This window comes from Vigna umbellata, chromosome 3, assembly GCF_029865625.1.
Source record: "Vigna umbellata cultivar VRB3 chromosome 3, Vumbellata_1.0, whole genome shotgun sequence".
Lineage (NCBI taxonomy): Eukaryota > Viridiplantae > Streptophyta > Magnoliopsida > Fabales > Fabaceae > Vigna > Vigna umbellata.
This window is the reverse complement of record NC_142167.1, coordinates 36369768-36441856: the sequence shown is the minus strand read 5'-3', so window position 1 is coordinate 36441856 and position 72089 is coordinate 36369768.

Genomic DNA, 72089 nt, shown 5'->3' with positions numbered 1-72089 from the left:
TTTAAGGAAAATCCTATGCTACTTAGGTCTTAATACAAGCCTTAAACAAACCTACACCACATGGCATAATACAATGGCTTAAATTCCTGCACTACTCTTCAATCCATGCTTCATGATGGCTCCAAAGGTGGTCCACAAGGTAGAGCTAACACCATTGATAACAGTTGAAAAACCGTTATTTTTATACTTAATTTTGACATTAAAATCAACCCTTTTTGACTTAGAAACTTGCTTTAACTCATGTTTTTGCTTTAGTTTTGTGAATAAGAGAGTTGAAGGTGAATTTAATAGTTTTGTGCTAGATTCCCTTGATTTTGTAGGCTATTGGAATGATTTGAAAGAAGAGTTAAAGTACCGAATGGTTGGAATGCAGAAAAGTAAATCAGAATGCAGAAAAGTCAACCAGTCAATCAGAGTGTAAAAAAGTCAACCAGAGTGCAGAAAAAGTTGCGCTGAGCGAAAATTAGCGTTGAGCGCCAATTTTGAAGTGCCGCAATCACCGTTGAGGGGTAAAAATGCAGCTAAGCTTCATTCTGAAGAACCGTATTTACCGTTGAGCGGTAATTATCGTTAAGTGCCATTTTATTGGGCCTTGGGCCAATTTTTTGTAATTTTTAGAAAGTTATATAAGGTTTTAGCCGAATTAAGGTTGGTATCTTTGGCCAAAACAAAGAAAAATCACACTTTCTTCACCCCTTGGAGGAGGATTTTGGATGCTCAAGCTCTATTCTTCAACTTCTAGGGTTCTATCTTTCATTCTTTCATTATTTTTCATCTAGTTTCACCATGTCTATGGTGAACTAAACCTTTATTGTTGTTGGGGAATCAATGTAATCCTTAGAAACTCTCATGTATTGAATTGGTTCTTTAATCTATATGATTTCTTTCATTAATTGTTAGGGTTTTTCTTCTATACTCTATGCATGCTTTGTTTAACTCATTCAATTGCATGATCATTGATGTTATTTGTGTTGACACATATAAGTAAATCTAGAACTGAAGAAATTCTCCCAAGAGTAATATTGCCTAGACATAGGGATAGGAGGATTGATTGCCTTTAAGCTTCTGTGCAAATGTAATGCATGAATAATTGTTAGGGAGACAAGACATTGTAAACTAGTGATTAGGAGTAGGCTTTCTTCACCGAGACATCGGGTTTAAGGTAAATTAGAAAGTGGCATCAACATTAATGAAGAATGATGAATTCTTGAATACATGAAAGTGGATAGGATGAATTGAAAACCCCAACAACATCATCATTCCATAATTTACATCAATCACTTTTGCTTTTTTTGATCCAATTGATCAATACATGCATTCATATAGGCCGTGAATCCTTTAAGAAACGATACTTGGTCTTACCATTTTATTATTACTTGATACGATTTGGTTACACTTGTCAAGGGTTAATAACCATCTTCAAGGATGACTTTAACTCTCTTTAAAGTGCTTGACCATGGCTAAGGGATTTTCCATCACTCCACCACACCATATGGCTTCTTAGTGGATCTATCCGCCATTTGCAGAGTCATCTTTGTAGGCTTGACTTCAAGACCACCAATCTTTTCAAGTATAGATAAGGGCATCAAGTTGATACTAGACCCTAAATCAATTAGGGCTTTCCCTATTTCATGACTCCCAATAGTGCAGGGAATGGTGAAACTTCCTGGATCTTTAACTTTTGGAGGAAGTGCCTTCTATAAGATCACACTACACTTGCCCTGTACCTCAATTATTTCCTCCTCTGGACTTTTTCTCTTTTTGTTTAATTTCTTCAGGAAGTTAACATAACCGGGAACCTATTGGAATGTCTTAGTCACAGGAATTTTAATTTCCATTTCCTCGAAGATTTCCATTCATTGCTCAAATTATCTTTCCTTCTCCTCCCTAGAATAATTATTTGGGTAAGGAAGAGGTTTTTCATATAATTATTTCTTTTTTTCCTTATCCTCTTCCTCTCTCCTTTTTTCTTTTCTTCCATCTCTTTTTCCTTTTTAGAACACTCCTTAGGGTACAGAAGATTTTTCTCAATTTTTTTCTTTTCTCTCTCAACCTCTTCTTTTTCTTTTCTCTCTTCATCTTTCTCTTTTTCACTCAGACTTTCTTTTTATTTTCTCTTTATTTTTCTCTCATCCTCTTTCTTTTCTTCCCTCTCCTTTTCTTTTCTCTCACTCTCTTCTTTTTCTTTCTTTTCCTCTACATCTTTCTCTTTTTCACTCAAACTTTCGTCTTATTTTCTCTCTATTTTTCTCTCATTTAAAACTTTGTCACTTCTAGTGATAATAGCTTGACATTCCTCTCTAGGGTTAGCCTTCATGTTACTCCCAAGATCATCCAGCTTATGAATTATGTGACCAAGTTGGCTCCCTATCCTTGTGCATTCTCCTTGATTGCTTTTATGATGAGAATCAAACATCTGCATTAACTATTGAAGTGTTTCATCCATCTTAGCCCATCTTTCTGAGAGAGAGGGTTCTTGTTGCCATTGTTGTTGAGGCAACCTATCAAATTGTTCGGCAACTTGTCCAAATTGACTTTGATCCATGCTTGAGTGAGGTTCCCACCAATGGCTGAAATTACCTTGGTGGCATTGAGTGCCCATATAGTTAATTTCTTGTCCGAATTGCATCCTGCAAGCATTAGACACAAAACCCTAGAAAATATTGTTAGCACAAAAACAAAAATAAACAACACAAAAAACACGAAATAAAATAAAATAAAATAAAATAAAATAAAATAAAGCCGAAGTTAATTAAGAATCACACAAAAGGAATAATTTACAATATTCTTAGTCCCCGACAACGGCGCCAAAAACTTGTTAACAATATATTTGGTCCCCGGCAACGGTGCCAAAAACTTGTTGATGGATCGGCAAGTGTACCGAATCACACAAGTAAGATCAAATGGTAAGACCAAGTATCGTATCCCAGAGGACTCTCGACACCAAACAGTTTTGTGACAACTCAATTAATTAAGACTTAAAAGAAACGAGATCAAATATTTGGGATGCAAAAACAGAAAATTAAATATGAATGCAATTGATCAATAGCAGAGAACACAACGATGAACGGAGGTTGTTTATAAAATGAAATGATTATGTTGTTAGGGTTTGATTTCACCAAGTTTCCTCTCATGGATATAAGAATTCTTCTTTTTACATTAATGTTAATGTCACTCACTAAATTACTTAGAACCCGACCCCTCGGCACAATAAGCCTACCTTAATTCCTAGTTCGTGCAAATCCTAGCTTTCTAAGAAAATTAAGTCTGATGAGCAAGAGCTTAAGACGACCAAGTACTCATACCCTCATCCTTGAGAAATATTACCCTTGGGAGAAGCAAGAACCTAAGTTGTAAGGAACCTCCCAGCACTCATGCAATTCATAAATCATGCTACTAAATGAGTTAAGTAGAGCAAGCATTGAAACAGATGAATTCCCTAACAATTAATGAAAAAGCATATAAATTAAGAATCAATTCAAATACATGAGAGTTCACAAGGTTACATCATTCCCCAACAAAAAATAGAGTTTAGTTCCTCATAGACATGGAGAAACTAGATTAATAATAGAAAAGCATGAGATAGTAAAACCCTAAAGCTAGAAGAGGAAGCTCCTGCCTCCAAATCTGCCTTCAAAGAGTAGAAGAGTGTGCTGTTGTGTTGCTCCAGCCAGAGATACATAACCTAGCGCCTGGATCCTTTAAATAGAGTAGAAACAGAGCTCAGTCCAAAAGGGTCGAAACAGAGCAAAAATTGGGCCTCACATGCGAAACACGACGCTCAGGCGCCCCACTAAGGATGCTCGGGCAGTGAACACACCTTATGTAGGGCTTGAGCCTTCAATTGGACGCCCAGGCTTCGGGGTCCGATGCTCAGGCGGCCTAAGAGAGCGCCCAGGTGGCGGACGTCGATTTTCTACGCTTAAGCCTCCATGCAGGGTGCCCAAGCTTCGTGCAGTTCCCCCTTCTGGTGCTTTTCCAAGCCTTTCTAAGCTCTGTCTCCTTACCACTTCATCTTTGCTTCTTGTATTAACTCATTTTCTTTCAAAGGGAATTAGTCATAAAATCATCAAATTCAACCTCAACTCTCGTATTCACACAACTTAATTGGAAATCATGATTTCAAGTAAGTTTCTAAGTGAAAAGGTTACTTTTAGTATTAAAATTACATCACAGATAACAGTTATTTAAACCATTATCAAGGCCCCAAACCTCGACCAAATTACGAATTTTATTAGTTTTCAATATTTTGACATATTTCGTATGTAACAAGTATTCATAAATCTTCAAGTCACTTTTTCTCTAAACCTACCTTTAATTGGATTTTTCTTTTTTGCATTTCGTTAGTTGAAGTTAGCAATGGGATATTTTATTTTAGTGAAATGTGAAATATATTTATAATTATATTAATTTTAATATTCTATTGATGTCTTGTAGTTATATTTTATAATTTCACATTATTTATTTTCCCTAATTCTTAACTTTTCTTTTATTTGAATTTTTTTTTCTTTTGAAACAATTTTGAGTATCTCTCAACAATTTAACTAACTTAATACCTCATTACTTTTCTTTGATATTCAAGTTAGTTTTTCTCAAATCATACTTTTAATTATATATTCTTTATGTAATTTGATTTAATGATATATCAAATCATTTCTATGGCATATAATTGATTAGTTTTAGAAACATTCAATATAGATTGAAGTTCAAAAATTAAAAATCTACGTTTAAATTCTACTTATTATTACCTTTTAAATTTTAAAAAATAATGTTCACTTTATCAATTTTATTTCATTTGTTTTTTTTCATGTGTTGCCATCATTAATTTTCAGATAAAACGAGTACCCGCTATCAAGATTAACAACTGTGAGCTTCACACCCTTCACAATAACTAATTTCCTGAAGGTATTTGGAACCTATCTTATTTAATATTTGGAACCTACACTAATGCGTTTTATTTTAAAATTTATTTAATATAGTACCACTTTGATATGCAAATTGAATTTTATTTTTAATATTAATTCAATTTGCGATGTCATTCACGACCATGATAATAATTTTCAAAGAAAGTTTTCTTGTAAAACACCTTCTTCTTTAACAAAAATAACACACTTTAAAAAAACCAAATAGTGAAAAAACTTGTAGTGAATGGAGGAGATGCTTGTTGATCGAAGATATGTAAGTAAGGAGTTTTATACAAAAAAAATTGAGAGAAAAAAAATTGTAAATAAAGAGATTTGTTATATTTAAATATAGCAAAAACATTATACGAGTCTAACAAACAAAAGTTGAAACTATACATACACTAATGAAAAGGATATAAAAAATATATTAAACAAGTCATTTCATATGTTAATTAAACAAATATAACAAAAATTATTACACAAATTATTTCATACGTTAATTAGAGAAATATAACAAAAATTACTAGACATCTCTAGGAATACATTGATTAGATGAGAAAGCATAAGAAACATTAGACAAGTATGTTGATGTATTGATCAAACGAGTATAACAATACAGATTAGACGAGTAATACATCAGACAGTTTTTTCGACACACAAATTAAACGAGTCTATTCATACACATTGAGCAAGTTTCTTAATTCACTTATTAGATGAATCTTGCAACGCATTAGATGAGTCTGTTCATACACTGATTAAATGAGTGTAGCGCACAACATTAGACAAGTCCGACAATAAACATTAGAAAAATTATAAGAGTCATTCTATTCATTGATTAGATGATTTTAAATACACATTAGACATTTATGTCCATATTCTAATTAAACAGAGTTATAATATATGTGACCGGATCATATATTTTTTCTTCCTCTTTCAATAATCTCGTCTTATTACGAGATCCGTTGAAACATATAGACTGAATGGTTGTGGATTAATAAAAGAATTTTTTTTTAATATTTTTTCCAAGATAATGTTATTTCGACATTTTATTACACTTAGACATAAAAACAATTTGTGAATTATATGAATATTTGTGGTAGTTCAACCTCTTAATAAAGCATATATTTAAAAAACTTTGGAATGCAACTACTCAATGTATATTGTTATAACTAATAACTTTAACTGTCAATTCCTGTTTATTTTTATTTTAAAAAAAAATATCAGGATTATTCAATAATCATTAAAAACATATTTTGATAGCTATATTTTTGTCAATTATTTTATTTGCTAAATATAAAATTTGTTATTGTCAGGAAGTACAATTTGAACCAAAAAAATTAGCACATTGTTTTTAGTGATGTAGGTTTAAATATTTGTACTATCATCCATTAACTACTTGAAATATAGAGTTGTTTTCGGAAAAAGAAAGTAAAAGATGATAAACAAAATAACTATTTTAATTATTTGAATCCAGCATGCCTTTTGTAGTAATCACTTAACACTGTCTACGACATATGCACTCTTCAGGATTAAAATTACAAATACTAGCTGCTTTTGGCCCATAAATCTTTGGACAATCCCTGAAACAGCTCTGATCACAGAAGTCATACAACTTTACATCACAGATCTTTCCCTCTACCACTATCATTGGCCCCTCATTTTCTGCAACAACCAAAAAGTAAGTTTTGAAGAACACAGTTATCCTTTTCATGATATATTATGTTTATGTTATGAGATTAGGTCAGATATTAAGAGAAACAGATGAGAAAAAAAGCCCAATACGTACCAATTCCAATAGAAAGAAGTATAATCATGAAAAGTGAGAATATGATCTTCATAGTAATTCAATTTTGGAGAAATATTCTTTCCTTAAATGCAATCCTCAGCAGATGTTTTGGTTATGTAGGGACGAAGTCACATATGTTTCTCAAGAAAGTCTTAGTGAATTGAATTATGCCCAAAAGTATCTTTACCTCCATATCAAACCTATATTTATAGAGTTTATGATAATCAAATCTATTAATTGATCATTATTGACTGTTAATGTACCTGCTAATCGTCCATTAATGACCGTTACGCTATTCATTAGTCTTTAACTACCTTTAACGGCTGTTTGGCTCGATCGGCCATATCCCATCGGTTGACAGGTCATTTAATCGTGTACACCATATTGTATACAGGCCCCAAACCACGAACAATTGACGAATTTTATTATTTTTCAATATTTTAACATATTTTGTATGTAACAAGTATTCGTAAATCTTCAAGTCACTTTTTCTCTACATACCTTTAATTGCATTTTTCTTTTTTGCATTCGTTGATTATTGAAGTTAGCAATGAGATATTTTATTTTAGTGAAATGTGAAATATATCTATAATTATATTAATTTCAATATTCTATTGACCTCTTGTAGTTATCTTTTGTAATTTCACATTATTTATTTTCCCTAATTCTTAACTTTTTTTTATTTGAAATTTTTTTTTTCTTTGGAAACAATTTTGAGTATCTCTCAACAATTTAAGTAACTTAATATGTCATTACTTCTCTTTGATCTTCAAGTTAGTTTTTCTCTTATCATACTTTTAGTTATATATTCTTTATGTAATTTGATTTAATGATATATCAAATCATTTCTATGGCATATAATTGATTATTTTTAGAAAAATTCAATATAGATTGAAGTTAAAAAAATTAAATATCTACGTTTAAATTCTAGTTATTATTATCTTTTAAATTTTCAAAAATAATCTTCACTTTATCAATTTTATTTCATTTGTTTTTTTTTTTTCATGTGTTGCCTTCATTAATTTTCAGATAAAACGAGTAGTGGCTATCAAGATTAACAAGTGTGAGCTTCACACTCTTCACAATAACTAATTTCCTGAAGGTATTTGAAACTTATGTTAATTAATATTTGGAACCTACACTAATGCGTTTTATTTTAAAATTTATTTTAATTTAGTACCACTTTGATGATACAAATTGAATTCTATTTTTAATATCAATTCAATTTGCGATGTCATTCACGACCATGATAATAATTTTCAAAGAAAGTTTTCTTGTAAAACACCTTCTTCGTCAACAAAAATAAAACACGTTAAAAAAACAAAATAGTAAAAAAACTTGTAGTGAATGAAGGAGATGCTTGTTGATGGAAAAAATGTATTTAAGAAGTTTTATACAAAAAAATTGAGAGAAAAAGAAATTGTAAATAAAGAGATTTGTTATATTTAAATTTGTACTCCTAAATTAAAAATAATCTATGATTTCTACTTGTTTTTACGAAAACGCATAACATATAAATTAATGTTAGTTTAACCCAAATTAACATAAGATGAATCTTTCTATACACTGATTCGATGAATATAGCAAAAACATTATACGCGTTTATCATAAACATTAGATGAAACTACACATACACTAAGTAAAAGGATATAAAAAAGTATATTATACAAGTCATTTCATATGTTAATTAAACAAATATAACAAAAATTATTACACAAGTTATTTCATACGTTAATTAGAGAAATATAACAAAAATTACTAGACATTTCTAGGAATACATTGTTTAGAAGAGAAAGCATAAGAAACAATAGACAAGTATGTTGATGTATTGATGAAACGAGTATAGTAATACAGATTAGACGAGTCATTCATATATTTATTAGACAACACTAGCAATATACATCAGACAATTTTTTAGACACACAAATTAGACTAGTCTATTAATACACATTGTGCAAGTTTGTTAATTCAGTGATTAGATGAATCTTTCAACATATTGGATGAGTCTGTTGATACACTAATTAGATAAGTGTAGCGAATAACATTAGACGAGTCCAACAATAAACATTATATGAGTATTTTTATATACTAATTAAACGAGTATAACAAAAAAATTATAAGAGCCATTCTATTCATTGATTAGACGATTTTAAGTACACATTAGACATGTATGTCCATATTCTAATTAAACAGAGTTATAATATATGTGACCCGATCATATATTTTTTCTTTCTCTTTCAATAATCTCGTCTTATTACTAGATCCGTTGAAACATGTAGACTAAATGGTTGTGGGTAAATAAAAGAATTGTTTTTTTAATATTTTTCCTAGATAATGTTATTTCGACATTTTATTACAGGTAGACATAAAAATAATCATCTTGATTTGTGAATTATAGGAATGTTTCTGGTGGTTCAACCTGTTAATCACTAGTACAGGCAAGAGAAACGACAGCGGTTTTTTTTCGTTATAGGCACCGGTTCTCGAACCGAGGCATATGCAGGCGAGGCAAAAAGTGTACTACTTTTGGTCTCGACTTGAACCGAGGCATAAACAATGTATATTGTTATAACTAATAACTTTAACTGTCAATTCCTGTTTATTTTTATTTTAAAAAAAAATATCAGGATTATTCAATAATCATTAAAAACATATTTTGATAGCTATATTTTTGTCAATTATTTTATTTGCTAAATATAAAATTTGTTATTGTCAGGAAGTACAATTTGAACCAAAAAAATTAGCACATTGTTTTTAGTGATGTAGGTTTAAATATTTGTACTATCATCCATTAACTACTTGAAATATAGAGTTGTTTTCGGAAAAAGAAAGTAAAAGATGATAAACAAAATAACTATTTTAATTATTTGAATCCAGCATGCCTTTTGTAGTAATCACTTAACACTGTCTACGACATATGCACTCTTCAGGATTAAAATTACAAATACTAGCTGCTTTTGGCCCATAAATCTTTGGACAATCCCTGAAACAGCTCTGATCACAGAAGTCATACAACTTTACATCACAGATCTTTCCGTCTACCACTATCATTGGCCCCTCATTTTCTGCAACAACCAAAAAGTAAGTTTTGAAGAACACAGTTATCCTTTTCATGATATATTATGTTTATGTTATGAGATTAGGTCAGATATTAAGAGAAACAGATGAGAAAAAAGTCCTATGTTAGGAGTATCAAGGGGGAGGTTTTTGACCGGGAAGTCAATGAGTAATGAGATGTGAGTCCAACCTTATAAGTAGTTGACACCACTCTTCACCCAAAACCTTAAGGCAATGAGTTAATGTGTCTTCCCACTTATAAACCACTCTACTTTCTCATTTCTCTCCAATGTGGGACTTAAACTCACACTTGGATTCCCAACAATCTCCCCCTCAGCCCTCTATATCGCCGTTGCTCCCCCTTCAGCGGAAGCATCCCCTTTAACCACGAGTTAGCCCTCTATATCGCCGTTCATCTTAACGGGTCACACAGACTTTCGATATAGGGGTCATTACCCTCGTCCGAGCCTTGGTCACCAACACCAACCATCGGCTCTGATACCACTGTTAGGAGTATCAAGGGGGAGGTTTTTGACCGGGAAGTCAATGAGTAATGAGATGTGAGTCCAACCTTATAAGTAGTTGACACCACTCTTCACCCAAAACCTTAAGGCAATGAGTTAATGTGTCTTCCCACTTATAAACCACTCTACTTTCTCATTTCTCTCCAATGTGGGACTTAAACTCACACTTGGATTCCCAACATCCTATACGTACCAATTCCAATAGAAAGAAGTATAATCATGAAAAGTGAGAATATGATCTTCATAGTAATTCAATTTTGGAGAAATATTCTTTCCTTAAACAATCCTCAGCAGATTGATATATGTTTTGGTTACGTAGGGACGAGCGTCCTGGCTTGCTCCGTATCGGATCGGTGTTTGACCTGCAGAAGACACTCTGACGCCAAAGTCAAGTCACATATGTTTCTCAAGAAAGTCTTAATGAATTGAATTATGTCCAAAAGTATCTTTACCTCCATATCAAACCTATATTTATAGAGTTTATCATAATCAAATCTATTAATTGATCATTATTGACTGTTAATGTACTTGCTAATTGTTCATTAATGACCGTTACGCTATTCATTAGTCTTTAACTACCTTTAACGGCTGTTTGGCTCTATTGGCCATACCCCATCGGTTGACAGGTCATTTAATCTAGTATACCACACAGGCCCCAAACCACGAACAATTGACGAATTTTATTATTTTTCAATATTTTAACATATTTTGTATGTAACAAGTATTAGTAAATCTTCAAGTCACTTTTTCTCTAAACATACTTTTAATTGCATTTTTATTTTTTGTATTCATTATTATTGAAGTTAGCAATGAGATATTTTATTTTAGTGAAATGTGAAATATATCTATAATTATATTAATTTCAATATTCTATTGACCTCTTGTAGTTATCTTTTATAATTTCACATTATTTATTTTCCCTAATTCTTAACTTTTTTTTATTTGAAATTTTTTTGTTTCTTTGGAAACAATTTTGAGTATCTCTCAACAATTTAAGTAACTTAATATCTCATTACTTCTCTTTGATCTTCTAGTTTTTCTCGTATCATACTTTTAGTTATATATTATTTATGTAATTTGATTTAATGATATATCAAATCATTTCTATGGCATATAATTGATTATTTTTAGAAAAATTCAATATAGATTGAAGTTAAAAAAATTAAAAATCTACGTTTAAATTCTAGTGATTATTACCTTTTAAATTTTCAAAAATAATCTTCACTTTATCAATTTTATTTCATTTGTTTTTTTTCGTGTGTTGCCTTTATTAATTTTCAGACGAGTAGTGGCTATCAAGATTAACAAGTGTGAGCTTCACACTCTTCACAATAACTAATTTCCTTAAGGTATTTGGAACTTATGTTAATTAATATTTGGAACATACACTAATACGTTTTATTTTAAAATTTATTTAATTTACTACCACTTTACAAATTGAATTCTATTTTGAATATTAATTCAATTTGTGATCACTACAAGAAAAAACCAAATTACATATTGCCAAAATTCGTATATAATGTTCAAAATCCGTTTATAATAGCAGGTTATATACAGATTATATACGGGCAAAAATCCCGTATATAAAACCATCGTAGCTAAGTTATATACGGATTTATCCGTATATAAGTTATATATGGATATATCCGTATATAACATATATACAGATATATCCGTATATAACTTATATACGGATAAATCCGTATATAACTTATATACGGATAAAGCCATATATAATGGTTTAAGAAGAGTTAAATTAATACCCTGCTTGTAGCAGTACCTCTAAAGATGCAAAATTCATACGAGCAAAGCTAGACATTATACTGAACATTCACAATTCATATAAGCAGACCTGAACAATATTGCACATTGACATGTAAAAGCAATAAGTTTTTCACATACACTTAATCCATAAAAGAAGCATTACATGAATACATAAATATTGTTTTCATCAATATAAGTGCAAGAGTAACATTAGGTAAGTTCATAAATTGGTTATGGTTCTAAATACAATGTCAAGAGTTATGGAAATAAGATTTATAAAATGCCTAATAATTCATATAATCATCATTTCCATCTTGTGGTTGTTGATCTGGTGGTTGCTGGTCTGGAGTTGTTGTTCTGGTTGGACATCATTGGGTGCATGCTTTTGAGCTTGAGGAATTTGGATGTTGAAAAAGTCTTGTGCAGCTGCAGTTGTCGAAGGCGGAAGGAATGGCAAGATGACGCCAATAAAGCCTTCAAACTTTTGAAGCCTGTTACCATATTCTTGTAATTGGGATTTAAGGTTAACAATTTCTTCTGCATTTTGTTGCTGAGTAGAAGAAGATGTCTGTGTCTGTCGGATGTAACTATTGACACAGTCATCTTGGGAATTGACATTTCCAATGCCGTATACACGTCCCTTGTATTTTCCACCAGCAGCCTCTAACCAAGATCGGTTTCTCAATCTTTCTTCCTCCGTAGGGTCTAGAGAACTACATGCTGAGGCACCAACAGATGCAGTCTCATATCTTATTTGAGAAAATTTTGCTTCAAATAGTTCCTGTTAAATGAAGAAATATATTAATTAAACATAAGGTTTAAAAACCTCATACATGATAAATAGTGTATAATGTGATAGAGTTAGTAGAAACTAACATGGGTCCGCCTAGACCTCTCGTCCACAAATTCCCCTGTTGATTGACGAATATGTGTCTGCTAAAATATTTCATCAATATGCACTGACTGACCAAGCTCCTCTGACTGCAAACAAAATGAGTTGTTAATAAGTATTTGTAAATGTATGATTACAAATTACGAAATAAAATGTACAAGTTACATACCAAACGAATATCATGCTCATGCACGCTAATAGATCCTCCAGTGTGCAAACAACCACCCTTTTCAGATGTCCGATTCTTCTTTGTCGTTTCACACTTTTGTCTACAAAATGACATGTTCCACTTTTCCAAAAGAGCATTCCAAGTATCGTCTCCCAGCCAATTAGGTCTTTTTCCTTTAGTTGACATTTTATGGGTTGATTTAAATAACAAAACGTCTAAGCTAGTATAAAATTGACATTTTATGGGTTGATTTAAATGAAAAATAAACAAATAACTGCTAGCTGTAATATACAACGTCCTTCTATTGTTACTGTAGACGTCATACTAATTAAATCAATATTTAGTGTTTATTTATTTTGTATTGGACGTCGACTACTTCCTTAATGAAGTTAGGTGATTACGACAATCACGTCCAACCCCAACTTGTTCGACGTTCTATATTACTGCTGGAAGCAAACTACTATTTCGTTATTTTTTTATTTTAAAATCAATGTCAGATGTTTCTTAAGTTGACGTTATGTGATTCTAAGGTGATTGTTTTACGTCGATGTTGGCCTTATTTGGTGTTAATACATTTTAGATTACGTCGATATGTTTCTTGTCTGACGTTAATACTTTTTAGACGGCACACTATTTTAGTAAATGACATGGAGCAAATCAATTTATTTACGAAATGCCACCGGTCCTTTTTAACGTTGCATATTTAGTGCTTCGATGTTGAACGTGTGACGTTATACGTTGTTTTGCACTAGTGCGTCTAGGAGATATGGTGGTGGTGGTGGTGGTGTAGTGTTTGGTGGCTCCAAGAGAGGTTAGGCCAACTCAAGGAGGAAGGTGACTAGAGGGGCCTCATGGGTTGCTCTAGTCTTGATCTAAGATGAGTAGTATGGCCAAAAATGGGCAATATAACATTACTCAACATCAAAGATGAAATACAACGATGGAGACACCTCTATTTATAGGCCAAGGGTGTCTCCTTCTAACCCTAAAAGCATGATCTCCCACCTTTGTTCTCATTAGCCAAAAATGAGGCCTTCTAAGGGGTGGACAAGTGTCCACAAATCCTCTCTAATGATGGGAGGACATGTGGCCACTCACAAAACACAATCCTCTCAATTCCTAGAGTGTCATGTGGCCACTACTAAAAGCAAAAACTCTCCACTCCTAAGATGCCATGTGGGTACCTTTTAAAAAGTAAATCCTCTCCAATGGAAGCATGACACATGGCACACACTTTCCACTTGGTTTGGATGTGTAACTTTTAAGGAAAATCCTATGCTACTTAGGTCTTAATACAAGCCTTAAACAAACCTACACCACATGGCATAATACAATGGCTTAAATTCCTGCACTACTCTTCAATCCATGCTTCATGATGGCTCCAAAGGTGGTCCACAAGGTAGAGCTAACACCATTGATAACAGTTGAAAAACCGTTATTTTTATACTTAATTTTGACATTAAAATCAACCCTTTTTGACTTAGAAACTTGCTTTAACTCATGTTTTTGCTTTAGTTTTGTGAATAAGAGAGTTGAAGGTGAATTTAATAGTTTTGTGCTAGATTCCCTTGATTTTGTAGGCTATTGGAATGATTTGAAAGAAGAGTTAAAGTACCGAATGGTTGGAATGCAGAAAAGTAAATCAGAATGCAGAAAAGTCAACCAGTCAATCAGAGTGTAAAAAAGTCAACCAGAGTGCAGAAAAAGTTGCGCTGAGCGAAAATTAGCGTTGAGCGCCAATTTTGAAGTGCCGCAATCACCGTTGAGGGGTAAAAATGCAGCTAAGCTTCATTCTGAAGAACTGTATTTACCGTTGAGCGGTAATTATCGTTAAGTGCCATTTTATTGGGCCTTGGGCCAATTTTTTGTAATTTTTAGAAAGTTATATAAGGTTTTAGCCGAATTAAGGTTGGTATCTTTGGCCAAAACAAAGAAAAATCACACTTTCTTCACCCCTTGGAGGAGGATTTTGGATGCTCAAGCTCTATTCTTCAACTTCTAGGGTTCTATCTTTCATTCTTTCATTATTTTTCATCTAGTTTCACCATGTCTATGGTGAACTAAACCTTTATTGTTGTTGGGGAATCAATGTAATCCTTAGAAACTCTCATGTATTGAATTGGTTCTTTAATCTATATGATTTCTTTCATTAATTGTTAGGGTTTTTCTTCTATACTCTATGCATGCTTTGTTTAACTCATTCAATTGCATGATCATTGATGTTATTTGTGTTGACACATATAAGTAAATCTAGAACTGAAGAAATTCTCCCAAGAGTAATATTGCCTAGACATAGGGATAGGAGGATTGATTGCCTTTAAGCTTCTGTGCAAATGTAATGCATGAATAATTGTTAGGGAGACAAGACATTGTAAACTAGTGATTAGGAGTAGGCTTTCTTCACCGAGACATCGGGTTTAAGGTAAATTAGAAAGTGGCATCAACATTAATGAAGAATGATGAATTCTTGAATACATGAAAGTGGATAGGATGAATTGAAAACCCCAACAACATCATCATTCCATAATTTACATCAATCACTTTTGCTTTTTTTGATCCAATTGATCAATACATGCATTCATATAGGCCGTGAATCCTTTAAGAAACGATACTTGGTCTTACCATTTTATTATTACTTGATACGATTTGGTTACACTTGTCAAGGGTTAATAACCATCTTCAAGGATGACTTTAACTCTCTTTAAAGTGCTTGACCATGGCTAAGGGATTTTCCATCACTCCACCACACCATATGGCTTCTTAGTGGATCTATCCGCCATTTGCAGAGTCATCTTTGTAGGCTTGACTTCAAGACCACCAATCTTTTCAAGTATAGATAAGGGCATCAAGTTGATACTAGACCCTAAATCAATTAGGGCTTTCCCTATTTCATGACTCCCAATAGTGCAGGGAATGGTGAAACTTCCTGGATCTTTAACTTTTGGAGGAAGTGCCTTCTATAAGATCACACTACACTTGCCCTGTACCTCAATTATTTCCTCCTCTGGACTTTTTCTCTTTTTGTTTAATTTCTTCAGGAAGTTAACATAACCGGGAACCTATTGGAATGTCTTAGTCACAGGAATTTTAATTTCCATTTCCTCGAAGATTTCCATTCATTGCTCAAATTATCTTTCCTTCTCCTCCCTAGAATAATTATTTGGGTAAGGAAGAGGTTTTTCATATAATTATTTCTTTTTTTCCTTATCCTCTTCCTCTCTCCTTTTTTCTTTTCTTCCATCTCTTTTTCCTTTTTAGAACACTCCTTAGGGTACAGAAGATTTTTCTCAATTTTTTTCTTTTCTCTCTCAACCTCTTCTTTTTCTTTTCTCTCTTCATCTTTCTCTTTTTCACTCAGACTTTCTTTTTATTTTCTCTTTATTTTTCTCTCATCCTCTTTCTTTTCTTCCCTCTCCTTTTCTTTTCTCTCACTCTCTTCTTTTTCTTTCTTTTCCTCTACATCTTTCTCTTTTTCACTCAAACTTTCGTCTTATTTTCTCTCTATTTTTCTCTCATTTAAAACTTTGTCACTTCTAGTGATAATAGCTTGACATTCCTCTCTAGGGTTAGCCTTCATGTTACTCCCAAGATCATCCAGCTTATGAATTATGTGACCAAGTTGGCTCCCTATCCTTGTGCATTCTCCTTGATTGCTTTTATGATGAGAATCAAACATCTGCATTAACTATTGAAGTGTTTCATCCATCTTAGCCCATCTTTCTGAGAGAGAGGGTTCTTGTTGCCATTGTTGTTGAGGCAACCTATCAAATTGTTCGGCAACTTGTCCAAATTGACTTTGATCCATGCTTGAGTGAGGTTCCCACCAATGGCTGAAATTACCTTGGTGGCATTGAGTGCCCATATAGTTAATTTCTTGTCCGAATTGCATCCTGCAAGCATTAGACACAAAACCCTAGAAAATATTGTTAGCACAAAAACAAAAATAAACAACACAAAAAACACGAAATAAAATAAAATAAAATAAAATAAAATAAAATAAAGCCGAAGTTAATTAAGAATCACACAAAAGGAATAATTTACAATATTCTTAGTCCCCGACAACGGCGCCAAAAACTTGTTAACAATATATTTGGTCCCCGGCAACGGTGCCAAAAACTTGTTGATGGATCGGCAAGTGTACCGAATCACACAAGTAAGATCAAATGGTAAGACCAAGTATCGTATCCCAGAGGACTCTCGACACCAAACAGTTTTGTGACAACTCAATTAATTAAGACTTAAAAGAAACGAGATCAAATATTTGGGATGCAAAAACAGAAAATTAAATATGAATGCAATTGATCAATAGCAGAGAACACAACGATGAACGGAGGTTGTTTATAAAATGAAATGATTATGTTGTTAGGGTTTGATTTCACCAAGTTTCCTCTCATGGATATAAGAATTCTTCTTTTTACATTAATGTTAATGTCACTCACTAAATTACTTAGAACCCGACCCCTCGGCACAATAAGCCTACCTTAATTCCTAGTTCGTGCAAATCCTAGCTTTCTAAGAAAATTAAGTCTGATGAGCAAGAGCTTAAGACGACCAAGTACTCATACCCTCATCCTTGAGAAATATTACCCTTGGGAGAAGCAAGAACCTAAGTTGTAAGGAACCTCCCAGCACTCATGCAATTCATAAATCATGCTACTAAATGAGTTAAGTAGAGCAAGCATTGAAACAGATGAATTCCCTAACAATTAATGAAAAAGCATATAAATTAAGAATCAATTCAAATACATGAGAGTTCACAAGGTTACATCATTCCCCAACAAAAAATAGAGTTTAGTTCCTCATAGACATGGAGAAACTAGATTAATAATAGAAAAGCATGAGATAGTAAAACCCTAAAGCTAGAAGAGGAAGCTCCTGCCTCCAAATTTGCCTTCAAAGAGTAGAAGAGTGTGCTGTTGTGTTGCTCCAGCCAGAGATACAAAACCTAGAGCGCCTGGATCCTTTAAATAGAGTAGAAACAGAGCCCAGTCCAAAAGGGTCGAAACAGAGCAAAAATTGGGCCTCACATGCGAAACACGACGCTCAGGCGCCCCACTAAGGATGCTCGGGCAGTGAACACACCTTATGTAGGGCTTGAGCCTTCAATTGGACGCCCAGGCTTCGGGGTCCGATGCTCAGGCGGCCTAAGAGAGCGCCCAGGTGGCGGACGTCGATTTTCTACGCTTAAGCCTCCATGCAGGGTGCCCAAGCTTCGTGCAGTTCCCCCTTCTGGTGCTTTTCCAAGCCTTTCTAAGCTCTGTCTCCTTACCACTTCATCTTTGCTTCTTGTATTAACTCATTTTCTTTCAAAGGGAATTAGTCATAAAATCATCAAATTCAACCTCAACTCTCGTATTCACACAACTTAATTGGAAATCATGATTTCAAGTAAGTTTCTAAGTGAAAAGGTTACTTTTAGTATTAAAATTACATCACAGATAACGGTTATTTAAACCATTATCAAGGCCCCAAACCTCGACCAAATTACGAATTTTATTAGTTTTCAATATTTTGACATATTTCGTATGTAACAAGTATTCATAAATCTTCAAGTCACTTTTTCTCTAAACCTACCTTTAATTGGATTTTTCTTTTTTGCATTTCGTTAGTTGAAGTTAGCAATGGGATATTTTATTTTAGTGAAATGTGAAATATATTTATAATTATATTAATTTTAATATTCTATTGATGTCTTGTAGTTATATTTTATAATTTCACATTATTTATTTTCCCTAATTCTTAACTTTTCTTTTATTTGAATTTTTTTTTCTTTTGAAACAATTTTGAGTATCTCTCAACAATTTAACTAACTTAATACCTCATTACTTTTCTTTGATATTCAAGTTAGTTTTTCTCAAATCATACTTTTAATTATATATTCTTTATGTAATTTGATTTAATGATATATCAAATCATTTCTATGGCATATAATTGATTAGTTTTAGAAACATTCAATATAGATTGAAGTTCAAAAATTAAAAATCTACGTTTAAATTCTACTTATTATTACCTTTTAAATTTTAAAAAATAATGTTCACTTTATCAATTTTATTTCATTTGTTTTTTTTCATGTGTTGCCATCATTAATTTTCAGATAAAACGAGTACCCGCTATCAAGATTAACAACTGTGAGCTTCACACCCTTCACAATAACTAATTTCCTGAAGGTATTTGGAACCTATCTTATTTAATATTTGGAACCTACACTAATGCGTTTTATTTTAAAATTTATTTAATATAGTACCACTTTGATATGCAAATTGAATTTTATTTTTAATATTAATTCAATTTGCGATGTCATTCACGACCATGATAATAATTTTCAAAGAAAGTTTTCTTGTAAAACACCTTCTTCTTTAACAAAAATAAAACACTTTAAAAAAACCAAATAGTGAAAAAACTTGTAGTGAATGGAGGAGATGCTTGTTGATCGAAGATATGTAAGTAAGGAGTTTTATACAAAAAAAATTGAGAGAAAAAAAATTGTAAATAAAGAGATTTGTTATATTTAAATATAGCAAAAACATTATACGAGTCTAACAAACAAAAGTTGAAACTATACATACACTAATGAAAAGGATATAAAAAATATATTAAACAAGTCATTTCATATGTTAATTAAACAAATATAACAAAAATTATTACACAAATTATTTCATACGTTAATTAGAGAAATATAACAAAAATTACTAGACATCTCTAGGAATACATTGATTAGATGAGAAAGCATAAGAAACATTAGACAAGTATGTTGATGTATTGATCAAACGAGTATAACAATACAGATTAGACGAGTAATACATCAGACAGTTTTTTCGACACACAAATTAAACGAGTCTATTCATACACATTGAGCAAGTTTCTTAATTCACTTATTAGATGAATCTTGCAACGCATTAGATGAGTCTGTTCATACACTGATTAAATGAGTGTAGCGCACAACATTAGACAAGTCCGACAATAAACATTAGAAAAATTATAAGAGTCATTCTATTCATTGATTAGATGATTTTAAATACACATTAGACATTTATGTCCATATTCTAATTAAACAGAGTTATAATATATGTGACCGGATCATATATTTTTTCTTCCTCTTTCAATAATCTCGTCTTATTACGAGATCCGTTGAAACATATAGACTGAATGGTTGTGGATTAATAAAAGAATTTTTTTTTAATATTTTTTCCAAGATAATGTTATTTCGACATTTTATTACACTTAGACATAAAAACAATTTGTGAATTATATGAATATTTGTGGTAGTTCAACCTCTTAATAAAGCATATATTTAAAAAACTTTGGAATGCAACTACTCAATGTATATTGTTATAACTAATAACTTTAACTGTCAATTCCTGTTTATTTTTATTTTAAAAAAAAATATCAGGATTATTCAATAATCATTAAAAACATATTTTGATAGCTATATTTTTGTCAATTATTTTATTTGCTAAATATAAAATTTGTTATTGTCAGGAAGTACAATTTGAACCAAAAAAATTAGCACATTGTTTTTAGTGATGTAGGTTTAAATATTTGTACTATCATCCATTAACTACTTGAAATATAGAGTTGTTTTCGGAAAAAGAAAGTAAAAGATGATAAACAAAATAACTATTTTAATTATTTGAATCCAGCATGCCTTTTGTAGTAATCACTTAACACTGTCTACGACATATGCACTCTTCAGGATTAAAATTACAAATACTAGCTGCTTTTGGCCCATAAATCTTTGGACAATCCCTGAAACAGCTCTGATCACAGAAGTCATACAACTTTACATCACAGATCTTTCCCTCTACCACTATCATTGGCCCCTCATTTTCTGCAACAACCAAAAAGTAAGTTTTGAAGAACACAGTTATCCTTTTCATGATATATTATGTTTATGTTATGAGATTAGGTCAGATATTAAGAGAAACAGATGAGAAAAAAAGCCCAATACGTACCAATTCCAATAGAAAGAAGTATAATCATGAAAAGTGAGAATATGATCTTCATAGTAATTCAATTTTGGAGAAATATTCTTTCCTTAAATGCAATCCTCAGCAGATGTTTTGGTTATGTAGGGACGAAGTCACATATGTTTCTCAAGAAAGTCTTAGTGAATTGAATTATGCCCAAAAGTATCTTTACCTCCATATCAAACCTATATTTATAGAGTTTATGATAATCAAATCTATTAATTGATCATTATTGACTGTTAATGTACCTGCTAATCGTCCATTAATGACCGTTACGCTATTCATTAGTCTTTAACTACCTTTAACGGCTGTTTGGCTCGATCGGCCATATCCCATCGGTTGACAGGTCATTTAATCGTGTACACCATATTGTATACAGGCCCCAAACCACGAACAATTGACGAATTTTATTATTTTTCAATATTTTAACATATTTTGTATGTAACAAGTATTCGTAAATCTTCAAGTCACTTTTTCTCTACATACCTTTAATTGCATTTTTCTTTTTTGCATTCGTTGATTATTGAAGTTAGCAATGAGATATTTTATTTTAGTGAAATGTGAAATATATCTATAATTATATTAATTTCAATATTCTATTGACCTCTTGTAGTTATCTTTTGTAATTTCACATTATTTATTTTCCCTAATTCTTAACTTTTTTTTATTTGAAATTTTTTTTTTCTTTGGAAACAATTTTGAGTATCTCTCAACAATTTAAGTAACTTAATATGTCATTACTTCTCTTTGATCTTCAAGTTAGTTTTTCTCTTATCATACTTTTAGTTATATATTCTTTATGTAATTTGATTTAATGATATATCAAATCATTTCTATGGCATATAATTGATTATTTTTAGAAAAATTCAATATAGATTGAAGTTAAAAAAATTAAATATCTACGTTTAAATTCTAGTTATTATTATCTTTTAAATTTTCAAAAATAATCTTCACTTTATCAATTTTATTTCATTTGTTTTTTTTTTTCATGTGTTGCCTTCATTAATTTTCAGATAAAACGAGTAGTGGCTATCAAGATTAACAAGTGTGAGCTTCACACTCTTCACAATAACTAATTTCCTGAAGGTATTTGAAACTTATGTTAATTAATATTTGGAACCTACACTAATGCGTTTTATTTTAAAATTTATTTTAATTTAGTACCACTTTGATGATACAAATTGAATTCTATTTTTAATATCAATTCAATTTGCGATGTCATTCACGACCATGATAATAATTTTCAAAGAAAGTTTTCTTGTAAAACACCTTCTTCGTCAACAAAAATAAAACACGTTAAAAAAACAAAATAGTAAAAAAACTTGTAGTGAATGAAGGAGATGCTTGTTGATGGAAAAAATGTATTTAAGAAGTTTTATACAAAAAAATTGAGAGAAAAAGAAATTGTAAATAAAGAGATTTGTTATATTTAAATTTGTACTCCTAAATTAAAAATAATCTATGATTTCTACTTGTTTTTACGAAAACGCATAACATATAAATTAATGTTAGTTTAACCCAAATTAACATAAGATGAATCTTTCTATACACTGATTCGATGAATATAGCAAAAAAATTATACGCGTTTATCATAAACATTAGATGAAACTACACATACACTAAGTAAAAGGATATAAAAAAGTATATTATACAAGTCATTTCATATGTTAATTAAACAAATATAACAAAAATTATTACATAAGTTATTTCATACGTTAATTAGAGAAATATAACAAAAATTACTAGACATCTCTAGGAATACATTGATTAGAAGAGAAAGCATAAGAAACAATAGACAAGTATGTTGATGTATTGATGAAACGAGTATAGTAATACAGATTAGACGAGTCATTCATATATTTATTAGACAACACTAGCAATATACATCAGACAATTTTTTAGACACACAAATTAGACCAGTCTATTAATACACATTGTGCAAGTTTGTTAATTCAGTGATTAGGTTAATCTTTCAACATATTGGATGAGTATGTTGATAAACTAATTAGATAAGTGTAGCGAATAACATTAGACGAGTCCAGCAATAAACATTATATGAGTATTTTTATATACTAATTAAACGAGTATAACAAAAAAGTTATAAGCGCCATTCTATTCATTGATTAGACAATTTTAAGTACACATTAGACATGTATGTCCATATTCTAATTAAACAGACCGGATCATATATTTTTTCTTTCTCTTTCAATAATCTCGTCTATTATCCGTTGAAACATGTAGACTAAATGGTTGTGGGTAAATAAAAGAATTGTTTTTTTAATATTTTTTCCAAGATAATGTTATTTCGACATTTTATTAGAGGTAGACATAAAAATAATCACCTTGATTTGTGAATTATAGGAATGTTTCTGGTGGTTCAACCTGTTAATGAAGCATACATTTAAAAATCTTTTGAATGCCACTACCCAATGTATATTGTTATAACTAATAACGTTAACTGTCAATTCCTGTTTCTTTATTTTTAAGAAAATATCAACCGATTATTCATAAGTCATTAAAAAGATATTTTGATAGCTATATTTCTGTCAATTATTTTAATTGCTAAATATAAAATTTGTGATTGTCAGAAAGTACAATTTGAACCAAAAAAAATTAGCAAATTGTTCTTAGTGATGTAGGTTTAAATATTTGTACTGTCATCCATTAACTACTTGAAATATAGAGTTGTTTTCCGAAAAGGAAAGTAAAAGATGATAAACAAAATAACTATTTTAATTATTTGAATCCAGCATGCCTTTTGTAGTAATCACTTAACACTGTCTACGACATATGCACTCTTCAGGATTAAAATTACAAATACTAGCTGCTTTTGGCCCATAAATCTTTGGACAATCCCTGAAACAGCTCTGATCACAGAAGTCATACAACTTTACATCACAGATCTTTCCGTCTACCACTATCATTGGCCCCTCATTTTCTGCAACAACCAAAAAGTAAGTTTTGAAGAACACAGTTATCCTTTTCATGATATATTATGTTTATGTTATGAGATTAGGTCAGATATTAAGAGAAACAGATGAGAAAAAAGTCCTATGTTAGGAGTATCAAGGGGGAGGTTTTTGACCGGGAAGTCAATGAGTAATGAGATGTGAGTCCAACCTTATAAGTAGTTGACACCACTCTTCACCCAAAACCTTAAGGCAATGAGTTAATGTGTCTTCCCACTTATAAACCACTCTACTTTCTCATTTCTCTCCAATGTGGGACTTAAACTCACACTTGGATTCCCAACATCCTATACGTACCAATTCCAATAGAAAGAAGTATAATCATGAAAAGTGAGAATATGATCTTCATAGTAATTCAATTTTGGAGAAATATTCTTTCCTTAAACAATCCTCAGCAGATTGATATATGTTTTGGTTACGTAGGGACGAGCGTCCTGGCTTGCTCCGTATCGGATCGGTGTTTGACCTGCAGAAGACACTCTGACGCCAAAGTCAAGTCACATATGTTTCTCAAGAAAGTCTTAATGAATTGAATTATGTCCAAAAGTATCTTTACCTCCATATCAAACCTATATTTATAGAGTTTATCATAATCAAATCTATTAATTGATCATTATTGACTGTTAATGTACTTGCTAATTGTTCATTAATGACCGTTACGCTATTCATTAGTCTTTAACTACCTTTAACGGCTGTTTGGCTCTATTGGCCATACCCCATCGGTTGACAGGTCATTTAATCTAGTATACCACACAGGCCCCAAACCACGAACAATTGACGAATTTTATTATTTTTCAATATTTTAACATATTTTGTATGTAACAAGTATTAGTAAATCTTCAAGTCACTTTTTCTCTAAACATACTTTTAATTGCATTTTTCTTTTTTGTATTCATTATTATTGAAGTTAGCAATGAGATATTTTATTTTAGTGAAATGTGAAATATATCTATAATTATATTAATTTCAATATTCTATTGACCTCTTGTAGTTATCTTTTATAATTTCACATTATTTATTTTCCCTAATTCTTAACTTTTTTTTATTTGAAATTTTTTTGTTTCTTTGGAAACAATTTTGAGTATCTCTCAACAATTTAAGTAACTTAATATCTCATTACTTCTCTTTGATCTTCTAGTTTTTCTCGTATCATACTTTTAGTTATATATTATTTATGTAATTTGATTTAATGATATATCAAATCATTTCTATGGCATATAATTGATTATTTTTAGAAAAATTCAATATAGATTGAAGTTAAAAAAATTAAAAATCTACGTTTAAATTCTAGTGATTATTACCTTTTAAATTTTCAAAAATAATCTTCACTTTATCAATTTTATTTCATTTGTTTTTTTTCGTGTGTTGCCTTTATTAATTTTCAGACGAGTAGTGGCTATCAAGATTAACAAGTGTGAGCTTCACACTCTTCACAATAACTAATTTCCTTAAGGTATTTGGAACTTATGTTAATTAATATTTGGAACATACACTAATACGTTTTATTTTAAAATTTATTTAATTTACTACCACTTTACAAATTGAATTCTATTTTGAATATTAATTCAATTTGTGATCACTACAAGAAAAAACCAAATTACATATTGCCAAAATTCGTATATAATGTTCAAAATCCGTTTATAATAGCAGGTTATATACAGATTATATACGGGCAAAAATCCCGTATATAAAACCATCGTAGCTAAGTTATATACGGATTTATCCGTATATAAGTTATATATGGATATATCCGTATATAACATATATACAGATATATCCGTATATAACTTATATACAGATAAATCCGTATATAACTTATATACGGATAAAGCCATATATAATGGTTTAAGAAGAGTTAAATTAATACCCTGCTTGTAGCAGTACCTCTAAAGATGCAAAATTCATACGAGCAAAGCTAGACATTATACTGAACATTCACAATTCATATAAGCAGACCTGAACAATATTGCACATTGACATGTAAAAGCAATAAGTTTTTCACATACACTTAATCCATAAAAGAAGCATTACATGAATACATAAATATTGTTTTCATCAATATAAGTGCAAGAGTAACATTAGGTAAGTTCATAAATTGGTTATGGTTCTAAATACAATGTCAAGAGTTATGGAAATAAGATTTATAAAATGCCTAATAATTCATATAATCATCATTTCCATCTTGTGGTTGTTGATCTGGTGGTTGCTGGTCTGGAGTTGTTGTTCTGGTTGGACATCATTGGGTGCATGCTTTTGAGCTTGAGGAATTTGGATGTTGAAAAAGTCTTGTGCAGCTGCAGTTGTCGAAGGCGGAAGGAATGGCAAGATGACGCCAATAAAGCCTTCAAACTTTTGAAGCCTGTTACCATATTCTTGTAATTGGGATTTAAGGTTAACAATTTCTTCTGCATTTTGTTGCTGAGTAGAAGAAGATGTCTGTGTCTGTCGGATGTAACTATTGACACAGTCATCTTGGGAATTGACATTTCCAATGTCGTATACGCGTCCCTTGTATTTTCCACCAGCAGCCTCTAACCAAGATCGGTTTCTCAATCTTTCTTCCTCCGTAGGGTCTAGAGAACTACATGCTGAGGCACCAACAGATGCAGTCTCAGATCTTATTTGAGAAAATTTTGCTTCAAATAGTTCCTGTTAAATGAAGAAATATATTAATTAAACATAAGGTTTAAAAACCTCATACATGATAAATAGTGTATAATGTGATAGAGTTAGTAGAAACTAACATGGGTCCGCCTAGACCTCTCGTCCACAAATTCCCCTGTTGATTGACGAATATGTGTCTGCTAAAATATTTCATCAATATGCACTGACTGACCAAGCTCCTCTGACTGCAAACAAAATGAGTTGTTAATAAGTATTTGTAAATGTATGATTACAAATTACGAAATAAAATGTACAAGTTACATACCAAACGAATATCATGCTCATGCACGCTAATAGATCCTCCAGTGTGCAAACAACCACCCTTTTCAGATGTCCGATTCTTCTTTGTCGTTTCACACTTTTGTCTACAAAATGACATGTTCCACTTTTCCAAAAGAGCATTCCAAGTATCGTCTCCCAGCCAATTAGGTCTTTTTCCTTTAGTTGACATTTTATGGGTTGATTTAAATAACAAAACGTCTAAGCTAGTATAAAATTGACATTTTATGGGTTGATTTAAATGAAAAATAAACAAATAACTGCTAGCTGTAATATACAACGTCCTTCTATTGTTACGGTAGACGTCATACTAATTAAATCAATATTTAGTGTTTATTTATTTTGTATTGGACGTCGACTACTTCCTTAATGAAGTTAGGTGATTACGACAATCACGTCCAACCCCAACTTGTTCGACGTTCTATATTACTGCTGGAAGCAAACTACTATTTCGTTATTTTTTTATTTTAAAATCAATGTCAGATGTTTCTTAAGTTGACGTTATGTGATTCTAAGGTGATTGTTTTACGTCGATGTTGGCCTTATTTGGTGTTAATACATTTTAGATTACGTCGATATGTTTCTTGTCTGACGTTAATACTTTTTAGACGGCACACTATTTTAGTAAATGACATGGAGCAAATCAATTTATTTACGAAAATGCCACCGGTCCTTTTTAACGTTGCATATTTAGTGCTTCGATGTTGAACGTGTGACGTTATACGTTGTTTTGCACTAGTGCGTCTAGGAGATATGGTGGTGGTGGTGGTGGTGTAGTGTTTGGTGGCTCCAAGAGAGGTTAGGCCAACTCAAGGAGGAAGGTGACTAGAGGGGCCTCATGGGTTGCTCTAGTCTTGATCTAAGATGAGTAGTATGGCCAAAAATGGGCAATATAACATTACTCAACATCAAAGATGAAATACAACGATGGAGACACCTCTATTTATAGGCCAAGGGTGTCTCCTTCTAACCCTAAAAGCATGATCTCCCACCTTTGTTCTCATTAGCCAAAAATGAGGCCTTCTAAGGGGTGGACAAGTGTCCACAAATCCTCTCTAATGATGGGAGGACATGTGGCCACTCACAAAACACAATCCTCTCAATTCCTAGAGTGTCATGTGGCCACTACTAAAAGCAAAAACTCTCCACTCCTAAGATGCCATGTGGGTACCTTTTAAAAAGTAAATCCTCTCCAATGGAAGCATGACACATGGCACACACTTTCCACTTGGTTTGGATGTGTAACTTTTAAGGAAAATCCTATGCTACTTAGGTCTTAATACAAGCCTTAAACAAACCTACACCACATGGCATAATACAATGGCTTAAATTCCTGCACTACTCTTCAATCCATGCTTCATGATGGCTCCAAAGGTGGTCCACAAGGTAGAGCTAACACCATTGATAACAGTTGAAAAACCGTTATTTTTATACTTAATTTTGACATTAAAATCAACCCTTTTTGACTTAGAAACTTGCTTTAACTCATGTTTTTGCTTTAGTTTTGTGAATAAGAGAGTTGAAGGTGAATTTAATAGTTTTGTGCTAGATTCCCTTGATTTTGTAGGCTATTGGAATGATTTGAAAGAAGAGTTAAAGTACCGAATGGTTGGAATGCAGAAAAGTAAATCAGAATGCAGAAAAGTCAACCAGTCAATCAGAGTGTAAAAAAGTCAACCAGAGTGCAGAAAAAGTTGCGCTGAGCGAAAATTAGCGTTGAGCGCCAATTTTGAAGTGCCGCAATCACCGTTGAGGGGTAAAAATGCAGCTAAGCTTCATTCTGAAGAACCGTATTTACCGTTGAGCGGTAATTATCGTTAAGTGCCATTTTATTGGGCCTTGGGCCAATTTTTTGTAATTTTTAGAAAGTTATATAAGGTTTTAGCCGAATTAAGGTTGGTATCTTTGGCCAAAACAAAGAAAAATCACACTTTCTTCACCCCTTGGAGGAGGATTTTGGATGCTCAAGCTCTATTCTTCAACTTCTAGGGTTCTATCTTTCATTCTTTCATTATTTTTCATCTAGTTTCACCATGTCTATGGTGAACTAAACCTTTATTGTTGTTGGGGAATCAATGTAATCCTTAGAAACTCTCATGTATTGAATTGGTTCTTTAATCTATATGATTTCTTTCATTAATTGTTAGGGTTTTTCTTCTATACTCTATGCATGCTTTGTTTAACTCATTCAATTGCATGATCATTGATGTTATTTGTGTTGACACATATAAGTAAATCTAGAACTGAAGAAATTCTCCCAAGAGTAATATTGCCTAGACATAGGGATAGGAGGATTGATTGCCTTTAAGCTTCTGTGCAAATGTAATGCATGAATAATTGTTAGGGAGACAAGACATTGTAAACTAGTGATTAGGAGTAGGCTTTCTTCACCGAGACATCGGGTTTAAGGTAAATTAGAAAGTGGCATCAACATTAATGAAGAATGATGAATTCTTGAATACATGAAAGTGGATAGGATGAATTGAAAACCCCAACAACATCATCATTCCATAATTTACATCAATCACTTTTGCTTTTTTTGATCCAATTGATCAATACATGCATTCATATAGGCCGTGAATCCTTTAAGAAACGATACTTGGTCTTACCATTTTATTATTACTTGATACGATTTGGTTACACTTGTCAAGGGTTAATAACCATCTTCAAGGATGACTTTAACTCTCTTTAAAGTGCTTGACCATGGCTAAGGGATTTTCCATCACTCCACCACACCATATGGCTTCTTAGTGGATCTATCCGCCATTTGCAGAGTCATCTTTGTAGGCTTGACTTCAAGACCACCAATCTTTTCAAGTATAGATAAGGGCATCAAGTTGATACTAGACCCTAAATCAATTAGGGCTTTCCCTATTTCATGACTCCCAATAGTGCAGGGAATGGTGAAACTTCCTGGATCTTTAACTTTTGGAGGAAGTGCCTTCTATAAGATCACACTACACTTGCCCTGTACCTCAATTATTTCCTCCTCTGGACTTTTTCTCTTTTGTTTAATTTCTTCAGGAAGTTAACATAACCGGGAACCTATTGGAATGTCTTAGTCACAGGAATTTTAATTTCCATTTCCTCGAAGATTTCCATTCATTGCTCAAATTATCTTTCCTTCTCCTCCCTAGAATAATTATTTGGGTAAGGAAGAGGTTTTTCATATAATTATTTCTTTTTTTCCTTATCCTCTTCCTCTCTCCTTTTTTCTTTTCTTCCATCTCTTTTTCCTTTTTAGAACACTCCTTAGGGTACAGAAGATTTTTCTCAATTTTTTTCTTTTCTCTCTCAACCTCTTCTTTTTCTTTTCTCTCTTCATCTTTCTCTTTTTCACTCAGACTTTCTTTTTATTTTCTCTTTATTTTTCTCTCATCCTCTTTCTTTTCTTCCCTCTCCTTTTCTTTTCTCTCACTCTCTTCTTTTTCTTTCTTTTCCTCTACATCTTTCTCTTTTTCACTCAAACTTTCGTCTTATTTTCTCTCTATTTTTCTCTCATTTAAAACTTTGTCACTTCTAGTGATAATAGCTTGACATTCCTCTCTAGGGTTAGCCTTCATGTTACTCCCAAGATCATCCAGCTTATGAATTATGTGACCAAGTTGGCTCCCTATCCTTGTGCATTCTCCTTGATTGCTTTTATGATGAGAATCAAACATCTGCATTAACTATTGAAGTGTTTCATCCATCTTAGCCCATCTTTCTGAGAGAGAGGGTTCTTGTTGCCATTGTTGTTGAGGCAACCTATCAAATTGTTCGGCAACTTGTCCAAATTGACTTTGATCCATGCTTGAGTGAGGTTCCCACCAATGGCTGAAATTACCTTGGTGGCATTGAGTGCCCATATAGTTAATTTCTTGTCCGAATTGCATCCTGCAAGCATTAGACACAAAACCCTAGAAAATATTGTTAGCACAAAAACAAAAATAAACAACACAAAAAACACGAAATAAAAATAAAATAAAATAAAGCCGAAGTTAATTAAGAATCACACAAAAGGAATAATTTACAATATTCTTAGTCCCCGACAACGGCGCCAAAAACTTGTTAACAATATATTTGGTCCCCGGCAACGGTGCCAAAAACTTGTTGATGGATCGGCAAGTGTACCGAATCACACAAGTAAGATCAAATGGTAAGACCAAGTATCGTATCCCAGAGGACTCTCGACACCAAACAGTTTTGTGACAACTCAATTAATTAAGACTTAAAAGAAACGAGATCAAATATTTGGGATGCAAAAACAGAAAATTAAATATGAATGCAATTGATCAATAGCAGAGAACACAACGATGAACGGAGGTTGTTTATAAAATGAAATGATTATGTTGTTAGGGTTTGATTTCACCAAGTTTCCTCTCATGGATATAAGAATTCTTCTTTTTACATTAATGTTAATGTCACTCACTAAATTACTTAGAACCCGACCCCTCGGCACAATAAGCCTACCTTAATTCCTAGTTCGTGCAAATCCTAGCTTTCTAAGAAAATTAAGTCTGATGAGCAAGAGCTTAAGACGACCAAGTACTCATACCCTCATCCTTGAGAAATATTACCCTTGGGAGAAGCAAGAACCTAAGTTGTAAGGAACCTCCCAGCACTCATGCAATTCATAAATCATGCTACTAAATGAGTTAAGTAGAGCAAGCATTGAAACAGATGAATTCCCTAACAATTAATGAAAAAGCATATAAATTAAGAATCAATTCAAATACATGAGAGTTCACAAGGTTACATCATTCCCCAACAAAAAATAGAGTTTAGTTCCTCATAGACATGGAGAAACTAGATTAATAATAGAAAAGCATGAGATAGTAAAACCCTAAAGCTAGAAGAGGAAGCTCCTGCCTCCAAATCTGCCTTCAAAGAGTAGAAGAGTGTGCTGTTGTGTTGCTCCAGCCAGAGATACAAAACCTAGAGCGCCTGGATCCTTTAAATAGAGTAGAAACAGAGCCCAGTCCAAAAGGGTCGAAACAGAGCAAAAATTGGGCCTCACATGCGAAACACGACGCTCAGGCGCCCCACTAAGGATGCTCGGGCAGTGAACACACCTTATGTAGGGCTTGAGCCTTCAATTGGACGCCCAGGCTTCGGGGTCCGATGCTCAGGCAGCCTAAGAGAGCGCCCAGGTGGCGGACGTCGATTTTCTACGCTTAAGCCTCCATGCAGGGTGCCCAAGCTTCGTGCAGTTCCCCCTTCTGGTGCTTTTCCAAGCCTTTCTAAGCTCTGTCTCCTTACCACTTCATCTTTGCTTCTTGTATTAACTCATTTTCTTTCAAAGGGAATTAGTCATAAAATCATCAAATTCAACCTCAACTCTCGTATTCACACAACTTAATTGGAAATCATGATTTCAAGTAAGTTTCTAAGTGAAAAGGTTACTTTTAGTATTAAAATTACATCACAGATAACGGTTATTTAAACCATTATCAAGGCCCCAAACCTCGACCAAATTACGAATTTTATTAGTTTTCAATATTTTGACATATTTCGTATGTAACAAGTATTCATAAATCTTCAAGTCACTTTTTCTCTAAACCTACCTTTAATTGGATTTTTCTTTTTTGCATTTCGTTAGTTGAAGTTAGCAATGGGATATTTTATTTTAGTGAAATGTGAAATATATTTATAATTATATTAATTTTAATATTCTATTGATGTCTTGTAGTTATATTTTATAATTTCACATTATTTATTTTCCCTAATTCTTAACTTTTCTTTTATTTGAATTTTTTTTCTTTTGAAACAATTTTGAGTATCTCTCAACAATTTAACTAACTTAATACCTCATTACTTTTCTTTGATATTCAAGTTAGTTTTTCTCAAATCATACTTTTAATTATATATTCTTTATGTAATTTGATTTAATGATATATCAAATCATTTCTATGGCATATAATTGATTAGTTTTAGAAACATTCAATATAGATTGAAGTTCAAAAATTAAAAATCTACGTTTAAATTCTACTTATTATTACCTTTTAAATTTTAAAAAATAATGTTCACTTTATCAATTTTATTTCATTTGTTTTTTTTCATGTGTTGCCATCATTAATTTTCAGATAAAACGAGTACCCGCTATCAAGATTAACAACTGTGAGCTTCACACCCTTCACAATAACTAATTTCCTGAAGGTATTTGGAACCTATCTTATTTAATATTTGGAACCTACACTAATGCGTTTTATTTTAAAATTTATTTAATATAGTACCACTTTGATATGCAAATTGAATTTTATTTTTAATATTAATTCAATTTGCGATGTCATTCACGACCATGATAATAATTTTCAAAGAAAGTTTTCTTGTAAAACACCTTCTTCTTTAACAAAAATAAAACACTTTAAAAAAACCAAATAGTGAAAAAACTTGTAGTGAATGGAGGAGATGCTTGTTGATCGAAGATATGTAAGTAAGGAGTTTTATACAAAAAAAATTGAGAGAAAAAAAATTGTAAATAAAGAGATTTGTTATATTTAAATATAGCAAAAACATTATACGAGTCTAACAAACAAAAGTTGAAACTATACATACACTAATGAAAAGGATATAAAAAATATATTAAACAAGTCATTTCATATGTTAATTAAACAAATATAACAAAAATTATTACACAAATTATTTCATACGTTAATTAGAGAAATATAACAAAAATTACTAGACATCTCTAGGAATACATTGATTAGATGAGAAAGCATAAGAAACATTAGACAAGTATGTTGATGTATTGATCAAACGAGTATAACAATACAGATTAGACGAGTAATACATCAGACAGTTTTTTTCGACACACAAATTAAACGAGTCTATTCATACACATTGAGCAAGTTTCTTAATTCACTTATTAGATGAATCTTGCAACGCATTAGATGAGTCTGTTCATACACTGATTAAATGAGTGTAGCGCACAACATTAGACAAGTCCGACAATAAACATTAGAAAAATTATAAGAGTCATTCTATTCATTGATTAGATGATTTTAAATACACATTAGACATTTATGTCCATATTCTAATTAAACAGAGTTATAATATATGTGACCGGATCATATATTTTTTCTTCCTCTTTCAATAATCTCGTCTTATTACGAGATCCGTTGAAACATATAGACTGAATGGTTGTGGATTAATAAAAGAATTTTTTTTTAATATTTTTTCAAGATAATGTTATTTCGACATTTTATTACACTTAGACATAAAAACAATTTGTGAATTATATGAATATTTGTGGTAGTTCAACCTCTTAATAAAGCATATATTTAAAAAACTTTGGAATGCAACTACTCAATGTATATTGTTATAACTAATAACTTTAACTGTCAATTCCTGTTTATTTTTATTTTAAAAAAAAATATCAGGATTATTCAATAATCATTAAAAACATATTTTGATAGCTATATTTTTGTCAATTATTTTATTTGCTAAATATAAAATTTGTTATTGTCAGGAAGTACAATTTGAACCAAAAAAATTAGCACATTGTTTTTAGTGATGTAGGTTTAAATATTTGTACTATCATCCATTAACTACTTGAAATATAGAGTTGTTTTCGGAAAAAGAAAGTAAAAGATGATAAACAAAATAACTATTTTAATTATTTGAATCCAGCATGCCTTTTGTAGTAATCACTTAACACTGTCTACGACATATGCACTCTTCAGGATTAAAATTACAAATACTAGCTGCTTTTGGCCCATAAATCTTTGGACAATCCCTGAAACAGCTCTGATCACAGAAGTCATACAACTTTACATCACAGATCTTTCCCTCTACCACTATCATTGGCCCCTCATTTTCTGCAACAACCAAAAAGTAAGTTTTGAAGAACACAGTTATCCTTTTCATGATATATTATGTTTATGTTATGAGATTAGGTCAGATATTAAGAGAAACAGATGAGAAAAAAAGCCCAATACGTACCAATTCCAATAGAAAGAAGTATAATCATGAAAAGTGAGAATATGATCTTCATAGTAATTCAATTTTGGAGAAATATTCTTTCCTTAAATGCAATCCTCAGCAGATGTTTTGGTTATGTAGGGACGAAGTCACATATGTTTCTCAAGAAAGTCTTAGTGAATTGAATTATGCCCAAAAGTATCTTTACCTCCATATCAAACCTATATTTATAGAGTTTATGATAATCAAATCTATTAATTGATCATTATTGACTGTTAATGTACCTGCTAATCGTCCATTAATGACCGTTACGCTATTCATTAGTCTTTAACTACCTTTAACGGCTGTTTGGCTCGATCGGCCATATCCCATCGGTTGACAGGTCATTTAATCGTGTACACCATATTGTATACAGGCCCCAAACCACGAACAATTGACGAATTTTATTATTTTTCAATATTTTAACATATTTTGTATGTAACAAGTATTCGTAAATCTTCAAGTCACTTTTTCTCTACATACCTTTAATTGCATTTTTCTTTTTTGCATTCGTTGATTATTGAAGTTAGCAATGAGATATTTTATTTTAGTGAAATGTGAAATATATCTATAATTATATTAATTTCAATATTCTATTGACCTCTTGTAGTTATCTTTTGTAATTTCACATTATTTATTTTCCCTAATTCTTAACTTTTTTTATTTGAAATTTTTTTTTTCTTTGGAAACAATTTTGAGTATCTCTCAACAATTTAAGTAACTTAATATGTCATTACTTCTCTTTGATCTTCAAGTTAGTTTTTCTCTTATCATACTTTTAGTTATATATTCTTTATGTAATTTGATTTAATGATATATCAAATCATTTCTATGGCATATAATTGATTATTTTTAGAAAAATTCAATATAGATTGAAGTTAAAAAAATTAAATATCTACGTTTAAATTCTAGTTATTATTATCTTTTAAATTTTCAAAAATAATCTTCACTTTATCAATTTTATTTCATTTGTTTTTTTTTTTCATGTGTTGCCTTCATTAATTTTCAGATAAAACGAGTAGTGGCTATCAAGATTAACAAGTGTGAGCTTCACACTCTTCACAATAACTAATTTCCTGAAGGTATTTGAAACTTATGTTAATTAATATTTGGAACCTACACTAATGCGTTTTATTTTAAAATTTATTTTAATTTAGTACCACTTTGATGATACAAATTGAATTCTATTTTTAATATCAATTCAATTTGCGATGTCATTCACGACCATGATAATAATTTTCAAAGAAAGTTTTCTTGTAAAACACCTTCTTCGTCAACAAAAATAAAACACGTTAAAAAAACAAAATAGTGAAAAAACTTGTAGTGAATGAAGGAGATGCTTGTTGATGGAAAAAATGTATTTAAGAAGTTTTATACAAAAAAATTGAGAGAAAAAGAAATTGTAAATAAAGAGATTTGTTATATTTAAATTTGTACTCCTAAATTAAAAATAATCTATGATTTCTACTTGTTTTTACGAAAACGCATAACATATAAATTAATGTTAGTTTAACCCAAATTAACATAAGATGAATCTTTCTATACACTGATTCGATGAATATAGCAAAAACATTATACGCGTTTATCATAAACATTAGATGAAACTACACATACACTAAGTAAAAGGATATAAAAAATATATTATACAAGTCATTTCATATGTTAATTAAACAAATATAACAAAAATTATTACACAAGTTATTTCATACGTTAATTAGAGAAATATAACAAAAATTACTAGACATTTCTAGGAATACATTGTTTAGAAGAGAAAGCATAAGAAACAATAGACAAGTATGTTGATGTATTGATGAAACGAGTATAGTAATACAGATTAGATGAGTCATTCATATATTTATTAGACAACACTAGCAATATACATCAGACAATTTTTTAGACACACAAATTAGACTAGTCTATTAATACACATTGTGCAAGTTTGTTAATTCAGTGATTAGATGAATCTTTCAACATATTGGATGAGTATGTTGATAAACTAATTAGATAAGTGTAGCGAATAACATTAGACGAGTCCAGCAATAAACATTATATGAGTATTTTTATATACTAATTAAACGAGTATAACAAAAAAGTTATAAGCGCCATTCTATTCATTGATTAGACAATTTTAAGTACACATTAGACATGTATGTCCATATTCTAATTAAACAGACCGGATCATATATTTTTTCTTTCTCTTTCAATAATCTCGTCTATTATCCGTTGAAACATGTAGACTAAATGGTTGTGGGTAAATAAAAGAATTGTTTTTTTAATATTTTTTCCAAGATAATGTTATTTCGACATTTTATTAGAGGTAGACATAAAAATAATCACCTTGATTTGTGAATTATAGGAATGTTTCTGGTGGTTCAACCTGTTAATGAAGCATACATTTAAAAATCTTTTGAATGCCACTACCCAATGTATATTGTTATAACTAATAACGTTAACTGTCAATTCCTGTTTCTTTATTTTTAAGAAAATATCAACCGATTATTCATAAGTCATTAAAAAGATATTTTGATAGCTATATTTCTGTCAATTATTTTAATTGCTAAATATAAAATTTGTGATTGTCAGAAAGTACAATTTGAACCAAAAAAAATTAGCAAATTGTTCTTAGTGATGTAGGTTTAAATATTTGTACTGTCATCCATTAACTACTTGAAATATAGAGTTGTTTTCCGAAAAGGAAAGTAAAAGATGATAAACAAAATAACTATTTTAATTATTTGAATCCAGCATGCCTTTTGTAGTAATCACTTAACACTGTCTACGACATATGCACTCTTCAGGATTAAAATTACAAATACTAGCTGCTTTTGGCCCATAAATCTTTGGACAATCCCTGAAACAGCTCTGATCACAGAAGTCATACAACTTTACATCACAGATCTTTCCGTCTACCACTATCATTGGCCCCTCATTTTCTGCAACAACCAAAAAGTAAGTTTTGAAGAACACAGTTATCCTTTTCATGATATATTATGTTTATGTTATGAGATTAGGTCAGATATTAAGAGAAACAGATGAGAAAAAAGTCCTATACGTACCAATTCCAATAGAAAGAAGTATAATCATGAAAAGTGAGAATATGATCTTCATAGTAATTCAATTTTGGAGAAATATTCTTTCCTTAAACAATCCTCAGCAGATTGATATATGTTTTGGTTACGTAGGGACGAGCGTCCTGGCTTGCTCCGTATCGGATCGGTGTTTGACCTGCAGAAGACACTCTGACGCCAAAGTCAAGTCACATATGTTTCTCAAGAAAGTCTTAATGAATTGAATTATGTCCAAAAGTATCTTTACCTCCATATCAAACCTATATTTATAGAGTTTATCATAATCAAATCTATTAATTGATCATTATTGACTGTTAATGTACTTGCTAATTGTTCATTAATGACCGTTACGCTATTCATTAGTCTTTAACTACCTTTAACGGCTGTTTGGCTCTATTGGCCATACCCCATCGGTTGACAGGTCATTTAATCTAGTATACCACACAGGCCCCAAACCACGAACAATTGACGAATTTTATTATTTTTCAATATTTTAACATATTTTGTATGTAACAAGTATTAGTAAATCTTCAAGTCACTTTTTCTCTAAACATACTTTTAATTGCATTTTTCTTTTTTGTTTCATTATTATTGAAGTTAGCAATGAGATATTTTATTTTAGTGAAATGTGAAATATATCTATAATTATATTAATTTCAATATTCTATTGACCTCTTGTAGTTATCTTTTATAATTTCACATTATTTATTTTCCCTAATTCTTAACTTTTTTTTATTTGAAATTTTTTTGTTTCTTTGGAAACAATTTTGAGTATCTCTCAACAATTTAAGTAACTTAATATCTCATTACTTCTCTTTGATCTTCTAGTTTTTCTCGTATCATACTTTTAGTTATATATTATTTATGTAATTTGATTTAATGATATATCAAATCATTTCTATGGCATATAATTGATTATTTTTAGAAAAATTCAATATAGATTGAAGTTAAAAAAATTAAAAATCTACGTTTAAATTCTAGTGATTATTACCTTTTAAATTTTCAAAAATAATCTTCACTTTATCAATTTTATTTCATTTGTTTTTTTTCGTGTGTTGCCTTTATTAATTTTCAGACGAGTAGTGGCTATCAAGATTAACAAGTGTGAGCTTCACACTCTTCACAATAACTAATTTCCTTAAGGTATTTGGAACTTATGTTAATTAATATTTGGAACATACACTAATACGTTTTATTTTAAAATTTATTTAATTTACTACCACTTTACAAATTGAATTCTATTTTGAATATTAATTCAATTTGTGATCACTACAAGAAAAAACCAAATTACATATTGCCAAAATTCGTATATAATGTTCAAAATCCGTTTATAATAGCAGGTTATATACAGATTATATACGGGCAAAAATCCCGTATATAAAACCATCGTAGCTAAGTTATATACGGATTTATCCGTATATAAGTTATATATGGATATATCCGTATATAACATATATACAGATATATCCGTATATAACTTATATACGGATAAATCCGTATATAACTTATATACGGATAAAGCCATATATAATGGTTTAAGAAGAGTTAAATTAATACCCTGCTTGTAGCAGTACCTCTAAAGATGCAAAATTCATACGAGCAAAGCTAGACATTATACTGAACATTCACAATTCATATAAGCAGACCTGAACAATATTGCACATTGACATGTAAAAGCAATAAGTTTTTCACATACACTTAATCCATAAAAGAAGCATTACATGAATACATAAATATTGTTTTCATCAATATAAGTGCAAGAGTAACATTAGGTAAGTTCATAAATTGGTTATGGTTCTAAATACAATGTCAAGAGTTATGGAAATAAGATTTATAAAATGCCTAATAATTCATATAATCATCATTTCCATCTTGTGGTTGTTGATCTGGTGGTTGCTGGTCTGGAGTTGTTGTTCTGGTTGGACATCATTGGGTGCATGCTTTTGAGCTTGAGGAATTTGGATGTTGAAAAAGTCTTGTGCAGCTGCAGTTGTCGAAGGCGGAAGGAATGGCAAGATGACGCCAATAAAGCCTTCAAACTTTTGAAGCCTGTTACCATATTCTTGTAATTGGGATTTAAGGTTAACAATTTCTTCTGCATTTTGTTGCTGAGTAGAAGAAGATGTCTGTGTCTGTCGGATGTAACTATTGACACAGTCATCTTGGGAATTGACATTTCCAATGCCGTATACGCGTCCCTTGTATTTTCCACCAGCAGCCTCTAACCAAGATCGGTTTCTCAATCTTTCTTCCTCCGTAGGGTCTAGAGAACTACATGCTGAGGCACCAACAGATGCAGTCTCATATCTTATTTGAGAAAATTTTGCTTCAAATAGTTCCTGTTAAATGAAGAAATATATTAATTAAACATAAGGTTTAAAAACCTCATACATGATAAATAGTGTATAATGTGATAGAGTTAGTAGAAACTAACATGGGTCCGCCTAGACCTCTCGTCCACAAATTCCCCTGTTGATTGACGAATATGTGTCTGCTAAAATATTTCATCAATATGCACTGACTGACCAAGCTCCTCTGACTGCAAACAAAATGAGTTGTTAATAAGTATTTGTAAATGTATGATTACAAATTACGAAATAAAATGTACAAGTTACATACCAAACGAATATCATGCTCATGCACGCTAATAGATCCTCCAGTGTGCAAACAACCACCCTTTTCAGATGTCCGATTCTTCTTTGTCGTTTCACACTTTTGTCTACAAAATGACATGTTCCACTTTTCCAAAAGAGCATTCCAAGTATCGTCTCCCAGCCAATTAGGTCTTTTTCCTTTAGTTGACATTTTATGGGTTGATTTAAATAACAAAACGTCTAAGCTAGTATAAAATTGACATTTTATGGGTTGATTTAAATGAAAAATAAACAAATAACTGCTAGCTGTAATATACAACGTCCTTCTATTGTTACGGTAGACGTCATACTAATTAAATCAATATTTAGTGTTTATTTATTTTGTATTGGACGTCGACTACTTCCTTAATGAAGTTAGGTGATTACGACAATCACGTCCAACCCCAACTTGTTCGACGTTCTATATTACTGCTGGAAGCAAACTACTATTTCGTTATTTTTTTATTTTAAAATCAATGTCAGATGTTTCTTAAGTTGACGTTATGTGATTCTAAGGTGATTGTTTTACGTCGATGTTGGCCTTATTTGGTGTTAATACATTTTAGATTACGTCGATATGTTTCTTGTCTGACGTTAATACTTTTTAGACGGCACACTATTTTAGTAAATGACATGGAGCAAATCAATTTATTTACGAAAATGCCACCGGTCCTTTTTAACGTTGCATATTTAGTGCTTCGATGTTGAACGTGTGACGTTATACGTTGTTTTGCACTAGTGCGTCTAGGAGATATGGTGGTGGTGGTGGTGGTGTAGTGTTTGGTGGCTCCAAGAGAGGTTAGGCCAACTCAAGGAGGAAGGTGACTAGAGGGGCCTCATGGGTTGCTCTAGTCTTGATCTAAGATGAGTAGTATGGCCAAAAATGGGCAATATAACATTACTCAACATCAAAGATGAAATACAACGATGGAGACACCTCTATTTATAGGCCAAGGGTGTCTCCTTCTAACCCTAAAAGCATGATCTCCCACCTTTGTTCTCATTAGCCAAAAATGAGGCCTTCTAAGGGGTGGACAAGTGTCCACAAATCCTCTCTAATGATGGGAGGACATGTGGCCACTCACAAAACACAATCCTCTCAATTCCTAGAGTGTCATGTGGCCACTACTAAAAGCAAAAACTCTCCACTCCTAAGATGCCATGTGGGTACCTTTTAAAAAGTAAATCCTCTCCAATGGAAGCATGACACATGGCACACACTTTCCACTTGGTTTGGATGTGTAACTTTTAAGGAAAATCCTATGCTACTTAGGTCTTAATACAAGCCTTAAACAAACCTACACCACATGGCATAATACAATGGCTTAAATTCCTGCACTACTCTTCAATCCATGCTTCATGATGGCTCCAAAGGTGGTCCACAAGGTAGAGCTAACACCATTGATAACAGTTGAAAAACCGTTATTTTTATACTTAATTTTGACATTAAAATCAACCCTTTTTGACTTAGAAACTTGCTTTAACTCATGTTTTTGCTTTAGTTTTGTGAATAAGAGAGTTGAAGGTGAATTTAATAGTTTTGTGCTAGATTCCCTTGATTTTGTAGGCTATTGGAATGATTTGAAAGAAGAGTTAAAGTACCGAATGGTTGGAATGCAGAAAAGTAAATCAGAATGCAGAAAAGTCAACCAGTCAATCAGAGTGTAAAAAAGTCAACCAGAGTGCAGAAAAAGTTGCGCTGAGCGAAAATTAGCGTTGAGCGCCAATTTTGAAGTGCCGCAATCACCGTTGAGGGGTAAAAATGCAGCTAAGCTTCATTCTGAAGAACCGTATTTACCGTTGAGCGGTAATTATCGTTAAGTGCCATTTTATTGGGCCTTGGGCCAATTTTTTGTAATTTTTAGAAAGTTATATAAGGTTTTAGCCGAATTAAGGTTGGTATCTTTGGCCAAAACAAAGAAAAATCACACTTTCTTCACCCCTTGGAGGAGGATTTTGGATGCTCAAGCTCTATTCTTCAACTTCTAGGGTTCTATCTTTCATTCTTTCATTATTTTTCATCTAGTTTCACCATGTCTATGGTGAACTAAACCTTTATTGTTGTTGGGGAATCAATGTAATCCTTAGAAACTCTCATGTATTGAATTGGTTCTTTAATCTATATGATTTCTTTCATTAATTGTTAGGGTTTTTCTTCTATACTCTATGCATGCTTTGTTTAACTCATTCAATTGCATGATCATTGATGTTATTTGTGTTGACACATATAAGTAAATCTAGAACTGAAGAAATTCTCCCAAGAGTAATATTGCCTAGACATAGGGATAGGAGGATTGATTGCCTTTAAGCTTCTGTGCAAATGTAATGCATGAATAATTGTTAGGGAGACAAGACATTGTAAACTAGTGATTAGGAGTAGGCTTTCTTCACCGAGACATCGGGTTTAAGGTAAATTAGAAAGTGGCATCAACATTAATGAAGAATGATGAATTCTTGAATACATGAAAGTGGATAGGATGAATTGAAAACCCCAACAACATCATCATTCCATAATTTACATCAATCACTTTTGCTTTTTTTGATCCAATTGATCAATACATGCATTCATATAGGCCGTGAATCCTTTAAGAAACGATACTTGGTCTTACCATTTTATTATTACTTGATACGATTTGGTTACACTTGTCAAGGGTTAATAACCATCTTCAAGGATGACTTTAACTCTCTTTAAAGTGCTTGACCATGGCTAAGGGATTTTCCATCACTCCACCACACCATATGGCTTCTTAGTGGATCTATCCGCCATTTGCAGAGTCATCTTTGTAGGCTTGACTTCAAGACCACCAATCTTTTCAAGTATAGATAAGGGCATCAAGTTGATACTAGACCCTAAATCAATTAGGGCTTTCCCTATTTCATGACTCCCAATAGTGCAGGGAATGGTGAAACTTCCTGGATCTTTAACTTTTGGAGGAAGTGCCTTCTATAAGATCACACTACACTTGCCCTGTACCTCAATTATTTCCTCCTCTGGACTTTTTCTCTTTTTGTTTAATTTCTTCAGGAAGTTAACATAACCGGGAACCTATTGGAATGTCTTAGTCACAGGAATTTTAATTTCCATTTCCTCGAAGATTTCCATTCATTGCTCAAATTATCTTTCCTTCTCCTCCCTAGAATAATTATTTGGGTAAGGAAGAGGTTTTTCATATAATTATTTCTTTTTTTCCTTATCCTCTTCCTCTCTCCTTTTTTCTTTTCTTCCATCTCTTTTTCCTTTTTAGAACACTCCTTAGGGTACAGAAGATTTTTCTCAATTTTTTTCTTTTCTCTCTCAACCTCTTCTTTTTCTTTTCTCTCTTCATCTTTCTCTTTTTCACTCAGACTTTCTTTTTATTTTCTCTTTATTTTTCTCTCATCCTCTTTCTTTTCTTCCCTCTCCTTTTCTTTTCTCTCACTCTCTTCTTTTTCTTTCTTTTCCTCTACATCTTTCTCTTTTTCACTCAAACTTTCGTCTTATTTTCTCTCTATTTTTCTCTCATTTAAAACTTTGTCACTTCTAGTGATAATAGCTTGACATTCCTCTCTAGGGTTAGCCTTCATGTTACTCCCAAGATCATCCAGCTTATGAATTATGTGACCAAGTTGGCTCCCTATCCTTGTGCATTCTCCTTGATTGCTTTTATGATGAGAATCAAACATCTGCATTAACTATTGAAGTGTTTCATCCATCTTAGCCCATCTTTCTGAGAGAGAGGGTTCTTGTTGCCATTGTTGTTGAGGCAACCTATCAAATTGTTCGGCAACTTGTCCAAATTGACTTTGATCCATGCTTGAGTGAGGTTCCCACCAATGGCTGAAATTACCTTGGTGGCATTGAGTGCCCATATAGTTAATTTCTTGTCCGAATTGCATCCTGCAAGCATTAGACACAAAACCCTAGAAAATATTGTTAGCACAAAAACAAAAATAAACAACACAAAAAACACGAAAAAATAAAATAAAATAAAATAAAAAATAAAGCCGAAGTTAATTAAGAATCACACAAAAGGAATAATTTACAATATTCTTAGTCCCCGACAACGGCGCCAAAAACTTGTTAACAATATATTTGGTCCCCGGCAACGGTGCCAAAAACTTGTTGATGGATCGGCAAGTGTACCGAATCACACAAGTAAGATCAAATGGTAAGACCAAGTATCGTATCCCAGAGGACTCTCGACACCAAACAGTTTTGTGACAACTCAATTAATTAAGACTTAAAAGAAACGAGATCAAATATTTGGGATGCAAAAACAGAAAATTAAATATGAATGCAATTGATCAATAGCAGAGAACACAACGATGAACGGAGGTTGTTTATAAAATGAAATGATTATGTTGTTAGGGTTTGATTTCACCAAGTTTCCTCTCATGGATATAAGAATTCTTCTTTTTACATTAATGTTAATGTCACTCACTAAATTACTTAGAACCCGACCCCTCGGCACAATAAGCCTACCTTAATTCCTAGTTCGTGCAAATCCTAGCTTTCTAAGAAAATTAAGTCTGATGAGCAAGAGCTTAAGACGACCAAGTACTCATACCCTCATCCTTGAGAAATATTACCCTTGGGAGAAGCAAGAACCTAAGTTGTAAGGAACCTCCCAGCACTCATGCAATTCATAAATCATGCTACTAAATGAGTTAAGTAGAGCAAGCATTGAAACAGATGAATTCCCTAACAATTAATGAAAAAGCATATAAATTAAGAATCAATTCAAATACATGAGAGTTCACAAGGTTACATCATTCCCCAACAAAAAATAGAGTTTAGTTCCTCATAGACATGGAGAAACTAGATTAATAATAGAAAAGCATGAGATAGTAAAACCCTAAAGCTAGAAGAGGAAGCTCCTGCCTCCAAATCTGCCTTCAAAGAGTAGAAGAGTGTGCTGTTGTGTTGCTCCAGCCAGAGATACAAAACCTAGAGCGCCTGGATCCTTTAAATAGAGTAGAAACAGAGCCCAGTCCAAAAGGGTCGAAACAGAGCAAAAATTGGGCCTCACATGCGAAACACGACGCTCAGGCGCCCCACTAAGGATGCTCGGGCAGTGAACACACCTTATGTAGGGCTTGAGCCTTCAATTGGACGCCCAGGCTTCGGGGTCCGATGCTCAGGCGGCCTAAGAGAGCGCCCAGGTGGCGGACGTCGATTTTCTACGCTTAAGCCTCCATGCAGGGTGCCCAAGCTTCGTGCAGTTCCCCCTTCTGGTGCTTTTCCAAGCCTTTCTAAGCTCTGTCTCCTTACCACTTCATCTTTGCTTCTTGTATTAACTCATTTTCTTTCAAAGGGAATTAGTCATAAAATCATCAAATTCAACCTCAACTCTCGTATTCACACAACTTAATTGGAAATCATGATTTCAAGTAAGTTTCTAAGTGAAAAGGTTACTTTTAGTATTAAAATTACATCACAGATAACGGTTATTTAAACCATTATCAAGGCCCCAAACCTCGACCAAATTACGAATTTTATTAGTTTTCAATATTTTGACATATTTCGTATGTAACAAGTATTCATAAATCTTCAAGTCACTTTTTCTCTAAACCTACCTTTAATTGGATTTTTCTTTTTTGCATTTCGTTAGTTGAAGTTAGCAATGGGATATTTTATTTTAGTGAAATGTGAAATATATTTATAATTATATTAATTTTAATATTCTATTGATGTCTTGTAGTTATATTTTATAATTTCACATTATTTATTTTCCCTAATTCTTAACTTTTCTTTTATTTGAATTTTTTTTTCTTTTGAAACAATTTTGAGTATCTCTCAACAATTTAACTAACTTAATACCTCATTACTTTTCTTTGATATTCAAGTTAGTTTTTCTCAAATCATACTTTTAATTATATATTCTTTATGTAATTTGATTTAATGATATATCAAATCATTTCTATGGCATATAATTGATTAGTTTTAGAAACATTCAATATAGATTGAAGTTCAAAAATTAAAAATCTACGTTTAAATTCTACTTATTATTACCTTTTAAATTTTAAAAAATAATGTTCACTTTATCAATTTTATTTCATTTGTTTTTTTTCATGTGTTGCCATCATTAATTTTCAGATAAAACGAGTACCCGCTATCAAGATTAACAACTGTGAGCTTCACACCCTTCACAATAACTAATTTCCTGAAGGTATTTGGAACCTATCTTATTTAATATTTGGAACCTACACTAATGCGTTTTATTTTAAAATTTATTTAATATAGTACCACTTTGATATGCAAATTGAATTTTATTTTTAATATTAATTCAATTTGCGATGTCATTCACGACCATGATAATAATTTTCAAAGAAAGTTTTCTTGTAAAACACCTTCTTCTTTAACAAAAATAAAACACTTTAAAAAAACCAAATAGTGAAAAAACTTGTAGTGAATGGAGGAGATGCTTGTTGATCGAAGATATGTAAGTAAGGAGTTTTATACAAAAAAAATTGAGAGAAAAAAAATTGTAAATAAAGAGATTTGTTATATTTAAATATAGCAAAAACATTATACGAGTCTAACAAACAAAAGTTGAAACTATACATACACTAATGAAAAGGATATAAAAAATATATTAAACAAGTCATTTCATATGTTAATTAAACAAATATAACAAAAATTATTACACAAATTATTTCATACGTTAATTAGAGAAATATAACAAAAATTACTAGACATCTCTAGGAATACATTGATTAGATGAGAAAGCATAAGAAACATTAGACAAGTATGTTGATGTATTGATCAAACGAGTATAACAATACAGATTAGACGAGTAATACATCAGACAGTTTTTTCGACACACAAATTAAACGAGTCTATTCATACACATTGAGCAAGTTTCTTAATTCACTTATTAGATGAATCTTGCAACGCATTAGATGAGTCTGTTCATACACTGATTAAATGAGTGTAGCGCACAACATTAGACAAGTCCGACAATAAACATTAGAAAAATTATAAGAGTCATTCTATTCATTGATTAGATGATTTTAAATACACATTAGACATTTATGTCCATATTCTAATTAAACAGAGTTATAATATATGTGACCGGATCATATATTTTTTCTTCCTCTTTCAATAATCTCGTCTTATTACGAGATCCGTTGAAACATATAGACTGAATGGTTGTGGATTAATAAAAGAATTTTTTTTTAATATTTTTTCCAAGATAATGTTATTTCGACATTTTATTACACTTAGACATAAAAACAATTTGTGAATTATATGAATATTTGTGGTAGTTCAACCTCTTAATAAAGCATATATTTAAAAAACTTTGGAATGCAACTACTCAATGTATATTGTTATAACTAATAACTTTAACTGTCAATTCCTGTTTATTTTTATTTTAAAAAAAAATATCAGGATTATTCAATAATCATTAAAAACATATTTTGATAGCTATATTTTTGTCAATTATTTTATTTGCTAAATATAAAATTTGTTATTGTCAGGAAGTACAATTTGAACCAAAAAAATTAGCACATTGTTTTTAGTGATGTAGGTTTAAATATTTGTACTATCATCCATTAACTACTTGAAATATAGAGTTGTTTTCGGAAAAAGAAAGTAAAAGATGATAAACAAAATAACTATTTTAATTATTTGAATCCAGCATGCCTTTTGTAGTAATCACTTAACACTGTCTACGACATATGCACTCTTCAGGATTAAAATTACAAATACTAGCTGCTTTTGGCCCATAAATCTTTGGACAATCCCTGAAACAGCTCTGATCACAGAAGTCATACAACTTTACATCACAGATCTTTCCCTCTACCACTATCATTGGCCCCTCATTTTCTGCAACAACCAAAAAGTAAGTTTTGAAGAACACAGTTATCCTTTTCATGATATATTATGTTTATGTTATGAGATTAGGTCAGATATTAAGAGAAACAGATGAGAAAAAAAGCCCAATACGTACCAATTCCAATAGAAAGAAGTATAATCATGAAAAGTGAGAATATGATCTTCATAGTAATTCAATTTTGGAGAAATATTCTTTCCTTAAATGCAATCCTCAGCAGATGTTTTGGTTATGTAGGGACGAAGTCACATATGTTTCTCAAGAAAGTCTTAGTGAATTGAATTATGCCCAAAAGTATCTTTACCTCCATATCAAACCTATATTTATAGAGTTTATGATAATCAAATCTATTAATTGATCATTATTGACTGTTAATGTACCTGCTAATCGTCCATTAATGACCGTTACGCTATTCATTAGTCTTTAACTACCTTTAACGGCTGTTTGGCTCGATCGGCCATATCCCATCGGTTGACAGGTCATTTAATCGTGTACACCATATTGTATACAGGCCCCAAACCACGAACAATTGACGAATTTTATTATTTTTCAATATTTTAACATATTTTGTATGTAACAAGTATTCGTAAATCTTCAAGTCACTTTTTCTCTACATACCTTTAATTGCATTTTTCTTTTTTGCATTCGTTGATTATTGAAGTTAGCAATGAGATATTTTATTTTAGTGAAATGTGAAATATATCTATAATTATATTAATTTCAATATTCTATTGACCTCTTGTAGTTATCTTTTGTAATTTCACATTATTTATTTTCCCTAATTCTTAACTTTTTTTTATTTGAAATTTTTTTTTTCTTTGGAAACAATTTTGAGTATCTCTCAACAATTTAAGTAACTTAATATGTCATTACTTCTCTTTGATCTTCAAGTTAGTTTTTCTCTTATCATACTTTTAGTTATATATTCTTTATGTAATTTGATTTAATGATATATCAAATCATTTCTATGGCATATAATTGATTATTTTTAGAAAAATTCAATATAGATTGAAGTTAAAAAAATTAAATATCTACGTTTAAATTCTAGTTATTATTATCTTTTAAATTTTCAAAAATAATCTTCACTTTATCAATTTTATTTCATTTGTTTTTTTTTTTTCATGTGTTGCCTTCATTAATTTTCAGATAAAACGAGTAGTGGCTATCAAGATTAACAAGTGTGAGCTTCACACTCTTCACAATAACTAATTTCCTGAAGGTATTTGAAACTTATGTTAATTAATATTTGGAACCTACACTAATGCGTTTTATTTTAAAATTTATTTTAATTTAGTACCACTTTGATGATACAAATTGAATTCTATTTTTAATATCAATTCAATTTGCGATGTCATTCACGACCATGATAATAATTTTCAAAGAAAGTTTTCTTGTAAAACACCTTCTTCGTCAACAAAAATAAAACACGTTAAAAAAACAAAATAGTAAAAAAACTTGTAGTGAATGAAGGAGATGCTTGTTGATGGAAAAAATGTATTTAAGAAGTTTTATACAAAAAAATTGAGAGAAAAAGAAATTGTAAATAAAGAGATTTGTTATATTTAAATTTGTACTCCTAAATTAAAAATAATCTATGATTTCTACTTGTTTTTACGAAAACGCATAACATATAAATTAATGTTAGTTTAACCCAAATTAACATAAGATGAATCTTTCTATACACTGATTCGATGAATATAGCAAAAACATTATACGCGTTTATCATAAACATTAGATGAAACTACACATACACTAAGTAAAAGGATATAAAAAAGTATATTATACAAGTCATTTCATATGTTAATTAAACAAATATAACAAAAATTATTACACAAGTTATTTCATACGTTAATTAGAGAAATATAACAAAAATTACTAGACATTCTAGGAATACATTGTTAGAAGAGAAAGCATAAGAAACAATAGACAAGTATGTTGATGTATTGATGAAACGAGTATAGTAATACAGATTAGACGAGTCATTCATATATTTATAGACAACACTAGCAATATACATCAGACAATTTTTTAGACACACAAATTAGACCAGTCTATTAATACACATTGTGCAAGTTTGTTAATTCAGTGATTAGGTTAATCTTTCAACATATTGGATGAGTATGTTGATAAACTAATTAGATAAGTGTAGCGAATAACATTAGACGAGTCCAGCAATAAACATTATATGAGTATTTTTATATACTAATTAAACGAGTATAACAAAAAAGTTATAAGCCCATTCTATTCATTGATTAGACAATTTTAAGTACACATTAGACATGTATGTCCATATTCTAATTAAACAGAGGATCATATATTTTTTCTTTCTCTTTCAATAATCTCGTCTATTATCCGTTGAAACATGTAGACTAAATGGTTGTGGGTAAATAAAAGAATTGTTTTTTTAATATTTTTTCCAAGATAATGTTATTTCGACATTTTATTAGAGGTAGACATAAAAATAATCACCTTGATTTGTGAATTATAGGAATGTTTCTGGTGGTTCAACCTGTTATGAAGCAAGCATTTAAACATTTAAATATCTGTATATGCCACTACCCAATGTATATTGTTATAACTAATAACGTTAACTGTCAATTCCTGTTTCTTTTTTTTTTAAAAAAAAACCGATTATTCATAAGTCATTAAAAAGATATTTTGATAGCTATATTTCTGTCAATTATTTTAATTGCTAAATATAAAATTTGTGATTGTCAGAAAGTACAATTTGAACCAAAAAAATTAGCAAATTGTTCTTAGTGATGTAGGTTTAAATATTTGTACTGTCATCCATTAACTACTTGAAATATAGAGTTGTTTTCCGAAAAGGAAAGTAAAAGATGATAAACAAAATAACTATTTTAATTATTTGAATCCAGCATGCCTTTTGTAGTAATCACTTAACACTGTCTACGACATATGCACTCTTCAGGATTAAAATTACAAATACTAGCTGCTTTTGGCCCATAAATCTTTGGACAATCCCTGAAACAGCTCTGATCACAGAAGTCATACAACTTTACATCACAGATCTTTCCGTCTACCACTATCATTGGCCCCTCATTTTCTGCAACAACCAAAAAGTAAGTTTTGAAGAACACAGTTATCCTTTTCATGATATATTATGTTTATGTTATGAGATTAGGTCAGATATTAAGAGAAAAGATGAGAAAAAAGTCCTATGTTAGGAGTATCAAGGGGGAGGTTTTTGACCGGGAAGTCAATGAGTAATGAGATGTGAGTCCAACCTTATAAGTAGTTGACACCACTCTTCACCCAAAACCTTAAGGCAATGAGTTAATGTGTCTTCCCACTTATAAACCACTCTACTTTCTCATTTCTCTCCAATGTGGGACTTAAACTCACACTTGGATTCCCAACAATCTCCCCCTCAGCCCTCTATATCGCCGTTGCTCCCCTTCAGCGGAAGCATCCCCTTTAACCACGAGTTAGCCCTCTATATCGCCGTTCATCTTAACGGGTCACACAGACTTTCGATATAGGGGTCATTACCCTCGTCCGAGCCTTGGTCACCAACACCAACCATCGGCTCTGATACCACTGTTAGGAGTATCAAGGGGGAGGTTTTTGACCGGGAAGTCAATGAGTAATGAGATGTGAGTCCAACCTTATAAGTAGTTGACACCACTCTTCACCCAAAACCTTAAGGCAATGAGTTAATGTGTCTTCCCACTTATAAACCACTCTACTTTCTCATTTCTCTCCAATGTGGGACTTAAACTCACACTTGGATTCCCAACATCCTATACGTACCAATTCCAATAGAAAGAAGTATAATCATGAAAAGTGAGAATATGATCTTCATAGTAATTCAATTTTGGAGAAATATTCTTTCCTTAAACAATCCTCAGCAGATTGATATATGTTTTGGTTACGTAGGGACGAGCGTCCTGGCTTGCTCCGTATCGGATCGGTGTTTGACCTGCAGAAGACACTCTGACGCCAAAGTCAAGTCACATATGTTTCTCAAGAAAGTCTTAATGAATTGAATTATGTCCAAAAGTATCTTTACCTCCATATCAAACCTATATTTATAGAGTTTATCATAATCAAATCTATTAATTGATCATTATTGACTGTTAATGTACTTGCTAATTGTTCATTAATGACCGTTACGCTATTCATTAGTCTTTAACTACCTTTAACGGCTGTTTGGCTCTATTGGCCATACCCCATCGGTTGACAGGTCATTTAATCTAGTATACCACACAGGCCCCAAACCACGAACAATTGACGAATTTTATTATTTTTCAATATTTTAACATATTTTGTATGTAACAAGTATTAGTAAATCTTCAAGTCACTTTTTCTCTAAACATACTTTTAATTGCATTTTTCTTTTTTGTATTCATTATTATTGAAGTTAGCAATGAGATATTTTATTTTAGTGAAATGTGAAATATATCTATAATTATATTAATTTCAATATTCTATTGACCTCTTGTAGTTATCTTTTATAATTTCACATTATTTATTTTCCCTAATTCTTAACTTTTTTTTTAAATTTTTTTGTTTCTTTGGAAACAATTTTGAGTATCTCTCAACAATTTAAGTAACTTAATATCTCATTACTTCTCTTTGATCTTCTAGTTTTTCTCGTATCATACTTTTAGTTATATATTATTTATGTAATTTGATTTAATGATATATCAAATCATTTCTATGGCATATAATTGATTATTTTTAGAAAAATTCAATATAGATTGAAGTTAAAAAAATTAAAAATCTACGTTTAAATTCTAGTGATTATTACCTTTTAAATTTTCAAAAATAATCTTCACTTTATCAATTTTATTTCATTTGTTTTTTTTCGTGTGTTGCCTTTATTAATTTTCAGACGAGTAGTGGCTATCAAGATTAACAAGTGTGAGCTTCACACTCTTCACAATAACTAATTTCCTTAAGGTATTTGGAACTTATGTTAATTAATATTTGGAACATACACTAATACGTTTTATTTTAAAATTTATTTAATTTACTACCACTTTACAAATTGAATTCTATTTTGAATATTAATTCAATTTGTGATCACTACAAGAAAAAACCAAATTACATATTGCCAAAATTCGTATATAATGTTCAAAATCCGTTTATAATAGCAGGTTATATACAGATTATATACGGGCAAAAATCCCGTATATAAAACCATCGTAGCTAAGTTATATACGGATTTATCCGTATATAAGTTATATATGGATATATCCGTATATAACATATATACAGATATATCCGTATATAACTTATATACGGATAAATCCGTATATAACTTATATACGGATAAAGCCATATATAATGGTTTAAGAAGAGTTAAATTAATACCCTGCTTGTAGCAGTACCTCTAAAGATGCAAAATTCATACGAGCAAAGCTAGACATTATACTGAACATTCACAATTCATATAAGCAGACCTGAACAATATTGCACATTGACATGTAAAAGCAATAAGTTTTTCACATACACTTAATCCATAAAAGAAGCATTACATGAATACATAAATATTGTTTTCATCAATATAAGTGCAAGAGTAACATTAGGTAAGTTCATAAATTGGTTATGGTTCTAAATACAATGTCAAGAGTTATGGAAATAAGATTTATAAAATGCCTAATAATTCATATAATCATCATTTCCATCTTGTGGTTGTTGATCTGGTGGTTGCTGGTCTGGAGTTGTTGTTCTGGTTGGACATCATTGGGTGCATGCTTTTGAGCTTGAGGAATTTGGATGTTGAAAAAGTCTTGTGCAGCTGCAGTTGTCGAAGGCGGAAGGAATGGCAAGATGACGCCAATAAAGCCTTCAAACTTTTGAAGCCTGTTACCATATTCTTGTAATTGGGATTTAAGGTTAACAATTTCTTCTGCATTTTGTTGCTGAGTAGAAGAAGATGTCTGTGTCTGTCGGATGTAACTATTGACACAGTCATCTTGGGAATTGACATTTCCAATGCCGTATACGCGTCCCTTGTATTTTCCACCAGCAGCCTCTAACCAAGATCGGTTTCTCAATCTTTCTTCCTCCGTAGGGTCTAGAGAACTACATGCTGAGGCACCAACAGATGCAGTCTCATATCTTATTTGAGAAAATTTTGCTTCAAATAGTTCCTGTTAAATGAAGAAATATATTAATTAAACATAAGGTTTAAAAACCTCATACATGATAAATAGTGTATAATGTGATAGAGTTAGTAGAAACTAACATGGGTCCGCCTAGACCTCTCGTCCACAAATTCCCCTGTTGATTGACGAATATGTGTCTGCTAAAATATTTCATCAATATGCACTGACTGACCAAGCTCCTCTGACTGCAAACAAAATGAGTTGTTAATAAGTATTTGTAAATGTATGATTACAAATTACGAAATAAAATGTACAAGTTACATACCAAACGAATATCATGCTCATGCACGCTAATAGATCCTCCAGTGTGCAAACAACCACCCTTTTCAGATGTCCGATTCTTCTTTGTCGTTTCACACTTTTGTCTACAAAATGACATGTTCCACTTTTCCAAAAGAGCATTCCAAGTATCGTCTCCCAGCCAATTAGGTCTTTTTCCTTTAGTTGACATTTTATGGGTTGATTTAAATAACAAAACGTCTAAGCTAGTATAAAATTGACATTTTATGGGTTGATTTAAATGAAAAATAAACAAATAACTGCTAGCTGTAATATACAACGTCCTTCTATTGTTACGGTAGACGTCATACTAATTAAATCAATATTTAGTGTTTATTTATTTTGTATTGGACGTCGACTACTTCCTTAATGAAGTTAGGTGATTACGACAATCACGTCCAACCCCAACTTGTTCGACGTTCTATATTACTGCTGGAAGCAAACTACTATTTCGTTATTTTTTTATTTTAAAATCAATGTCAGATGTTTCTTAAGTTGACGTTATGTGATTCTAAGGTGATTGTTTTACGTCGATGTTGGCCTTATTTGGTGTTAATACATTTTAGATTACGTCGATATGTTTCTTGTCTGACGTTAATACTTTTTAGACGGCACACTATTTTAGTAAATGACATGGAGCAAATCAATTTATTTACGAAAATGCCACCGGTCCTTTTTAACGTTGCATATTTAGTGCTTCGATGTTGAACGTGTGACGTTATACGTTGTTTTGCACTAGTGCGTCTAGGAGATATGGTGGTGGTGGTGGTGGTGTAGTGTTTGGTGGCTCCAAGAGAGGTTAGGCCAACTCAAGGAGGAAGGTGACTAGAGGGGCCTCATGGGTTGCTCTAGTCTTGATCTAAGATGAGTAGTATGGCCAAAAATGGGCAATATAACATTACTCAACATCAAAGATGAAATACAACGATGGAGACACCTCTATTTATAGGCCAAGGGTGTCTCCTTCTAACCCTAAAAGCATGATCTCCCACCTTTGTTCTCATTAGCCAAAAATGAGGCCTTCTAAGGGGTGGACAAGTGTCCACAAATCCTCTCTAATGATGGGAGGACATGTGGCCACTCACAAAACACAATCCTCTCAATTCCTAGAGTGTCATGTGGCCACTACTAAAAGCAAAAACTCTCCACTCCTAAGATGCCATGTGGGTACCTTTTAAAAAGTAAATCCTCTCCAATGGAAGCATGACACATGGCACACACTTTCCACTTGGTTTGGATGTGTAACTTTTAAGGAAAATCCTATGCTACTTAGGTCTTAATACAAGCCTTAAACAAACCTACACCACATGGCATAATACAATGGCTTAAATTCCTGCACTACTCTTCAATCCATGCTTCATGATGGCTCCAAAGGTGGTCCACAAGGTAGAGCTAACACCATTGATAACAGTTGAAAAACCGTTATTTTTATACTTAATTTTGACATTAAAATCAACCCTTTTTGACTTAGAAACTTGCTTTAACTCATGTTTTTGCTTTAGTTTTGTGAATAAGAGAGTTGAAGGTGAATTTAATAGTTTTGTGCTAGATTCCCTTGATTTTGTAGGCTATTGGAATGATTTGAAAGAAGAGTTAAAGTACCGAATGGTTGGAATGCAGAAAAGTAAATCAGAATGCAGAAAAGTCAACCAGTCAATCAGAGTGTAAAAAAGTCAACCAGAGTGCAGAAAAAGTTGCGCTGAGCGAAAATTAGCGTTGAGCGCCAATTTTGAAGTGCCGCAATCACCGTTGAGGGGTAAAAATGCAGCTAAGCTTCATTCTGAAGAACCGTATTTACCGTTGAGCGGTAATTATCGTTAAGTGCCATTTTATTGGGCCTTGGGCCAATTTTTTGTAATTTTTAGAAAGTTATATAAGGTTTTAGCCGAATTAAGGTTGGTATCTTTGGCCAAAACAAAGAAAAATCACACTTTCTTCACCCCTTGGAGGAGGATTTTGGATGCTCAAGCTCTATTCTTCAACTTCTAGGGTTCTATCTTTCATTCTTTCATTATTTTTCATCTAGTTTCACCATGTCTATGGTGAACTAAACCTTTATTGTTGTTGGGGAATCAATGTAATCCTTAGAAACTCTCATGTATTGAATTGGTTCTTTAATCTATATGATTTCTTTCATTAATTGTTAGGGTTTTTCTTCTATACTCTATGCATGCTTTGTTTAACTCATTCAATTGCATGATCATTGATGTTATTTGTGTTGACACATATAAGTAAATCTAGAACTGAAGAAATTCTCCCAAGAGTAATATTGCCTAGACATAGGGATAGGAGGATTGATTGCCTTTAAGCTTCTGTGCAAATGTAATGCATGAATAATTGTTAGGGAGACAAGACATTGTAAACTAGTGATTAGGAGTAGGCTTTCTTCACCGAGACATCGGGTTTAAGGTAAATTAGAAAGTGGCATCAACATTAATGAAGAATGATGAATTCTTGAATACATGAAAGTGGATAGGATGAATTGAAAACCCCAACAACATCATCATTCCATAATTTACATCAATCACTTTTGCTTTTTTTGATCCAATTGATCAATACATGCATTCATATAGGCCGTGAATCCTTTAAGAAACGATACTTGGTCTTACCATTTTATTATTACTTGATACGATTTGGTTACACTTGTCAAGGGTTAATAACCATCTTCAAGGATGACTTTAACTCTCTTTAAAGTGCTTGACCATGGCTAAGGGATTTTCCATCACTCCACCACACCATATGGCTTCTTAGTGGATCTATCCGCCATTTGCAGAGTCATCTTTGTAGGCTTGACTTCAAGACCACCAATCTTTTCAAGTATAGATAAGGGCATCAAGTTGATACTAGACCCTAAATCAATTAGGGCTTTCCCTATTTCATGACTCCCAATAGTGCAGGGAATGGTGAAACTTCCTGGATCTTTAACTTTTGGAGGAAGTGCCTTCTATAAGATCACACTACACTTGCCCTGTACCTCAATTATTTCCTCCTCTGGACTTTTTCTCTTTTTGTTTAATTTCTTCAGGAAGTTAACATAACCGGGAACCTATTGGAATGTCTTAGTCACAGGAATTTTAATTTCCATTTCCTCGAAGATTTCCATTCATTGCTCAAATTATCTTTCCTTCTCCTCCCTAGAATAATTATTTGGGTAAGGAAGAGGTTTTTCATATAATTATTTCTTTTTTTCCTTATCCTCTTCCTCTCTCCTTTTTTCTTTTCTTCCATCTCTTTTTCCTTTTTAGAACACTCCTTAGGGTACAGAAGATTTTTCTCAATTTTTTTCTTTTCTCTCTCAACCTCTTCTTTTTCTTTTCTCTCTTCATCTTTCTCTTTTTCACTCAGACTTTTTTTATTTTCTCTTTATTTTTCTCTCATCCTCTTTCTTTTCTTCCCTCTCCTTTTCTTTTCTCTCACTCTCTTCTTTTTCTTTCTTTTCCTCTACATCTTTCTCTTTTTCACTCAAACTTTCGTCTTATTTTCTCTCTATTTTTCTCTCATTTAAAACTTTGTCACTTCTAGTGATAATAGCTTGACATTCCTCTCTAGGGTTAGCCTTCATGTTACTCCCAAGATCATCCAGCTTATGAATTATGTGACCAAGTTGGCTCCCTATCCTTGTGCATTCTCCTTGATTGCTTTTATGATGAGAATCAAACATCTGCATTAACTATTGAAGTGTTTCATCCATCTTAGCCCATCTTTCTGAGAGAGAGGGTTCTTGTTGCCATTGTTGTTGAGGCAACCTATCAAATTGTTCGGCAACTTGTCCAAATTGACTTTGATCCATGCTTGAGTGAGGTTCCCACCAATGGCTGAAATTACCTTGGTGGCATTGAGTGCCCATATAGTTAATTTCTTGTCCGAATTGCATCCTGCAAGCATTAGACACAAAACCCTAGAAAATATTGTTAGCACAAAAACAAAAATAAACAACACAAAAAACACGAAATAAAATAAAATAAAATAAAATAAAATAAAGCCGAAGTTAATTAAGAATCACACAAAAGGAATAATTTACAATATTCTTAGTCCCCGACAACGGCGCCAAAAACTTGTTAACAATATATTTGGTCCCCGGCAACGGTGCCAAAAACTTGTTGATGGATCGGCAAGTGTACCGAATCACACAAGTAAGATCAAATGGTAAGACCAAGTATCGTATCCCAGAGGACTCTCGACACCAAACAGTTTTGTGACAACTCAATTAATTAAGACTTAAAAGAAACGAGATCAAATATTTGGGATGCAAAAACAGAAAATTAAATATGAATGCAATTGATCAATAGCAGAGAACACAACGATGAACGGAGGTTGTTTATAAAATGAAATGATTATGTTGTTAGGGTTTGATTTCACCAAGTTTCCTCTCATGGATATAAGAATTCTTCTTTTTACATTAATGTTAATGTCACTCACTAAATTACTTAGAACCCGACCCCTCGGCACAATAAGCCTACCTTAATTCCTAGTTCGTGCAAATCCTAGCTTTCTAAGAAAATTAAGTCTGATGAGCAAGAGCTTAAGACGACCAAGTACTCATACCCTCATCCTTGAGAAATATTACCCTTGGGAGAAGCAAGAACCTAAGTTGTAAGGAACCTCCCAGCACTCATGCAATTCATAAATCATGCTACTAAATGAGTTAAGTAGAGCAAGCATTGAAACAGATGAATTCCCTAACAATTAATGAAAAAGCATATAAATTAAGAATCAATTCAAATACATGAGAGTTCACAAGGTTACATCATTCCCCAAAAAAAATAGAGTTTAGTTCCTCATAGACATGGAGAAACTAGATTAATAATAGAAAAGCATGAGATAGTAAAACCCTAAAGCTAGAAGAGGAAGCTCCTGCCTCCAAATCTGCCTTCAAAGAGTAGAAGAGTGTGCTGTTGTGTTGCTCCAGCCAGAGATACAAAACCTAGAGCGCCTGGATCCTTTAAATAGAGTAGAAACAGAGCCCAGTCCAAAAGGGTCGAAACAGAGCAAAAATTGGGCCTCACATGCGAAACACGACGCTCAGGCGCCCCACTAAGGATGCTCGGGCAGTGAACACACCTTATGTAGGGCTTGAGCCTTCAATTGGACGCCCAGGCTTCGGGGTCCGATGCTCAGGCGGCCTAAGAGAGCGCCCAGGTGGCGGACGTCGATTTTCTACGCTTAAGCCTCCATGCAGGGTGCCCAAGCTTCGTGCAGTTCCCCCTTCTGGTGCTTTTCCAAGCCTTTCTAAGCTCTGTCTCCTTACCACTTCATCTTTGCTTCTTGTATTAACTCATTTTCTTTCAAAGGGAATTAGTCATAAAATCATCAAATTCAACCTCAACTCTCGTATTCACACAACTTAATTGGAAATCATGATTTCAAGTAAGTTTCTAAGTGAAAAGGTTACTTTTAGTATTAAAATTACATCACAGATAACGGTTATTTAAACCATTATCAAGGCCCCAAACCTCGACCAAATTACGAATTTTATTAGTTTTCAATATTTTGACATATTTCGTATGTAACAAGTATTCATAAATCTTCAAGTCACTTTTTCTCTAAACCTACCTTTAATTGGATTTTTCTTTTTTGCATTTCGTTAGTTGAAGTTAGCAATGGGATATTTTATTTTAGTGAAATGTGAATATATTTATAATTATATTAATTTTAATATTCTATTGATGTCTTGTAGTTATATTTTATAATTTCACATTATTTATTTTCCCTAATTCTTAACTTTTCTTTTATTTGAATTTTTTTTTCTTTTGAAACAATTTTGAGTATCTCTCAACAATTTAACTAACTTAATACCTCATTACTTTTCTTTGATATTCAAGTTAGTTTTTCTCAAATCATACTTTTAATTATATATTCTTTATGTAATTTGATTTAATGATATATCAAATCATTTCTATGGCATATAATTGATTAGTTTTAGAAACATTCAATATAGATTGAAGTTCAAAAATTAAAAATCTACGTTTAAATTCTACTTATTATTACCTTTTAAATTTTAAAAAATAATGTTCACTTTATCAATTTTATTTCATTTGTTTTTTTTCATGTGTTGCCATCATTAATTTTCAGATAAAACGAGTACCCGCTATCAAGATTAACAACTGTGAGCTTCACACCCTTCACAATAACTAATTTCCTGAAGGTATTTGGAACCTATCTTATTTAATATTTGGAACCTACACTAATGCGTTTTATTTTAAAATTTATTTAATATAGTACCACTTTGATATGCAAATTGAATTTTATTTTTAATATTAATTCAATTTGCGATGTCATTCACGACCATGATAATAATTTTCAAAGAAAGTTTTCTTGTAAAACACCTTCTTCTTTAACAAAAATAAAACACTTTAAAAAAACCAAATAGTGAAAAAACTTGTAGTGAATGGAGGAGATGCTTGTTGATCGAAGATATGTAAGTAAGGAGTTTTATACAAAAAAAATTGAGAGAAAAAAAATTGTAAATAAAGAGATTTGTTATATTTAAATATAGCAAAAACATTATACGAGTCTAACAAACAAAAGTTGAAACTATACATACACTAATGAAAAGGATATAAAAAATATATTAAACAAGTCATTTCATATGTTAATTAAACAAATATAACAAAAATTATTACACAAATTATTTCATACGTTAATTAGAGAAATATAACAAAAATTACTAGACATCTCTAGGAATACATTGATTAGATGAGAAAGCATAAGAAACATTAGACAAGTATGTTGATGTATTGATCAAACGAGTATAACAATACAGATTAGACGAGTAATACATCAGACAGTTTTTTCGACACACAAATTAAACGAGTCTATTCATACACATTGAGCAAGTTTCTTAATTCACTTATTAGATGAATCTTGCAACGCATTAGATGAGTCTGTTCATACACTGATTAAATGAGTGTAGCGCACAACATTAGACAAGTCCGACAATAAACATTAGAAAAATTATAAGAGTCATTCTATTCATTGATTAGATGATTTTAAATACACATTAGACATTTATGTCCATATTCTAATTAAACAGAGTTATAATATATGTGACCGGATCATATTTTTTTCTTCCTCTTTCAATAATCTCGTCTTATTACGAGATCCGTTGAAACATATAGACTGAATGGTTGTGGATTAATAAAAGAATTTTTTTTTAATATTTTTTCCAAGATAATGTTATTTCGACATTTTATTACACTTAGACATAAAAACAATTTGTGAATTATATGAATATTTGTGGTAGTTCAACCTCTTAATAAAGCATATATTTAAAAAACTTTGGAATGCAACTACTCAATGTATATTGTTATAACTAATAACTTTAACTGTCAATTCCTGTTTATTTTTATTTTAAAAAAAAATATCAGGATTATTCAATAATCATTAAAAACATATTTTGATAGCTATATTTTTGTCAATTATTTTATTTGCTAAATATAAAATTTGTTATTGTCAGGAAGTACAATTTGAACCAAAAAAATTAGCACATTGTTTTTAGTGATGTAGGTTTAAATATTTGTACTATCATCCATTAACTACTTGAAATATAGAGTTGTTTTCGGAAAAAGAAAGTAAAAGATGATAAACAAAATAACTATTTTAATTATTTGAATCCAGCATGCCTTTTGTAGTAATCACTTAACACTGTCTACGACATATGCACTCTTCATGAATTAAATTACAAATACTAGCTGCTTTTGGCCCATAAATCTTTGGACAATCCCTGAAACAGCTCTGATCACAGAAGTCATACAACTTTACATCACAGATCTTTCCCTCTACCACTATCATTGGCCCCTCATTTTCTGCAACAACCAAAAAGTAAGTTTTGAAGAACACAGTTATCCTTTTCATGATATATTATGTTTATGTTATGAGATTAGGTCAGATATTAAGAGAAACAGATGAGAAAAAAAGCCCAATACGTACCAATTCCAATAGAAAGAAGTATAATCATGAAAAGTGAGAATATGATCTTCATAGTAATTCAATTTTGGAGAAATATTCTTTCCTTAAATGCAATCCTCAGCAGATGTTTTGGTTATGTAGGGACGAAGTCACATATGTTTCTCAAGAAAGTCTTAGTGAATTGAATTATGCCCAAAAGTATCTTTACCTCCATATCAAACCTATATTTATAGAGTTTATCATAATCAAATCTATTAATTGATCATTATTGACTGTTAATGTACTTGCTAATTGTTCATTAATGACCGTTACGCTATTCATTAGTCTTTAACTACCTTTAACGGCTGTTTGGCTCTATTGGCCATACCCCATCGGTTGACAGGTCATTTAATCTAGTATACCACACAGGCCCCAAACCACGAACAATTGACGAATTTTATTATTTTTCAATATTTTAACATATTTTGTATGTAACAAGTATTAGTAAATCTTCAAGTCACTTTTTCTCTAAACATACTTTTAATTGCATTTTTCTTTTTTGTATTCATTATTATTGAAGTTAGCAATGAGATATTTTATTTTAGTGAAATGTGAAATATATCTATAATTATATTAATTTCAATATTCTATTGACCTCTTGTAGTTATCTTTTATAATTTCACATTATTTATTTTCCCTAATTCTTAACTTTTTTTTATTTGAAATTTTTTTGTTTCTTTGGAAACAATTTTGAGTATCTCTCAACAATTTAAGTAACTTAATATCTCATTACTTCTCTTTGATCTTCTAGTTTTTCTCGTATCATACTTTTAGTTATATATTATTTATGTAATTTGATTTAATGATATATCAAATCATTTCTATGGCATATAATTGATTATTTTTAGAAAAATTCAATATAGATTGAAGTTAAAAAAATTAAAAATCTACGTTTAAATTCTAGTGATTATTACCTTTTAAATTTTCAAAAATAATCTTCACTTTATCAATTTTATTTCATTTGTTTTTTTTCGTGTGTTGCCTTTATTAATTTTCAGACGAGTAGTGGCTATCAAGATTAACAAGTGTGAGCTTCACACTCTTCACAATAACTAATTTCCTTAAGGTATTTGGAACTTATGTTAATTAATATTTGGAACATACACTAATACGTTTTATTTTAAAATTTATTTAATTTACTACCACTTTACAAATTGAATTCTATTTTGAATATTAATTCAATTTGTGATCACTACAAGAAAAAACCAAATTACATATTGCCAAAATTCGTATATAATGTTCAAAATCCGTTTATAATAGCAGGTTATATACAGATTATATACGGGCAAAAATCCCGTATATAAAACCATCGTAGCTAAGTTATATACGGATTTATCCGTATATAAGTTATATATGGATATATCCGTATATAACATATATACAGATATATCCGTATATAACTTATATACGGATAAATCCGTATATAACTTATATACGGATAAAGCCATATATAATGGTTTAAGAAGAGTTAAATTAATACCCTGCTTGTAGCAGTACCTCTAAAGATGCAAAATTCATACGAGCAAAGCTAGACATTATACTGAACATTCACAATTCATATAAGCAGACCTGAACAATATTGCACATTGACATGTAAAAGCAATAAGTTTTTCACATACACTTAATCCATAAAAGAAGCATTACATGAATACATAAATATTGTTTTCATCAATATAAGTGCAAGAGTAACATTAGGTAAGTTCATAAATTGGTTATGGTTCTAAATACAATGTCAAGAGTTATGGAAATAAGATTTATAAAATGCCTAATAATTCATATAATCATCATTTCCATCTTGTGGTTGTTGATCTGGTGGTTGCTGGTCTGGAGTTGTTGTTCTGGTTGGACATCATTGGGTGCATGCTTTTGAGCTTGAGGAATTTGGATGTTGAAAAAGTCTTGTGCAGCTGCAGTTGTCGAAGGCGGAAGGAATGGCAAGATGACGCCAATAAAGCCTTCAAACTTTTGAAGCCTGTTACCATATTCTTGTAATTGGGATTTAAGGTTAACAATTTCTTCTGCATTTTGTTGCTGAGTAGAAGAAGATGTCTGTGTCTGTCGGATGTAACTATTGACACAGTCATCTTGGGAATTGACATTTCCAATGCCGTATACGCGTCCCTTGTATTTTCCACCAGCAGCCTCTAACCAAGATCGGTTTCTCAATCTTTCTTCCTCCGTAGGGTCTAGAGAACTACATGCTGAGGCACCAACAGATGCAGTCTCAGATCTTATTTGAGAAAATTTTGCTTCAAATAGTTCCTGTTAAATGAAGAAATATATTAATTAAACATAAGGTTTAAAAACCTCATACATGATAAATAGTGTATAATGTGATAGAGTTAGTAGAAACTAACATGGGTCCGCCTAGACCTCTCGTCCACAAATTCCCCTGTTGATTGACGAATATGTGTCTGCTAAAATATTTCATCAATATGCACTGACTGACCAAGCTCCTCTGACTGCAAACAAAATGAGTTGTTAATAAGTATTTGTAAATGTATGATTACAAATTACGAAATAAAATGTACAAGTTACATACCAAACGAATATCATGCTCATGCACGCTAATAGATCCTCCAGTGTGCAAACAACCACCCTTTTCAGATGTCCGATTCTTCTTTGTCGTTTCACACTTTTGTCTACAAAATGACATGTTCCACTTTTCCAAAAGAGCATTCCAAGTATCGTCTCCCAGCCAATTAGGTCTTTTTCCTTTAGTTGACATTTTATGGGTTGATTTAAATAACAAAACGTCTAAGCTAGTATAAAATTGACATTTTATGGGTTGATTTAAATGAAAAATAAACAAATAACTGCTAGCTGTAATATACAACGTCCTTCTATTGTTACGGTAGACGTCATACTAATTAAATCAATATTTAGTGTTTATTTATTTTGTATTGGACGTCGACTACTTCCTTAATGAAGTTAGGTGATTACGACAATCACGTCCAACCCCAACTTGTTCGACGTTCTATATTACTGCTGGAAGCAAACTACTATTTCGTTATTTTTTTATTTTAAAATCAATGTCAGATGTTTCTTAAGTTGACGTTATGTGATTCTAAGGTGATTGTTTTACGTCGATGTTGGCCTTATTTGGTGTTAATACATTTTAGATTACGTCGATATGTTTCTTGTCTGACGTTAATACTTTTTAGACGGCACACTATTTTAGTAAATGACATGGAGCAAATCAATTTATTTACGAAAATGCCACCGGTCCTTTTTAACGTTGCATATTTAGTGCTTCGATGTTGAACGTGTGACGTTATACGTTGTTTTGCACTAGTGCGTCTAGGAGATATGGTGGTGGTGGTGGTGGTGTAGTGTTTGGTGGCTCCAAGAGAGGTTAGGCCAACTCAAGGAGGAAGGTGACTAGAGGGGCCTCATGGGTTGCTCTAGTCTTGATCTAAGATGAGTAGTATGGCCAAAAATGGGCAATATAACATTACTCAACATCAAAGATGAAATACAACGATGGAGACACCTCTATTTATAGGCCAAGGGTGTCTCCTTCTAACCCTAAAAGCATGATCTCCCACCTTTGTTCTCATTAGCCAAAAATGAGGCCTTCTAAGGGGTGGACAAGTGTCCACAAATCCTCTCTAATGATGGGAGGACATGTGGCCACTCACAAAACACAATCCTCTCAATTCCTAGAGTGTCATGTGGCCACTACTAAAAGCAAAAACTCTCCACTCCTAAGATGCCATGTGGGTACCTTTTAAAAAGTAAATCCTCTCCAATGGAAGCATGACACATGGCACACACTTTCCACTTGGTTTGGATGTGTAACTTTTAAGGAAAATCCTATGCTACTTAGGTCTTAATACAAGCCTTAAACAAACCTACACCACATGGCATAATACAATGGCTTAAATTCCTGCACTACTCTTCAATCCATGCTTCATGATGGCTCCAAAGGTGGTCCACAAGGTAGAGCTAACACCATTGATAACAGTTGAAAAACCGTTATTTTTATACTTAATTTTGACATTAAAATCAACCCTTTTTGACTTAGAAACTTGCTTTAACTCATGTTTTTGCTTTAGTTTTGTGAATAAGAGAGTTGAAGGTGAATTTAATAGTTTTGTGCTAGATTCCCTTGATTTTGTAGGCTATTGGAATGATTTGAAAGAAGAGTTAAAGTACCGAATGGTTGGAATGCAGAAAAGTAAATCAGAATGCAGAAAAGTCAACCAGTCAATCAGAGTGTAAAAAAGTCAACCAGAGTGCAGAAAAAGTTGCGCTGAGCGAAAATTAGCGTTGAGCGCCAATTTTGAAGTGCCGCAATCACCGTTGAGGGGTAAAAATGCAGCTAAGCTTCATTCTGAAGAACCGTATTTACCGTTGAGCGGTAATTATCGTTAAGTGCCATTTTATTGGGCCTTGGGCCAATTTTTTGTAATTTTTAGAAAGTTATATAAGGTTTTAGCCGAATTAAGGTTGGTATCTTTGGCCAAAACAAAGAAAAATCACACTTTCTTCACCCCTTGGAGGAGGATTTTGGATGCTCAAGCTCTATTCTTCAACTTCTAGGGTTCTATCTTTCATTCTTTCATTATTTTTCATCTAGTTTCACCATGTCTATGGTGAACTAAACCTTTATTGTTGTTGGGGAATCAATGTAATCCTTAGAAACTCTCATGTATTGAATTGGTTCTTTAATCTATATGATTTCTTTCATTAATTGTTAGGGTTTTTCTTCTATACTCTATGCATGCTTTGTTTAACTCATTCAATTGCATGATCATTGATGTTATTTGTGTTGACACATATAAGTAAATCTAGAACTGAAGAAATTCTCCCAAGAGTAATATTGCCTAGACATAGGGATAGGAGGATTGATTGCCTTTAAGCTTCTGTGCAAATGTAATGCATGAATAATTGTTAGGGAGACAAGACATTGTAAACTAGTGATTAGGAGTAGGCTTTCTTCACCGAGACATCGGGTTTAAGGTAAATTAGAAAGTGGCATCAACATTAATGAAGAATGATGAATTCTTGAATACATGAAAGTGGATAGGATGAATTGAAAACCCCAACAACATCATCATTCCATAATTTACATCAATCACTTTTGCTTTTTTTGATCCAATTGATCAATACATGCATTCATATAGGCCGTGAATCCTTTAAGAAACGATACTTGGTCTTACCATTTTATTATTACTTGATACGATTTGGTTACACTTGTCAAGGGTTAATAACCATCTTCAAGGATGACTTTAACTCTCTTTAAAGTGCTTGACCATGGCTAAGGGATTTTCCATCACTCCACCACACCATATGGCTTCTTAGTGGATCTATCCGCCATTTGCAGAGTCATCTTTGTAGGCTTGACTTCAAGACCACCAATCTTTTCAAGTATAGATAAGGGCATCAAGTTGATACTAGACCCTAAATCAATTAGGGCTTTCCCTATTTCATGACTCCCAATAGTGCAGGGAATGGTGAAACTTCCTGGATCTTTAACTTTTGGAGGAAGTGCCTTCTATAAGATCACACTACACTTGCCCTGTACCTCAATTATTTCCTCCTCTGGACTTTTTCTTTTTGTTTAATTTCTTCAGGAAGTTAACATAACCGGGAACCTATTGGAATGTCTTAGTCACAGGAATTTTAATTTCCATTTCCTCGAAGATTTCCATTCATTGCTCAAATTATCTTTCCTTCTCCTCCCTAGAATAATTATTTGGGTAAGGAAGAGGTTTTTCATATAATTATTTCTTTTTTCCTTATCCTCTTCCTCTCTCCTTTTTTCTTTTCTTCCATCTCTTTTTCCTTTTTAGAACACTCCTTAGGGTACAGAAGATTTTTCTCAATTTTTTTCTTTTCTCTCTCAACCTCTTCTTTTTCTTTTCTCTCTTCATCTTTCTCTTTTTCACTCAGACTTTCTTTTTATTTTCTCTTTATTTTTCTCATCCTCTTTCTTTTCTTCCCTCTCCTTTTCTTTTCTCTCACTCTCTTCTTTTTCTTTCTTTTCCTCTACATCTTTCTCTTTTTCACTCAAACTTTCGTCTTATTTTCTCTCTATTTTTCTCTCATTTAAAACTTTGTCACTTCTAGTGATAATAGCTTGACATTCCTCTCTAGGGTTAGCCTTCATGTTACTCCCAAGATCATCCAGCTTATGAATTATGTGACCAAGTTGGCTCCCTATCCTTGTGCATTCTCCTTGATTGCTTTTATGATGAGAATCAAACATCTGCATTAACTATTGAAGTGTTTCATCCATCTTAGCCCATCTTTCTGAGAGAGAGGGTTCTTGTTGCCATTGTTGTTGAGGCAACCTATCAAATTGTTCGGCAACTTGTCCAAATTGACTTTGATCCATGCTTGAGTGAGGTTCCCACCAATGGCTGAAATTACCTTGGTGGCATTGAGTGCCCATATAGTTAATTTCTTGTCCGAATTGCATCCTGCAAGCATTAGACACAAAACCCTAGAAAATATTGTTAGCACAAAAACAAAAATAAACAACACAAAAAACACGAAATAAAATAAAATAAAATAAAGCCGAAGTTAATTAAGAATCACACAAAAGGAATAATTTACAATATTCTTAGTCCCCGACAACGGCGCCAAAAACTTGTTAACAATATATTTGGTCCCCGGCAACGGTGCCAAAAACTTGTTGATGGATCGGCAAGTGTACCGAATCACACAAGTAAGATCAAATGGTAAGACCAAGTATCGTATCCCAGAGGACTCTCGACACCAAACAGTTTTGTGACAACTCAATTAATTAAGACTTAAAAGAAACGAGATCAAATATTTGGGATGCAAAAACAGAAAATTAAATATGAATGCAATTGATCAATAGCAGAGAACACAACGATGAACGGAGGTTGTTTATAAAATGAAATGATTATGTTGTTAGGGTTTGATTTCACCAAGTTTCCTCTCATGGATATAAGAATTCTTCTTTTTACATTAATGTTAATGTCACTCACTAAATTACTTAGAACCCGACCCCTCGGCACAATAAGCCTACCTTAATTCCTAGTTCGTGCAAATCCTAGCTTTCTAAGAAAATTAAGTCTGATGAGCAAGAGCTTAAGACGACCAAGTACTCATACCCTCATCCTTGAGAAATATTACCCTTGGGAGAAGCAAGAACCTAAGTTGTAAGGAACCTCCCAGCACTCATGCAATTCATAAATCATGCTACTAAATGAGTTAAGTAGAGCAAGCATTGAAACAGATGAATTCCCTAACAATTAATGAAAAAGCATATAAATTAAGAATCAATTCAAATACATGAGAGTTCACAAGGTTACATCATTCCCCAACAAAAAATAGAGTTTAGTTCCTCATAGACATGGAGAAACTAGATTAATAATAGAAAAGCATGAGATAGTAAAACCCTAAAGCTAGAAGAGGAAGCTCCTGCCTCCAAATCTGCCTTCAAAGAGTAGAAGAGTGTGCTGTTGTGTTGCTCCAGCCAGAGATACAAAACCTAGAGCGCCTGGATCCTTTAAATAGAGTAGAAACAGAGCCCAGTCCAAAAGGGTCGAAACAGAGCAAAAATTGGGCCTCACATGCGAAACACGACGCTCAGGCGCCCCACTAAGGATGCTCGGGCAGTGAACACACCTTATGTAGGGCTTGAGCCTTCAATTGGACGCCCAGGCTTCGGGGTCCGATGCTCAGGCGGCCTAAGAGAGCGCCCAGGTGGCGGACGTCGATTTTCTACGCTTAAGCCTCCATGCAGGGTGCCCAAGCTTCGTGCAGTTCCCCCTTCTGGTGCTTTTCCAAGCCTTTCTAAGCTCTGTCTCCTTACCACTTCATCTTTGCTTCTTGTATTAACTCATTTTCTTTCAAAGGGAATTAGTCATAAAATCATCAAATTCAACCTCAACTCTCGTATTCACACAACTTAATTGGAAATCATGATTTCAAGTAAGTTTCTAAGTGAAAAGGTTACTTTTAGTATTAAAATTACATCACAGATAACGGTTATTTAAACCATTATCAAGGCCCCAAACCTCGACCAAATTACGAATTTTATTAGTTTTCAATATTTTGACATATTTCGTATGTAACAAGTATTCATAAATCTTCAAGTCACTTTTTCTCTAAACCTACCTTTAATTGGATTTTTCTTTTTTGCATTTCGTTAGTTGAAGTTAGCAATGGGATATTTTATTTTAGTGAAATGTGAAATATATTTATAATTATATTAATTTTAATATTCTATTGATGTCTTGTAGTTATATTTTATAATTTCACATTATTTATTTTCCCTAATTCTTAACTTTTCTTTTATTTGAATTTTTTTTTCTTTTGAAACAATTTTGAGTATCTCTCAACAATTTAACTAACTTAATACCTCATTACTTTTCTTTGATATTCAAGTTAGTTTTTCTCAAATCATACTTTTAATTATATATTCTTTATGTAATTTGATTTAATGATATATCAAATCATTTCTATGGCATATAATTGATTAGTTTTAGAAACATTCAATATAGATTGAAGTTCAAAAATTAAAAATCTACGTTTAAATTCTACTTATTATTACCTTTTAAATTTTAAAAAATAATGTTCACTTTATCAATTTTATTTCATTTGTTTTTTTTCATGTGTTGCCATCATTAATTTTCAGATAAAACGAGTACCCGCTATCAAGATTAACAACTGTGAGCTTCACACCCTTCACAATAACTAATTTCCTGAAGGTATTTGGAACCTATCTTATTTAATATTGGAACCTACACTAATGCGTTTTATTTTAAAATTTATTTAATATAGTACCACTTTGATATGCAAATTGAATTTTATTTTTAATATTAATTCAATTTGCGATGTCATTCACGACCATGATAATAATTTTCAAAGAAAGTTTTCTTGTAAAACACCTTCTTCTTTAACAAAAATAAAACACTTTAAAAAAACCAAATAGTGAAAAAACTTGTAGTGAATGGAGGAGATGCTTGTTGATCGAAGATATGTAAGTAAGGAGTTTTATACAAAAAAAATTGAGAGAAAAAAAATTGTAAATAAAGAGATTTGTTATATTTAAATATAGCAAAAACATTATACGAGTCTAACAAACAAAAGTTGAAACTATACATACACTAATGAAAAGGATATAAAAAATATATTAAACAAGTCATTTCATATGTTAATTAAACAAATATAACAAAAATTATTACACAAATTATTTCATACGTTAATTAGAGAAATATAACAAAAATTACTAGACATCTCTAGGAATACATTGATTAGATGAGAAAGCATAAGAAACATTAGACAAGTATGTTGATGTATTGATCAAACG